The following is a 67135-nucleotide window of genomic DNA, read 5'->3' as shown; positions in this document are numbered from 1 at the left end:
TCTTCAGGGCTCAGCTTTGTTTATAGACCAACTCTCACATCCATACATGACTACTGGGAAAACCATATCTTTGACTAGATGGACCTTTGTTGGCAAAGTAATGTCTCTGCTTTTGAATATACTATCTAGGTTGGTCATAACTTTTCTTCCAAGGAGTAAGTGTCTTTTAATTTCATGGCTGCAATCACCATCTGCAGTGATTTTGGAGCCCCCAAATAAAGTCAACTACTGTTTCCACTGTTTCCCCATCTATTTGCCATGAAGTGATGGGACCAGATGCCATGATCTTCGGTTTCTGAACGTTGAGCTTTAAGCCAACTTTTTCACTCTCCACTTTCACTTTCATCAAGAGGCTCTTTAGTTCTTCTTCACTTTCTGCCATAAGGGTGGTGTCATCTGCATATCTGAGGTTATTGATGTTTCTCCCGGCAATCTTAATTCCAGCTTGTGCTTCATCCAGCCTGGCATTTCTCATGATGTACTCTGCATATAAGTTAAATAAGCAGGGTGACAATATACAGCCTTGACATACTCCTTTCCCTATTTGGAACCAGTCTGTTGTTCTATGTCCAGTTCTAACTGTTGCTTCCTGACCTGCATATGAATTTCTCAAGAGGCAGGTCAGGTGATCTGGTATTCCCATCTCTTTCAGAATTTTCCACAGTTCATTGTGATCCACACAGTCAAAGGCTTTGGCATAGTCAGTAAAGCAGAAACAGATGTTTTCCTGGAACTCCTCTTGCTTTTTTGATGATCCAACAGCAATTTGATCTCTGGTTCCTCTGCCTTTTCTAAATCCAGCTAGAACATCTGGAAGTTCATGGTTCACATACTATTGAAACCTGACTTGAAGAATTTTGATCATTACTTTGCTAGCGTGTGAGATGAGTGCAATTGTGTGGTAGTCTGAGCATTCTTTGGCATTGCCTTTCTGTGGGATTGGAATGAAAGCTGACCTTCTCTGTTCCTGTGGCCACTGCTGAGTTTTCCAAATTTGCTGGCGTATTGAGTGCAGCACTTTCACAGCATCACCTTTTGGGATCTGAAATAGCTCAACTGGAACGCCATCACCTCCACTAGCTTTGATCATAGTGATGCTTCCTAAGGTCCACTTGACTTCACATTCCAGGAAGTCTGGCTCTAGGTGAGTGATCATACCATCGTGATTATCTGTGTTGTGAAAATCTTTTTTGTACAGTTCTTCTGTGTATTCTTGCCACCTCTTCTTAATATCTTCTGCTTCTGTTAGGTCCCTACCATTTCATGAGAACCGCATGAACAGTATGAAAAGGCAAAAAGATAGGACACTGAAAGATGAACTTCCCAGGTAGGTAGGTGCCCAATATCCTACTGGAGATCAGTGGAAAAATAATTCCAGAAAGAATGAAGGGATGGAGCCAAAGCAAAAACAACACCCAGTTGTGGATGGGGCTGGTGACAGAAAGCAAGGTCTGTAAAGATGCTGTAAAGAGCAGTATTGCATAGGAACCTGGAATGTCAGGTCCATGAATCAAAGCAAATTGGAAGTGGTCAAACAGGAGATGGCAAGAGTGAACATCAACATTCTAGGAATCAGCGAACTAAGATGGACTGGAATGGGTGAATTTACCTCAGATGACCATTGTATCTACACTACTGTGGGCAGAATCCCTTCGAAGAAATGGAGTAGCCATCATGGTCAACAAGAGTCTGAAATGCAGTACTTGGATGCAATCTCAAAAATGACAGAATGATCTCTGCTCGTTTCCAAGGCAAGCCATTCAATATCATGGTAATCCAAGCCTATGCCCCAAACAGTAACACTGAAGAAACTGAAGTTGAGTGGTTCTATGAAGACCTACAAGACCTTCTAGAACTAACACCCGAAAAAGATGTCCTTTTCATGATAGGGGACTGGAATGCCAAAGTAGGAAGTCAAGAAACATCTGGAGTAACAGGCAAATTTGGCCTTGGAATACGGAATGAAGCAGGGCAAAGACTAATAGAGATTTGCCAAGAAAATGCACTGGTCATAGCAAACACCCTCTTCCAACAACACAAGAGAAGACTCCACACGTGGACATCACCAGATGGTCAACACCAAAATCAGATTGATTATATTCTTTGCAGCCAAAGATGGAGAAGCTCTATACAGTCAACAAAAACAAGACCAGGAGCTGACTGTGGCTCGATCATGAACTCCTTATTGCCAAATTCAGACTCAAATTGAAGAAAGTGGGGAAAACCACTAGACCATTCAGGTATGACCTAAATCAAATCCCTTATGAGTATACAGTGGAAGTGAGAAATAGATTTAAGGGACTAGATCTGATAGACAGAGTGCCTGATGAACTATGGATGGAGGTTCATGACATTGTACAGGAGACATGGATCAAGAACATCCCCATGGGCCCGCGGTGTCCATGGAGAGAGGTTGAGATGGCCGACCTCCAGCCCTAAACACCGGGGCGGCAGGACGGCGAGGATGTCGGCTTCGTTGGTCCGGGCCACTGTCCGGGCTGGGAGCAAGAGGAAGCTGCAGCCCACCCGGGCCGCCCTCACCCTGACACCTTCAGCAGTAAACAGGATAAAGCAACTTCTTAAAGATAAGCCTGAACATGTTGGTGTGAAAGGCGGTGTCCGAACCAGGGGTTGTAGTGGCCTTTCCTACACTTTAGAATATACAAAGACCAAAGGAGACTCTGATGAAGAAGTTATTCAAGATGGAGTCAGAGTGTTCATCGAGAAGAAAGCACAGCTAACACTGTTAGGAACAGAAATGGACTTTGTTGAAGACAAATTATCCAGTGAGTTTGTGTTCAATAACCCAAACATCAAAGGAACACGTGGCTGTGGAGAAAGCTTTAACATTTGACTCCTCAGGACTGCTCGGGCCCCAGGAGAGCTGTGGAAGCTCTGGGGCTTATTGCAGAAACCATGTGACTGTCACGTGCTTAAGGTGTGTAATGCATGGCTGCCTTCCAAGGAAAATAAAGTGATGCATTTGAAAATAAAGCCAGTGTGTTAGATTCCAGAAGAATTGATACTTTTGTTCTTTATACGGAACAGAAAATGAGAATCCATTGCTCTCTTTGGGTCATCTTTCTGATCTGTAAAGAAAAAGTTAATTTCTCCTTCCTGCATCCTTTCTGTTAGAACTGGTCCCATGGAGGTGGCCTTCCTGGGAGGATTTCAGAAAACGTATTCTTAACAGCTGTGCTTTGGTAGATCTTTCACTTACCACCAAGACTGATGACTGGAAATTCAGAGGCAAGAAGTCTAGACTGCTGGCATCCTGTGATGGTGCACTGTTTTCCTACCCAGACTTGGTATCGTGTCCCTACATTTTTTATCCAGAATTTCAGTGTCAGATGCCTCATTTGCTTATCATCCTGTAGCATCCCCAGCCATTAGATTAAAATACTGGACAAAGCTTTCCTTGAACTATAGTGCTGAACAGTTCCCAGTGATGAGATCAGAAGGTAAATACTTCTCCCACCTGTTTTTAAGTCCATTTCTTTTGCCACTCTTAAGTGCCTGCCCAGAGGTGAGACCTCAAGTTGACTCAGGTCCTTTCTCTTGAAGTCTCTTTAAGGGACTTCCCTGGTGGTCCAGTGGTTAAGACTCCCCACTTCACTGCAAGGGTCACGGGTTCCATCCCTGATCAGGGAAACAAGATCCCAAAATGTTGCATGGCGAGGCCAAAAAAAAAAATAGCAGGAAGTTCTCTGAAAAGCCATCTAACCCACTCACTCGATTCTTTACCTGGGGAATAAAACCCCAGGGATGCTGATGGGCTTTGTCCCCCGACACTGCAGGCCGGACTGGGGCAGAGCGGGGACCACCCAGATCTCCTCTCTTGGAGGTGCCACACCAGCTCTGTGCTCTGAGGCAGTCAGTGGAGGTAAATGGGTGATCCAGCTTCTTTATCTGGTCAGCATTTTGATTAGATTTCCTTGTAATTTGGAGAGCATATTTAGCTTTATTTTATTTGGGGTGAGAAGAGTCTTATTTTAAAACCCATTTGTATGAATTACCATCTTATTTCACTAGGACTTGGAACAGTAGTTCACACTAGCAGGGAAGAGGACACCGTAGCAACCCAGAATTGTTCTTTTGGAATGTGGTAGTGATTTTGAAGCAGAACACAGGGATCTTTTCTTGTAACTACCAGCATGTGTACACTTTCTGGACCCTAAGTCCAATTGCTAAAAATTCAAGCCTAATATTTTAACCTAACATTTTTATCACCGCCCTTTCTTAAACAGTGTTCCTTTTGTCCTTCAGTTATCGTTTTTCCTGGATTTGACTTATTAAGTGTTCCATGAGATGACATATTTGCCGCTTCTGAAAGCCTGTTCTTATGAATTGGAGTAGCTGAGTTCCTTTATGCTTGTCATATTCACTAAGGTACCTGGCATGAAATGCACCAAAACCTAGAGCAGCAGCTTTATGTAAATGCTTATGAATTTATATTGTTACTATAATTGTCAACCCACTTATAATTTATGCAATACTGTATATATGTAGAGATTGAATTGCCAATAAAAAAAAAAAGAAAAGTAAAAAAAAAAAAAAAGAACATCCCCATGGAAAAGAAATGCAAAAAAGAAAAATGACTGTCTGAGGAGGTCTTACAAACAGCTGTGAAAAGAAGAGAAGTGGAAAGCTAAGGAGAAAAGGAAAGATATACCCATTTGAATGCAGAGTTCCAAAGAATACCAAAGAGAGATAAGAAAGCCTTCCTCAGTGATCAATGCAATGAAATAGAGGAAAACAATAGAACTGGAAAAACTAGAGATCTCTTCAAGAAAACTAGAGATACCAAGGGAACATTCCATGCAAAGATGGGCTCAATAAAGGACAGAGATGGTAGGGACCCAACAGAAGCAGGAATGGTCATTTGACCCCAAATGTCAGCAGTGCTGCCTTTGAGAAATGCTGGCTGGACATGTAATCAGCCCCCTTTAACATTGGAACCTACCACCCTGGGTCCTCCCTTCCCTTCCCTCGGTTCCTGGGCAGGTCACCATCACCCCCACCGTCCCCCTGCCCCCAGGATCTCTTACCCCCTTCTGAGTCACACTGAGATGGCCTAAACTCTGAATTAGGAAATCTTTATGCCTATAATTTGAATTGCTTCTTAAGTGTCTCTTTATGTCCAACCTGGTCCTGCATTTTGAGTAGACGATCTTCATTATGGAAGAATGCAGCACTCATGGGGGAAGAAGTTCAGAGGGAGAAGGCCTTCAAAGTTACGGAAGAAACAAGTTTAGGTGAAAGGCCTTCAAAGTTACAGAAGAAACAAGTTTAGGAGAAAGGCCTTCAAAGTCAGGGAAGAAACAAGTTTAGGAGAAAGGCCTTCAAAGTTATGGAAGAAACAAGTTTAGGAGAAAGGCCTTCAAAGTTATGGAAGAAACAAGTTTAGGAGGTCTTCAAAGTTTTGGAAGAAACAAGTTTAGGAGAAAGGCCTTCAAAGTTACGGAAGAAACAAGTTTAGGAGAAAGGCCTTCAAAGTTATGGAAGAAACAAGTTTAGGAGAAAGGCCTTCAAAGTCATGGAAGAAATAAGTTTAGGAGAAAGGCCTTCAAAGTCATGGAAGAAACAAGTTTAGGAGGCCTTCAAAGTTATGGAAGAAACAAGTTTAGGAGAAAGGCCTTCAAAGTTATGGAAGAAACAAGTTTAGGAGAAAGGCCTTCAAAGTCATAAGAAACAAGTTTAGGAGGCCTTCAAAGTCATGGAAGAAACAAGTTTAGGAGGCCTTCAAACTTATGGAAGAAACAAGTTTAGGAGAAAGGCCTTCAAAGTCATAAGAAACAAGTTTAGGAGGCCTTCAAAGTCATGGAAGAAACAAGTTTAGGAGGCCTTCAAAGTCATGGAAGAAACAAGTTTAGGAGGCCTTCAAAGTTATGGAAGAAACAAGTTTAGGAGAAAGGCCTTCAAACTTACGGAAGAAACAAGCTTAGGAGGCCTTCAAAGTTATGGAAGAAACAAGTTTAGGAGAAAGGCCTTCAAAGTTACGGAAGAAACAAGTTTAGGTGAAAGGCCTTCAAAGTTACGGAAGAAACAAGTTTAGGTGAAAGGCCTTCAAAGTTACGGAAGAAACAAGTTTAGGTGAAAGGCCTTCAAAGTTACGGAAGAAACAAGTTTAGGAGAAAGGCCTTCAAAGTTACAGAAGAAACAAGTTTAGGAGGCCTTCAAAGTTATGGAAGAAACAAGTTTAGGAGAAAGGCCTTCAAAGTCAGGGAAGAAACAAGTTTAGGAGAAAGGCCTTCAAAGTCAGGGAAGAAACAAGTTTAGGAGAAAGGCCTTCAAAGTTATGGAAGAAACAATTTAGGAGAAAGGTCTTCAAAGTTACGGAAGAAACAAGTTTAGGAGAAAGGCCTTCAAAGTCATGGAAGAAACAAGTTTAGGAGAAAGGCCTTCAAAGTCATAAGAAACAAGTTTAGGAGGCCTTCAAAGTCATGGAAGAAACAAGTTTAGGAGGCCTTCAAAGTCATGGAAGAAACAAGTTTAGGAGGCCTTCAAAGTTATGGAAGAAACAAGTTTAGGAGAAAGGCCTTCAAACTTACGGAAGAAACAAGCTTAGGTGAAAGGCCTTCAAAGTTACGGAAGAAACAAGTTTAGGAGAAAGGCCTTCAAAGTCATGGAAGAAACAAGTTTAGGAGGCCTTCAAAGTTATGGAAGAAACAAGTTTAGGAGAAAGGCCTTCAAAGTTATGGAAGAAACAAGTTTAGGAGAAAGGCCTTCAAAGTCATGGAAGAAACAAGTTTAGGAGGCCTTCAAAGTTATGGAAGAAACAAGTTTAGGAGAAAGGCCTTCAAAGTTATGGAAGAAACAAGTTTAGGAGAAAGGCCTTCAAAGTCATGGAAGAAACAAGTTTAGGAGGCCTTCAAAGTCATGGAAGAAACAAGTTTAGGAGGCCTTCAAACTTATGGAAGAAACAAGTTAAGGAGGCCTTCAAAGTTATGGAAGAAACAAGTTTAAGAGAAAGGCCTTCAAAATTATGGAAGAAACAAGTTTAGGAGGCCTTCAAAGTTATGGAAGAAACAAGTTTAAGAGAAAGGCCTTCAAAGTTACGGAAGAAACAAGTTTAGGTGAAAGGCCTTCAAAGTTTTGGAAGAAACAAGTTTAGGAGAAAGGCCTTCAAACTTACGGAAGAAACAAGCTTAGGAGGCCTTCAAAGTTACGGAAGAAACAAGTTTAGGAGAAAGGCCTTCAAAGTTATGGAAGAAACAAGTTTAGGAGAAAGGCCTTCAAAGTTACGGAAGAAACAAGTTTAGGTGAAAGGCCCTCAAAGTTACGGAAGAAACAAGTTTAGGAGAAAGGCCTTCAAAGTTACGGAAGAAACAAGTTTAGGAGGCCTTCAAAGTCATGGAAGAAACAAGTTTAAGAGAAAGGCCTTCAAAGTTATGGAAGAAATAAGTTTAGGAGAAAGGCCTTCAAAGTTACGGAAGAAACAAGTTTAGGAGAAAGGCCTTCAAAGTTATCGAAGAAACAAGTTTAGGAGAAAGGCCTTCAAAGTCATGGAAGAAACAAGTTTAGGAGGCCTTCAAACTTATGGAAGAAACAAGTTTAGGAGAAAGGCCTTCAAAGTCATGGAAGAAACAAGTTTAGGAGAAAGGCCTTCAAAGTCATGGAAGAAACAAGTTTAGGAGAAAGGCCTTCAAAGTCATAAGAAACAAGTTTAGGAGGCCTTCAAAGTCATGGAAGAAACAAGTTTAGGAGGCCTTCAAAGTCATGGAAGAAACAAGTTTAGGAGGCCTTCAAAGTTATGGAAGAAACAAGTTTAGGAGAAAGGCCTTCAAACTTACGGAAGAAACAAGTTTAGGTGAAAGGCCTTCAAAGTTACGGAAGAAACAAGTTTAGGTGAAAGGCCTTCAAAGTTACGGAAGAAACAAGTTTAGGAGGCCTTCAAAGTCATGGAAGAAACAAGTTTAAGAGAAAGGCCTTCAAAGTTATGGAAGAAACAAGTTTAGGAGAAAGGCCTTCAAAGTTACGGAAGAAACAAGTTTAGGAGAAAGGCCTTCAAAGTTACGGAAGAAACAAGTTTAGGAGAAAGGCCTTCAAAGTTACGGAAGAAACAAGTTTAGGAGGCCTTCAAAGTTATGGAAGAAACAAGTTTAGGAGAAAGGCCTTCAAAGTCAGGGAAGAAACAAGTTTAGGAGAAAGGCCTTCAAAGTCAGGGAAGAAACAAGTTTAGGAGAAAGGCCTTCAAAGTTATGGAAGAAACAATTTAGGAGAAAGGTCTTCAAAGTTACGGAAGAAACAAGTTTAGGAGGCCTTCAAAGTTATGGAAGAAACAAGTTTAGGAGAAAGGCCTTCAAAGTCATGGAAGAAACAAGTTTAGGAGAAAGGCCTTCAAAGTCATAAGAAACAAGTTTAGGAGGCCTTCAAAGTCATGGAAGAAACAAGTTTAGGAGGCCTTCAAAGTCATGGAAGAAACAAGTTTAGGAGGCCTTCAAAGTTATGGAAGAAACAAGTTTAGGAGAAAGGCCTTCAAACTTACGGAAGAAACAAGCTTAGGTGAAAGGCCTTCAAAGTTACGGAAGAAACAAGTTTAGGTGAAAGGCCTTCAAAGTTACGGAAGAAACAAGTTTAGGAGAAAGGCCTTCAAAGTTACGGAAGAAACAAGTTTAGGAGAAAGGCCTTCAAAGTTACGGAAGAAACAAGTTTAGGAGGCCTTCAAAGTTATGGAAGAAACAAGTTTAGGAGAAAGGCCTTCAAAGTCAGGGAAGAAACAAGTTTAGGAGAAAGGCCTTCAAAGTCAGGGAAGAAACAAGTTTAGGAGAAAGGCCTTCAAAGTTATGGAAGAAACAATTTAGGAGAAAGGTCTTCAAAGTTACGGAAGAAACAAGTTTAGGAGGCCTTCAAAGTTATGGAAGAAACAAGTTTAGGAGAAAGGCCTTCAAAGTCATGGAAGAAACAAGTTTAGGAGAAAGGCCTTCAAAGTCATAAGAAACAAGTTTAGGAGGCCTTCAAAGTCATGGAAGAAACAAGTTTAGGAGGCCTTCAAACTTATGGAAGAAACAAGTTAAGGAGGCCTTCAAAGTTATGGAAGAAACAAGTTTAGGAGAAAGGCCTTCAAAGTTACGGAAGAAACAAGTTAAGGAGGCCTTCAAAGTTATGGAAGAAACAAGTTAAGGAGGCCTTCAAAGTTATGGAAGAAACAAGTTTAGGAGGTCTTCAAAGTTTTGGAAGAAACAAGTTTAGGAGAAAGGCCTTCAAAGTTCCGGAAAGCTTTGCAGAACAGGGCCATACTCAGCATTGCTCTTTGTAGGCTGCCGAGAAATGGCATTTGAGTGCCCACAGGCAGAGCTGCAGGCAGTCTTTTGCTAACAATACCTGTACAGGGCTCACTGGGCTGAGAGTTAGGAGGCCAAGGGGGACTGACCTTGGTGGTGGTGGGAGATGGTGCTCTGCCGGGTGACTGAGACCTGCTGGAGTGCGCTTGCCAGAACCCACTCTCTTTCTTCTCTAAGAGCTGAAAGTCAGATCGTGAAATAAAGAGTTTGAAAAACATGGAAACCTCCTCCCTTCTGGACAGTGTTGGAAAACTTCTGAAAATGCTTCCTTCTAGGGCCCTTATTTTTCTTTTTTTTTGGAAGGATCCTTCAGATTCAACCAGATAGGAAAATATTTTTCAGATACAATGCTACTTTCTTGAAAGTAATCAGATAGGGAAAATTCAGATGGAAAAGATAGGATTTCAAAATCTCTTGATTTTTAATTGATTCTTAAAAAGATTTCATGTCCCCTATGTATCGTTTTGGGAGTTCTCTAGTGGCTCAGATGGTAAAGAACCCACCTGCCAGTACAGGAGACACCGGTTTGATCCCTGATCGGGAGGATGCCCTGGAGCAGGGAACAATCACCCACTCCAGTATTCCTGCCTGGAGGATCCCATGGACAGAGGAGCCTGGCGGGATTAAGTCCATGTAGCTATTGTTGGGAGAAGAGGGAGGAAAAAATGAAAAGCTTTTTTCTCATTTCGAGCTCAGTTTTTTCATCCTTGGTTAAAGCCATCTCCTACCACGGGGATACAAGCTGGACAGAGGAAAGTCCCTCAGGCCTTGGCACACAGGGGCGGCCCGCGTCCACAGTACAGGAGAGAGCCCTCTTGTCAGGAGCGTGAAGGCCCAGAGCTGAGGACGAGCAGGCAGAGGCCCTGGCTCCATGCACAGCGGGGGTGAGCGTCCTGCTGGCTCCCAGTGGAAGCGCCCTCAGCGAGGCCTGCAATGCCTGGGCCCTGAAGCAGCGTCTCTGAGAGCAGGCAGAGGGCAGCACGCCTCCCGGTGGGCCTGCGGGCCTCCTGCCTCTCCTCCTGGGGACAGAGGCGTTCCCCGGGCGTCTGCCCTGACGGCTGCGAATATCAGGGGAGCCTGGGGCCGGTACTGCGTCCAGGCAGCCGCTCCTGGATCAGGGCTCATCTGGACTCCCCATGGAACGAGAGGCCGGCAGCAGGACAAAGCCCCCTGCCTCCTGTCCTTCCTTTGGGCACATCGAACAAGGCCTGGCTCCAGATGGCTGGACGCTAACTCCTGGGCAGGTGGACAGCTGGAGCGGGGGCCCAGAGATGCCCAAAACTGCGAGCCTCTCTGGGAAGAAGCACCCCATTCAGGGGACTGGGGGACCCCGACACCCTTCTCTTCCACTTCAGCATGCTGAGCCGAGACGTCTGGCTCTGCTCTCACACAACACCTTCTGGCTCGGAGGGTTGTGCACGACGCAAACAAGTAAGCACAACAGATCCAGCCACTGGCTAGGAGCCAATTGAAATGAAAAACCATATTAAAGAGGTTAGGGCAAATCGCTCTTTTAAAATCTCTGCTTGCCCTGGGGGTTTCTGTCTCACCCTTGTGTTCGTAGGGCAGGAACACCCGAGACTCTGGGATGGGTCCTGCAGTGTTTCTGCAGAGAAAACAGTCTGCGGATCGTCTTGAAGCAGAGCCCACCACGCACGTGCTCTGAGGTGGGGTGAGAGCTGGGGTGTGGGGTGCTAAGACAGGTGTGCGGGACAGACGAGGTCTTCTGGATTTAGGATCTGACTGGTTTTCCAGGTGGAAAAGCCACTCACATGTGAGAGGCTCCGAGCTGGGACAAATCCGGAACCTGAAGTCACGTTCAGGAGGTGAGGGAGCAGGGAGCCGACTGCCCAGCACTTCCTGTGCGGAACCGGGAACCACCGGGCACCCTTCTCTGGGTTCCGTGTGCTGGGTGCAGGCCCTTCCCGATCTGGCCTGGCTCCGATTTCAAGGCTCCTTCCTGCCACTGTCTTCTCCTCAATCCCCTCCAGGACACAGTCCCCGCCCCCTACCGCCACCTCCCGGGACCTCCCAGGTCATTCTCAGAGGACCTGTTCTCTGACATCCCCGAGAAGACCTGGATCTAAAATGCTGTTTCCCTCTGCGTCTGGCTGAAGAGCTTTAACATTTGTGCATAATAACATCCCCCAGGAAGCCTCACCATCCCTTTAGAAATGTGTCCAGACACTGTGGTTGATGGTACGGACACAAACACATGTCAAGGAGAATGAGGCTGTCCTAAGGCTGGTCACGTACTGGGGAACATGGAAGCTCCTACATAAAGTCCGTCCGGAGTGAAATGTCTGCCGGGGACTCTCTTGGAGAATTTGTGTGTGGCTGCCACCATCCAGATGTTTTCTCAAAAGAACTAGGAAGTACTTCTGAGCACTTCTGGTGTTCTCATCACCTGTGAGGCACCTCAGGTCGGAGGTCGTGTCCTCAGCCAGGTGCCCAGATCCCAGCCCAGTGCCACACTCGGGGGAGAGGCCGAGACGTCCCTGCTATTTGAGTTGACAATCTTCATTATGCAAGGATGGAGCACTCATGGGGGAAACCAGTTTAGAGGGAGAAGGTCTTCAAAGGTCTGGAAATCTGTGCAGAAGAGGGCCATGCTCAGCATTGCTCTTTGTAGGCTGCTGAGAAATGGCATCTGAGTGCCTGCAGGCAGAGCTGCAGGCATGGTCTTTTGCTAACAATACCCGGACAGGGCTCACTGGGCTGAGAGTTAGGAGGCCAAGGGGGACTGACCTTGGTGGTGGTGGGAGACGGTGCTATGACGGGTTACCCAGACCTGTTGGGGTGCGATTGCCAGAACCCACTCTGTTTCTTCTCTAGAGCTGAAAGTCAGATCGTGAAATAAAGACTTTGAAAACCACGGACACCTCCTCCCTTCTGGACAGTGTTGGAAAACTTCTGAAATAGCTTCCAGAAAACGTAAGGTAACCGTGATTGCACTGACACTATGGTTATATTCATTGCATTCCTGGGTCGGGAAGATCAGTGCCTTCTTTTTCTTTGTTTTTGGCAGGCTCCTTCAGATTCAACCAGATAGGGAAATATTTTTCAGATACAATGCTACTTTCTTCAAAGTAAACAATATGGAAAATTTAGTTGGAAAAGGTAACGTGTCAAAATCCTTTGAGTTTTGATTGATGGTTAGAAGGATGTCACGTCCCCTATTTATCTCTTTGGGGATTCTCTGGAGGCTCAGATGGTAAAGAATTGGCCTGCGATGGCGGATACCCAGGTTCGATCCCTAGGTCAGGAAGATCCCCTGTAGACGGGAAAGGGTACCCACTCCGGCATTCTGGCCTGTAGAATTCTATACTTGAACCATACAGTCCACGGGGTCGCAGAGCCGGACATGACGGAGTGACGTTCACTCTCCCTCTGGCGGGGCCTCAGCCTCTGGCCCCAGCTATGACTGACACACAGGCGCAGCTGGGCCGGTGAATCCCGCCTGCGGCTCCTGCGCCTCCGTCCTCCATCCTGCTCTGTTGCTACTTGTCTCCTGGGCACCTTCACTTCATGCTCCGCAAGCACCCGAGTCCTCTTCGACAGGAGATGCGGGTTTGATCCCCGGGTCAGCAGTTTCCCTGGAGCAGGAAATGAACATCCTACGAGTGGATTTTCAGTCCATGGTGGGCGACAGTCTGTGGGGCCTCAAGGAGTCCGGCACGACTGACCACTAAGCGCAGCAACGCTGCATTAGACCCCTGACCCTCCCCTTCCCCGGCAGGCTCTCTTTCAGTTAATCACATCACAATGAGTACAGTTACCCGAGCTAGACTAGGAAATGGCTCCTGCATCTCCACTCCTTTCCTGGCCCCTTGCCCCCAGTCCACCTGGTTCTCACATCCTGAGATGCCCGCCCCCATCAGCTCTGGGCAGCATCCCGTCACTGCTGCACTGCCCAGGCTCAGGCTGGCCTGGCTGTGCCCTGGTCCACAGAGCCGAGTCCTAGGGGCCCCTGGGGCCTCTCCCCCTGCACCCAGTCCATCCTAAGGGCGGGTGCTGGAGTCAGAAAGGAAACGGGAGGGAAGGAGGGGAGGAAACGGATGAATGAAGGAATCCTGTTACTCGTCCAGTTTCAATCTTAGGATGGTTCCCCCTGTTCTTGTCAGTCCCCCAGTCCTGTCTGACTCTTGAGACCCCGTGGACTGCAGCACGCTAGGCTTCCCTGTCCATCACCATCTCCTGGGGTCTGCTCAAACTCATGTCCATTGAGTCAATGATGAATCCAACCATCTCATCCTCTGTTGTCCCCTTCTCCTCCTGCCTGCAATCTTTCCCAGCATCAGGGTCTTTTCCAGTGAGTCAGCGCTTCACATCAGTTGAGTAAAGTATTAGAGCTTCAGCTTCAGCCTCAGTCCTTCCAATGAATATTCAGGATTTATTTCCTTTGGGATTGTCTGTTAGGATTGTCTGTTAGGACTGTCTGTTAGGATTGATTGCCTTGCAGTTCAAGGGACTCTCAAGAGTCTTTTCCAACACCACAGCCCCATGCTGCTACTGCTGCTGCTAAGTCGCTTCAGTCATGTCCGACTCTGTGCAACCCCATAGATGGAAGCCCACCAGACCCCCCCGTCCCTGAGATTTTCCAGGCAAGAGTATTGGAATTGGGTGCCTTTGCCTTCTCTGACTGACTGATAAAACCCCAATTCTTCAGAGCGGCCTCCAGGTTCTTTCCAGTCCAGCCCTGCCCAATCCTTCCAGCCCTGCCTGCCTCAGCTTGGCCACTCCTCAGCCCACACCCCCTGCCCGGTCCTGAGTGCCCCTCCCGGGAGCGGGAGCCCTTTCCCACCAGTGACTCCGCCTGGTTGTTCCTCCTCCAGCCGCCCCTGGACCTCACCCCTCCATTGAGCCCGTCTCCTCTGTCACCCCGGGAGCCCTGCCCAAGCCCCACCGCATCACTAGCTCCGACCTTCTGGCCCCATCCGGCCAGCTACGTGCCCATCAGAGGTGCCATCCGCTGCACCCAGACACAGCCTCTTTCCCGTCCCTCTGAACCCACAGAAGAGGAAGAGCGTATTTGATCATTTTTATCCCTTGCTTCCTTTGTGACCTGATAGAGTCCTCTGTACAATCAGGTTCCAACCCATAGAGATTGGGGGTTTCCAGCTCTGCTACCTAGTGGGGCTTCAGGGGTAGCAAGATGCTTTTGCCCCTCCCTCCAGTCGTCCCGCCCTGCCCCGCCCCTCCAGCCCAGGTATTTTGGCCCCAGCGCCTCCATCCCTGCCTAGCCAGCTCCTACCGTGCTTGGTACATGTGGGGCAGTGGCCGAGGCACCGGCCAGCGCAAGGCAGAAGCCGGGTGGGCCAGGCGGGGGCTAGCACCGGGCTGGGTTTCCTTTCGGACCAGGTGGCAGCGGCAGATGTCACGACACTGTGAGTGTGGGTCCCGGCCCCCTGCGTGCTCTTGGGGTCCTGTGAAATGTGTATGCTTCTTACTGGCGTGGGCATGAATGGAGAAGAGCTGTCCCTTAATGGGGATCTTCCCCTCCCATGGCTCGAAGCTGGGTCTCCTGCACTGCAGGGGGGTTCTTTACCATCTCAGCCACCAGGGAAGTCCAATTTCAGTATCTATCGAAGCTCATTGAAACATCTCGTTTGTAAGAAGTCGTGAGACTGGTAATAAGCAGGCGGATTCTTCACCAGCTGAACCATAGGGAAGCCCAAGAATACTGGAGTGGGCAGCCTCTCCCTTCTCCAGCACAGCTTCCAACCCAGGAATCAAAGCGGGGGCTCCTACAGTGCAGGCAGATTCTCTACCAACTGAGCAACTAGGGAAGTCCATGGGTCTGTCTTATCTTTGTTATATCTTCTAACACCTTTCCTAAAGGTGATAGTGAGCTTTCCTGACAGCTCAGTTGGTAAAGAATCTGCCTGCAATGCAAGAGACCCTGATTCAATTCCTGGGTTGGTAAGATCGCTTGGAGAATGGATAGACTACCCACTCCAGGATTCTTGGGCTCCCTTGTGGCTCAGCTGGTAAAGAATCCGCCTCCAATGTGGGAGACCTGGGTTGGATCCTTCGGTTGGGAAGATCCCCTGGAGAAGGGAAAGGCTCCCCACTCCAGGATTCTGGCCTGGAGAATTCCATGGACTGGACACCATGTCCCTGCCTGGGGAGCTCGGTGCCGCCTCTGGTGTTCTGTGTCAGTGCCCCGGGCAGTGCACGAAGCGGCGCTTCCTGTTTGATTTCGGGGCCTGCATCAGCGTGGGCTGTTCACTTATCTCGCAATTCATGCATTTTCTGCCATGAGAGTATCCTGAACAAACCTCTGGGCCTCACCTCTTCATTCCTTCCTTTTCAGTTTAGTGATTTTACAAGGAGTGGGTATGCTCTCACCTTTAATGACCATCAGCAAGTGTTGTCAGTGCAGAAAAAGAACTATTACCAGCCTCGCTGTGGCCTTTGAAGACCAGTGATCTTCTGGTTTTCTCTGTATTAGTGTTAAGCTATTGGATACTAAGGCCTGTCCTGGTGGCTCAGTGGAAAGAATCCTTTTGCAAGGCAGGAGCCTCGGGTTCATCCCTGGGTCAGAAAGATCCCCTGGAGGAGGAAATGGCAACCCACTCCAGTTTCTTGCCTGGAAAATCCATGGACAGAGGGGCCAGGTAGGCTGTAGTCCACGGAGTCACAAAAGAGTCAGACGTGACTCAGCTACTGAGCAAGAAACTGATATTAAAGATGGAAGAGAATGTGTGTGTGCGGTGGTGGGGGGGGGGGGTGTTTCCTCTCCTCTAGGTTCTTCCCGGCTGGACTAGAAATTAAATTGACCTAATACAAATCAATAGCAGAAAACCAAGCCCACTGAATGTTGTGCGAACCTCGAAGACACAAGGCTCAAGAAGTGACCAAGCAGGCAGCTTTGTGTGTGTAAAGATTTGACAAAACAAGGGGGTTTGCCTGGGGCAGCAAGGTCGTGAAGTAACAGGGTTTGCTGGTTTCTTGAACAGCCTTTTCAGCCTTTCGTTCCCCTCTTTGGCCGTAAAGATGTCTCTCTGCCTCCTGGTACAGGGAGGGTATTTCCACGTGGAGATTTATTTTCAGCTTTCAGGGGAAACAGAATAAGAGTATGCAGAGAGGCCCTGAACCCTCGCGCACCCTCTCCCATCCCCACAGTGTCCTGTTCTGGACCAAACGCCTCCCTTGTCGGGGCTGTTCACCTCCGAGGACCGGCCCTGGAGGTGGACGTGGACGCGTCCCAAGCCCTTGACCTGAGCGGGGTGACAGGGCCTGGGCCTGGGGCCGCAGGAGCTCAGCAAGAGGCCCTGGATTCGGGCTTTGGCACAGGTGGAGTTCCCAGAGGAGGAGACCTTGACGTCAGGGGGCTTGTCTTCGAGGCTTTCATGCTTCTTTGTACGGGATTTACTTCTCTTTTATCTCAAGACTTCAGGTTATGCTAAGCGGGGTCTCTCTCTCTCTTTACACCTTGTGTGATTGTGTGTTTGGATTGATCATTTTGATGATTCTTGTTATAAAATCGTACCTAGAGGCCCCAAACACAGCGAACAGTCTAGAAATGGGAGCAAAAACCAGCAGCTCCTTCCCGACCCTCCCAGGCCGTGTCCCAGCGCCCTCTCTGTATCAGCGCTGTCTCTCAGCCGTGTTCACATGTCAGAAGCCCACAGAGGGGTCTGAGGCCCTGAGGAAACCGAGTTTTGTGCGTGTACCTGTTTGCCGATCGAAGTAGAGCGTCAGTGCTAACAACAGTTAAGAGCAGAGAGACGCGGTCGACCTGTGGCCTGAATTTGCGTGACACTGATTTTAAATCCATCCTTTCAGCCTCGTCAGCATGGATGCGCTGTTAGCATCAAACGGCACCTTTGCCTTGACCCTTCTGAAAAAGCTGGGTGAGGACAACTCGAAAAATGTGTTTATCGCGCCCCTAAGCCTCTCGTCTACCCTGGCCATGGTCCTCATGGGGGCCAAGGGCAACACTGCAGCCCAGATGTGTCAGGTACGTTCGGGAAGCCAGTTCTGGGTGACGGCGGATCCAGTTCTTTGGCCTGTGAGCTGCTGTCTGAGATCCGAATCCTTAAGGCCTTGCACAACAGACAGGCCTCACTCTCCTATAGTCAGAGCGTACTGCAGTTGTGGGTTTTTATGTTTTTGATTTCAGACCCTTTCTCTAAGCAACAGCAGTTGTGGAAGATTTAACATCCACCAGGGTTTCCAGAAGCTTCTCAGTGAAGTTAATAGGACGGACACACAGTACTTGCTCAGAACGGCCAACAGGCTTTTTGGAGAGAAGACTTCCGATTTCTTCTTGGTAAGTCATACTCCCGATCGCCTGAAGCAGATAGAGACCGAAGTCCTGTGTAGACGGGAGGCGGGCCTTGTGGTGCAGAGAGGCCTTGTGGGCTGAGACCCACATGGTGGGCGGGGTGTGGGACCCCAGTCATGACCTCATGCTTCCTGGAACTGTTCGGTCATTGCCTGTAAGAGGAGCCCTGTAACAGCCCTGTTCACATGTTCCTGAAGCTTCGATGAGTTGATTGTCAGAGAACTAACACAGACCATACCACACTCGCAGATGAGTTGGCCCAAACAGGGAAGTGATCGAATCGAATATTTCTGGTGTTGTTTTTCACACGTTGGAAGTTTTTTGTGCATTGTGAGACTTGTTCAATTGTTTTATACATGTAAATATTTTGATGCTCTCTTCCTATACAGAATATTTTTTTAAGATTTTTGTCTTTTTTACTCTGGTTCTATCTAACTACAATGCTTTCATGGTTTTAAAATTTTTTTCATACGCACCTCAAGTAATCTGTGAGTGTGTTCTTATCGTATAAAATGCAGACAAGCCCAGAGTCTTCCCACTCTCGCCCACACCCTGCCCCCACGCCCTGTACCACGGCTTGTGCCCTGTACACGGAGAAAGTCTTTGCATCTCAGTGCATGTGTGCCTGCTGTTGTTCAGTTGCTGAGCCGTGTCTGACTCTTTCTGACCCCGTGGGCTGCAGCAGGCCAGGCTCCTCTGTCCTCTCTACGTCCCAGAGTTTGCCCAGAGTCCTGTCCATTGAGTTGGTGATGCATCCAACCCCTCATCCTCTGTCGGCCCCTTCTCCTTTGCCTTCGCTCTTTCCCAGGATCAGGGTCTTTTCCGATGGGTCGGCTCTTCGTATCTGGTGGCCACAGTGATTGAGCTTCAGTCTCAGCAGCAGTGTGTGCCCTCCTCACCATTTTTCACAGTGGTGGGCGGCGTGCTCAGGGGTGGCTGTACCGAGACACAGCCGCCAGCCCCCGGGTGGGCATGGGGTGGGGCCCAGCCCGGGCCAAGCTGGCAGGGAGCGTGTGTGTGTGGTTCTGTCCTGTGTGAACGTGCTCCTCAGATGGACTTTAGAAGGAAGGGACAGAGGAGGCTCTCAGATCTCAGTGAATTCTGCCTGATTCCCGCCCCGTTGGCTTCAGCCCTTCTCATCGTTCTCAGGAAGGGTAGCAGGTGGGTAGTCCACCCTCTGGTCAATGCTACAGGCCTGAGCCTTTAACATTCTGATTGTTCATGAGACTGAGCAGCTTTTCATGAGGATCAAACATTTGTATCTTTTCTGAAAACTGCCTATTTATATGTCCTTTGTGTAGTTTCACTTTTGGGCTTTAGGATTTGTTTTTTTTTTTTTTAATTAGCTCTTTGTATATTTAGGATAGCGATCTTATTCTGTTATATGACTTTTTCATTATTTTTTACACTTGTTTCAGACTCTAAATTCACTCTTTTAAAACAGGTGGTGTAAAGTGAATGTGCTCAGCATGAGGTCAAATATTCCTAGGTTTGTGCGGCTTGGTGTGAATGTTTTCACCACCTGGTTCACTTGTTTTGATCTCAGCTACATGCTAGTTTATTGTCTTCTTTGTAGGAGCCTTAGACATAGAGAAGAGCAAAATCTCCAATAAAAACAATGAATTACATAATTTTCCTTATTTCTTTCTTTTCTGGTGGATATTTTAGAACAGCATTAATATTTAAATTGTTATTTTTATATGGAATATAAAATCAAACGATGAGAAATATTTGTCAGTTATTCACAGTGATCGAGTGTTCCAAGGATCCAACACCAATCACAGTGCATAATGAGATATTCCTTTAGTTTGTTTCTGACTGGTCATTATTACTAAACAGTAATTTAAGAAGCAGGCCCTTGTTTTCAGATGTGTTTAAAAGCTGTTGACATCACCAAGGGTATGAGGAGGTATCGACTTGGAGGTGACCACTTTGCTTCCAGACTATTTTCTTAGACTGAGACGCTGACATGTTTTCAAAAGCCCCGATTAAGAATGGAGCAGTAGGTTGGCAGAGCCTGAATGACGTGAGGGTTCTATGAAATGAGGCACCAGGACCACGAGATGCAGGGTCCACGGTGTGGGGAGAACTCAGCCATGTGACATCAGACAGAGCCAATTCTCCTGGTCCTCAGAGCACCTCTGAGACGTAGCTACTGCTGCGTCCTTGCTTCCAGGGGGCAAGGAACCAGAGAGACGCAGCGGCCTTTCCAGGGTCACACAGGAGGGAAGCCCGGAACGCGTGCTGGCGGCAGTGTGGCCACGTTGCCCTGAATGGCTGTGTTGTTGTTGCTTAGTCGCTCAGTTGTGTCTGACTCTTTGCGACCCCAGGGACTGTAGCCCACCAGGCTCCTCTGTCCATGGGATTGTCCAGGCAAGGATACTGGAGTGGGTTACCATTTCCTTCTCCAGGGGATCTTCCCACAAAAAGATCAAACCCTGATCTCCAACATTTGCAGGCGGATTCTTTCCACTGTGCCACCTGGGAAGCCTGTGCTTTACTCAGTTATTTATTCAGTGTAGCTGAAAACTGAGACACGGATTGAACGTTAATTGCGCACATTCGTTTGTACGTTATACAAGTAACTGTCAAATGATCAGTGTTGAGATTTGGTGCAGTGAAGAAGTAGGCTGTTGGTGTTGTCTGTTTCGGTAGCCACGTGACTCTGTCATTCTGTCCTTCCTAGTATTTCAAAGATGCCTGCCGCGCACACTACGGACGGATGGAAGAGCTGGACTTTGTGAGCGCTTCGGAGGAGTCGAGGAAGCGCATAAACACCTGGGTAGCTGAAAAGACAGGAGGTGAGGACGTGTCGCTACTTCTGTTTGCACAGTATTTGAATCGGTCTTATTTTCCATCACTTCCTTCCCAAGACCATCAAATGTAAACAGAAATGGCTTTTTTCTCTAGAGAACTGGAAACTTTCAAATCCACTTCTGAAATTTAATCAGCAATCAATTTCTCTAGCTTTCCCCCTCCTCATCAATACTCGGTGCACCTTTTCCAGAGCAATCACACTTTGACTTTTGGCTGTTGCAGTTAATGTTCCTATAGTCTGCCTTTTCACAAAGGGCGGAAGGAAGACTCTGGATGCTGCCCCACCTCCCTGCCTGTCCAGCAGAGCGCGTGCTCTGGGGGTCTCTGAGCATCACTGCAGGACACGCGGTCAGGCCCTGGGCCACCTGCGCTTCTTCATTTCCGTGCTCTCCACACAGGCTCGACATCTCCCCTTCAGGACAGTCCCCTCACGTTGTAGACCAAACATTCTTTTTTTCTGAAACTGTGAATAATTCTACCCTTATTATTTGTTCATTTTATGTGTTTTATGCAACTCATTGTATTTTTCTGAGCAGAGACTTGAAGGTTTTTGTCCCTGATTTTGCTTTCAGGCCAGGCTCCCTGCATGGGTTTCCCTGGTGGCTCAGATGGTAAAGAATCCACCTGCCAAAGCAGGATAGGCGGGTTGGATCCCTGGGTCAGAAAGATCCCCTGGAGGAGGAAATGGCAACCTGCTCCCGTATTCTTGCCTGGGGAATTCCATGGATGCAGTATCCTGATGGGCTACAGTCCGTGGGATCACAAATGTGGGACCCTACTTAGCAAGTAGATGGACAACTGGCTGCACGTGGTTGTCTGGGGGACAGTGAACCCTCTGGTCTGGGCACTGACTCCTCCAGGAGACAGACCAGTAATTACTGTGCCCAGCACCTCGCCAGGAAACCCTGTTAGCTAAATGGTTCTTTAATTCTTCTTTGCAGGTAAAATTAAAGACTTGCTCTCTGCAAATTCAGTTAACGCCTTGACACGTCTGGTTCTCGTGAATGCCATCTACTTCAAAGGAAACTGGGATAAACAGTTTCCCAAAGAAAACACCAGGGAAAGGCCATTCAAAGTCAGCGAGGTGAACAAGAATGTTTCATTAAAGAAGGAGGTTCTTGGAAACAGTCCCTGGGGTCCCCTTGCTTTATGGATCGTGCCAGGAGGCTGACCTTCAGGAACGTGAGCCTCTTGTGGCCTTGGCGGCCCAGATGTGGATCCGGGCAAACCCTGGCTTCCTCTCCCCCGCTCCTCCCCTGCTGTGTCATCAGGGGCGGTCTGTGCGGCGGGTGTTCCGTCTTCTATCCCACATCCAGGGGGCAGCTCGCAGCTCTCTGGGCCTGCTAGAGCCCCCGAGATCCAGTTCAAACTCCAGACTGTAGCTGTGAAGCTCATGGGCCTGGATCCTACCGTCTGACCCCTCCCGTCAGGCACTACCTACACAGACGCCTTTCTCTGAAGGGCGTCCAGGAGCCTCCCTAGCGGTCTCCACAGCCCGGGTTCCTGGTTCCTGTGTCCCTCCTCTGACTCTCACAGAGCCCATGGCCTCTCACAGTGGCTCTGATCCCCCACAGCCCCTCGGCCCGTGTGCAGGACCCGGGAGGTTACTTGGCAGTTTTCCTGAGGCTGGGCTGAGAGTGGCGGGGGTAGGAAGCACAAGTGAGATTGCCTTGTGGTTTTCTGATCCTTGTATCTATTTACTCAGCTGTGCGGGGCTCCTTGCCGCTCAGCCTTTGCTGCAGCTGCCGAGGCGGAGGCCCTCTGGGCTCGGGGCTCGGGCTTCTCGTGCTGGTGCTCTCCTGGTGCGGAGCTCAGGCTCCGGGCCCGTGACCGCAGGAGCTGCGGCTCCCGGGCTCTCAGCCCAGGCTCAGTAGCTGTGGCCCGTGGGCTTAGAAGCCCCTGGGCTGTGGGGTCTTCCCAGACCAGGGCTGGAGCCTGTGTCTCCTGCATTGGAAGGCAGATTATTTGCCCCTGAGCCACCAGACAGCCCTGTTGTCTTTAAAACCAGAGCCCACATGGTTGTTCATGGTCAGCTGTGGGCGGGAAGGCCAGGCGCCCAGGACACGGCAGGGTTTGACGGCGGGATGAGTGGTGTCGCCATGAGCAGAGGTGGGAACGTACAGATGGAGCAGGTGGAAGGGACACGAGCCGCCAGTGTGCGAGCCGAGCTGCAGGCTCCTTTGCGTCCAGATGAGATGTCAGGCAGGCAGGAGCCGGGGGTGAGGTCCTGCCAGGAACGTCTGAGAGGAGCCCTCCTGGGTCAGCAGGAGAACAGCATCCTGAGGCCTGAGCGCAGCAAACCAGGGGTGGGAGCTGGAGCCTTGCAGACGAGCTGACGAGGCGGAGCTGAGGGGGGTCTGGAGACAAGACAGAGTGTGTGGGCCCAGGGGGCCGGCTCTGATGACTCGTCCCATGTGTCTCCGGGTCTTGTTTCAGTTAACGTTTATCCATTTCCTTTATAGAACATGGAGAAAACTGTGCAAATGATGTACAATAAGTCCACCTTTAAAATGACCTACATTGAAGAAATAAGCACCCAGATTCTGGTGCTTCCCTATGTTGGCCAAGAGCTGAACATGGTCATTGTGCTGCCCAGTGAAAGCACTGACTTGAACACGGTAACCAGGCCACCGTGGCCCTGTGGCCCAGGGTCTCGTCCGGATCCCTGCCTGGCACTGGGAACTTGTGTGCAGCCGGCAGGCCGTCCCGGGCCCGCAGGGCACGGTGTGTGGGTCGCAGCAAATGGTCCCCAGGGCAGTGCTGCTGCAGACCCTGAATCTTCTACCTTCTCCTCCAGGTGGAAAAGGCCCTGACCTACGAGAAATTCGTCGCGTGGACGAAGCCGGACGCGCTGGCCGATGAGGAGGTGGAGGTGTTCCTGCCCCGCTTCACGCTGGAGGAGAGTTACGATATGGAAGGCGTCCTCCGAGACCTGGGCATGACCGACGCCTTTGACGTGGCCCAGGCCGACTTCAGCAGGATGTCGTCCAGCCGAGACCTGCACCTGTCCAAGATCGTGCACAAGTCCTTCATGGAGGTCACTGAGGAGGGCACGGAAGCTGCGGCCACCGCAGGGGCCACGATCATGCCGAGAAGTCTGAGGGAGGTGTACAAGTTCTGTGCCGACCGCCCCTTCCTCTTCTTCATCCAGCACGGCAACACCGGGGCCATCCTGTTCTGCGGCCGCTTCTGCTCGCCGTGACGAGGTGTGGGGGCCCCCGGTGCTCCTCACGGCTCTCCCCGATCTCTGCGAAGAGCCTGGAACCCATGTGACCTTGGTGAAGGTCCAGAAATAAAGGGCTGAACGAGACCACCTGTGTGTGTGTCTGTGTGTGTGTGTCTCTGTTTGTGTGTGGGACTGTGTGTGTGTGGGTCTGTGGGTCTGTGTGTGTGTGTGGGGGGGTGGGTCTGGGTGTGTCTTGGTCTGTTTGTGTCTCTGTGTCTGTATGTCTGTGTGTGTGTCTGTGTGTGTGTGTCTGTGTCTGTATGTCTCTTTGTGTGTGTGGGTCTGTGTGTGTGTGTCTCTGTGTGTGTGTGTGTCTCTGTGTGTTTGTGTCTGTGTGTGTGTCTGTGTGTCTCTGTGTGTCTGTGTCTTGTGTGTGTGTGTGTTTGTATGTGTGTGTGTGTGCACCTGTGTGTGTGTGTCTGTGTCTGTGTCTCTGTGTGTCTGTGTTTGTGTGTGTGTGTCTGTGTGTGTGTGTGTCTGTGTTTGTATGTGTGTGTGTGTGTGTGTGCACCTGTGTGTGTGGGGGGGGGTTTGTGTGTGTGTGTCTCTGTGTGTGTGTCTGTGTGTCTGTGTGTGTGTGTCTCTGTGTGTGTATGTCTGTGTGTGTATGTCTCTGTGTGTGTGTCTGTGTATGTGTGCCTCTGTGTGTGTGTCTCTGTGTGTGTATGTCTGTGTGTGTGTGTCTCTGTGTGTGTGTGTCTGTGTGTGTGTGTCTCTGTGTGTGTGTGTTTGTGTCTGTGTGTATGTGTGAGTGTGTCTTTGTGTATCTTTGTCTCTGTGTGTGTCTGTGTGTATCTCTGTGTCTGCGTGTGTGCCTGTGTGTATCTTTGTGTGTGTGTGTGTGTCTGTGTGTGTGTCTTTTTGTGTCCCGTGCCTTCTCGGAGCTGCAGCTCCCATCGGAGGTGGGCGCTCGGTGGTCCTGCTGGTGGCGAGCACTGGCTGCCTGCTCTCTGGCTCCTCCCTCCGCCCGCCCCGTCCAGGTCCTCGGGGAGCGCGCTCTGCTCCGGGCCTGGAAGGATGAGCGGGGCTTCCCTGTCTCCTCTGCTCAGTGGCCCTGCTCCTGAGACCAGAGAGAAGCAGAGGCTACGGCAGCCACGGGGAGGGGGAGCGGGCCTCAGAGACCCCCGAACATGAGCCCTCCAGAAACCAGGAGAAGAGGGGAGGGCCGTGGACCCAGACCAGGAGAAGTCCATCCCCGAGCCACTGTGTCTGCATTGGAGGGTCTGTGGTCAGAGGCCTGTTCAAGTGCTTGACCGTCCACACTCCCTGAGCATGTTCAGTTGCCCCCAGGGTCATAGATGAGCAGACAGGCCCTGTTCACGAGATGGGGGCGGTTCTGACCAAGTCATGGAAGCACGCCGGGTGACTTTCCATTGTGCCGCTGGTTCTGGAGAAAAAGAGGCGGCTAAGGTTTCATTCTAAAGGAGATCAGACCTGAATATTCATTGGAAGGACTGATGGTGAAGCTGAAGCTCCAACTTTGGCCACCTGATGCAAAGAGCTGACTCATTTGAAAAGACCCTCAGGCTGGGAAAGATTGAAGGTGGGAGAAGAAGGGGACAGCAGAGGATGAGATGGTTGGGTGGCATCACCGACTCAATGGACTTGGGTTTGGATGAACTCCGGGAGTGTGTGAAGGACGGGGAGGCCTGGCGGGCTGCAGTCCATAGGGTCACAAAGAGTCGGATACGACTGAGCGAATGGACAACACGAAAGACAGAAGCTAAACACACGGTCACACGTCTACAAACTACTGTTATGAGCAGAGCAAAACGATAGGTTCATGTTTAAAAACCACTTCTTCGCTTATTACCTGGTTCCTCCGTCAACTGTGAAATAAATGTCCAAACACTGAGTACCACTTACTAAGATCCTTCTTGTTTGTCCTGAGCCATGACTTTGAAAATAACCTGTCACATAATCATAAGCTGACCTTCATGATCACTTTGTAATAACATAAAAATCCTTACCAGTCAATCATAAAGATTAAAGAAGTCTTAATCTTAAAAAAGAAAAAAACATGGGACCAAATTTAAGCAGTTTATCATAAAGACATTGCAGGTATCAAAGAAAACGATCAACAGTCTAGTGGGACTTTCACATTAAGGGACAGCGCTTCTCCATTCAGTGCCCACGCCAGTAAGAAGCATACACATTTCACAGGACCCCGAGCGGGCACGGGGGACCAGTATCCTCACTCAAACAGCGTCGTCACGTCCGCCGCTGCCACCGGGTCCGAAAGGAAACCCAGCCAGTGGCCGAGTTCCCGCCCGGCCCGCCCGCCTTCCGCCTCGCGCAGGCCGGTGCCTCGGCCCCACAGCCCCACAGGTACCGAGCTCGGTAGGAGCGGGCTGGGCAGGGACCGCGGTGCTGGGGCCCAAATACCTGGGCTGGAGGGGCGGGGCGGAGCGGGAGGGGCGGGGCGGGGCGGACAGGGCATGCTGGAGGGCGGGGCAACAGTCAGACCTGCTCAGGGGGCAACACCATCTTCCTATCCCGAAGCCCCACTTCGTAGCAGAGCTGAAACCCCCAAGCTCTATGGGTTGGAAACTGATTGCACGGAGGACTCTAAGGTCACAAAGGAGGCGAGGGATAAAACGGATCAAACACGCTCTTCCTCTTCTGTGGGTTCAGAGGGACGGGAAAGAGGCTGTGTCTGGGTGCAGCGGGTGGCGGCTCTGATGGGCACGTAACCGGCCCGATGGGGCCAGAAGGTCGGAGCCACTGATGCGGTGGGGCTTGGGCAGGGCTCCCGGGGTGACAGAGGAGCCGGGCTCGACGGAGGGGTGAGGTCCAGGGGTGGCTGGAGGAGGAACAACCAGGCGGAGTCACTGGTGGGAAAGGGCTCCCGATCCCGGGAGGTACACTCAGGACCGGGCAGGGGGTGTGGGCCCGGGAGCAGCCAAGGTGAGGCAGGCAGGGCTGGAAGGATGGGGCAGGGCTGCACTGGAAAGAACCTGGAGGCCGCTCTGAGGAATTGGGGTTTTATCTGTCAGTCATGGCGCTGTGGCTTCGGAAAAGACTCCTGAGAGTCCCTTGAACGGCAAGGCACTCAAACCAGACAATCCCAAAGGAAATAAAGCCTGAATATTCACTGGAAGGACTGAGGCTGAGGCTCTAAACTTCAGTCACCTGATATGAAGAGCTGACTCACTGGAAAAGACCCGGATGCTGGGAAAGATTGCAGGCAGGAGGAGAAGGGGACGACAGAGGATGAGATGGTTAGATTCATCATCGACTCAATGGACATGAGTTTGAGCAGACCCCAGGAGATGGTGATGGACAGGGAAGCCTAGCGTGCTGCAGTCCACGGGGTCTCAAGACAGGACTGGGGGACTGACAAGAACAGGGGGAACCATCCTAAGATTGAAACTGGACGAGTAACAGGATTCCTTCATTCATCCGTTTCCTCCCCTCCTTCCCTCCCGTTTCCTTTCTGACTCCAGCACCCGCCCTTAGGATGGACTGGGTGCAGGGGGAGAGGCCCCAGGGGCCCCTAGGACTCGGCTCTGGGGACCAGGGCACAGCCAGGCCAGCCTGAGCCTGGGCAGTGCAGCAGTGACGGGATGCTGCCCAGAGCTGATGGGGGCGGGCATCACAGGATGTGAGAACCAGGTGGACTGGGGGCAAGGGGCCAGGAAAGGAGTGGAGATGCAGGAGCCATTTCCTAGTCTAGCTCGGGTAACTGTACTCATTGTGATGTGATAAACTGAAAGAGAGCCTGCCGGGGAAGGGGAGGGTCAGGGGTCTAATGCAGCATTGCTGCGCTTAGTGGTCAGTCGTGCCGGACTCCTTGAGGCCCCACAGACTGTCGCCCACCATGGACTGAAAATCCACTCGTAGGATGTTCATTTCCTGCTCCAGGGAAACTGCTGACCCGGGGATCAAACCCGCATCTCCTGTCGAAGAGGACTCAGGTGCTTGCGGAGCATGAAGTGAAGGTGCCCAGGAGACAAGTAGCAACAGAGCAGGATGGGGGGCGGAGGCGCAGGAGCCGCAGGCGGGATTCACCGGCCCAGCTGCGCCTGTGTGTCAGTCATAGCTGGGGCCAGAGGCTGAGGCCCCGCCAGAGGGAGAGTGAACGTCACTCCGTCGTGTCCGGCTCTGCGACCCTGTGGACTGTATGGTTCAAGTATAGAATCCTGCAGGCCAGAATGCTGGAGTGGGTAGCCTTTCCCTTCTCCAGGGGATCTTCCCAACCCAGGGATTGAACCCAGGTCTTCCTCACTCCAGTCGGATTCTTTATCAGCTGAGCTAATCAGCACTTACAAAATGAAAAGGGCCCCTAGGCAGGAAGACTGAGGAGCAGAAGGGCAGGTGGAAGCCGACTGGCGTGTCCAGAAGGGCCGGTGCTGTCTGCTTCGACTGAGGAGGAAGTGGAGAGTTAGGACGGTGAGGAGCTGCTCCTCCCCGCAGATCAACACTGCCCTAACAAGCCTGAGTCGGAGGGAATCAGAGGGACAGGGAGGAAGGCAAGGGAGCGTGCTGGCCCGAGCCGCAGGAACTGGAAGGAAGTTTGTGTTCCAAGGACAGAATGGAGATGAGCGTGTCGCATGCCTTCTGAATGGTGGCAATCAGAAACAACTGTAAAATATTAGGAAAATCTAAACCGGAAAACAATTATTTTGTCAAGAGTACAAGAGCGAGGGCTCCTTGGTAGCTTAGCTGGTAAAGAATCCACCTGCAATGCAGCAGACCCTGATGATTCCTGGGCTGGGAAGATCCCCTGGAGAAGGGAATGGCTACCCACTCAATATTCTTGGGCTTCCCTGGTGGCTCAGCTGGCAAAGAACCCACCTGCAATATGGGAGACCTGGGTTCCATCCCTGGGTTGGGGAAGATCCCCTGGAGAAGGGAATGGCTACCCACTCTAGTATTCTGGCCTGCAGATTTCCGTGGACAGAGGAGCCTGGCTGGCTACAATGCATGGGGTCACAAAGAGTCAGACACGACTGAGCAACTTCCAGGTTCACAAGAGCGAAGCAAAGTAACACTGCTTTTTCTAGCTTGGTAAGTATTTGTTATTATTTTAGGTCTTTAGTCTAGTGGCTCCAATGAAATTTGTTCTTTCCAGCTGCACATGTCAACCCAGCACCCGGAAGACAGGTGCCTACAGGTGAGGTCTGTGAGGCATGGAGGGGCTCTGTCTAAGCTTGAATCACCTGAAACCTGGGAGATGTTCTTCAGAATATGGGTCTCAGTCATTTTACTGGACCCAGCTATTTAATTGTTATTTATTTTGCAGTTATGCTCTCACTTAACATCTGAGTTAAATTAAGGGAATCTTGTTACTCAAGATTTTTTAACATTGCTGATCATAAAATTTTAAGAAATAGTGAAATAACTGAATAGAAGTTCCCCCAGCCTTACTTTTTTCTCATCTAGAGATACTTTCTCTGGAATCATCTGGGTGACTCATGTCACAAGAAGTGAAGAGCAAGATGAGCCAGGGCCTGTTGTCCGGGCCCGCCACCGTGCAGCTTCCCGGAAGGGAGCTGGGTGACTCTTCGTGAGAAGCCCCGGGAACTGCCTCCTCAAATGCCAGAGAGTCCTAGTGGCTTGATCAGAGCAGTCCTCACTGGGCCCTGTGGCAACGAAGCTGCCAAAACGAAACAAACAAAAACTGTGGCAAGCAGGGCTCAGCTGTTACGAGGCCGATTTCCGCTGGTCTGTCCTGCCCGGGTCGCGCCAAGACCGCCCAGAAGCTGCCACCCTGGCAGGTGGTGCCTGGGGGACGGGGCCTGAAATAGGACCTGCTCTGTAGGGCATGGCCTTGGAGGTTTAGGAGGGTGCCTTCTTGGCCAGGCCCAGTGCTCCGGGAGCAGGATGGCCTTGAAGACGTGCTGGGTTTCTCACGAAGGGTAGGAGGTTACCTTCCAAAATGCAAGCTTGCGTCTGTTGACCTGAAGCAAACAGACTGCAGGTGTTTCTGCAGCAAAGTTCAGTTCAGTTCAGTTCAGTTGCTCAGTTGCAACCGATTATTTGCGACCACATGAATCGCAGCACGCCAGGCCTCCCTGTCAATCACCAAAGTTGGGTTTAGTCAAGTCGGGATCAGCAGGGAATTGCAGTTAAGGCTCTCTGCCGTGGCGGCCACATGCAAGACCCCACCCGGCAAGGGAAGGAGCAGCTTTCATAGAGGGGACACGGGCCCGCCGGCTGGGTACACAGAGCCTGGGCGTCTCACGGCCGAGTCCTGGCGGGAAGGAAGGGGACTCTCCCTTCCGCTGCGGGGCTCCGCTGTGGCTGCAGGGCGAGAGCGCCCCCTGCCGGTCCCCTGTCTGTTTACCCAGGGTTTCCACAGGCGTCTGGACGAAAGCCAAAAGGGACATGAGATATGCATTTTCCCTTGTTCCTGCTTGGGGAGCGTGCTCAGAACATTTTCCTTCTTCTAAAGAAAGCAAGCAGTTTCAGCACATTCTAGGTGTCCATCCGCCCATAGGTCGCCCACCCGCCAGCCCCTCATCAGGAGGGGGCAGAGCGCACGCGGGGGCAGGGAAGCGCTCTGCCTTCGGCCTCCGGACCGCCCTGCCCTCCCCGCCAGGTCGCAGCAGCGCACACACTGCCCGCCCTTCCAGGGCGCCCCTGACTCCAAAGGCAAGGGAGGCCTGCGCAAGGACCTGGGACCGCCCCTCCTGTGAGCCGTCTGGGCCGCGCAGCCGGGCAAGCCCTGGGCTCGTCTACAGAGCATTCTCAGATGACGTGATGATTGCGATCGCCCTGAATGGCTTTTTACCTGAACACCCAGAATTCATGAAATGCCCACGGTGACAACACCAGCCGGTGAGATGACTAATTATTTCATTCGTTCCGGAAACTTTTTTTTTTTTAATGTGTAACTTACAGAACTTCTCTTTTATCCTTTTTCATTTATTATGTATTCGGCCGCATGGAGTCTTAGTTGCTGTGTGCAGGGTTGCCCCGAGGTGGGTGGGAGCTTAGGTCCCCAACCGGGGATTGAACCCGCATTCTCTGCATTTGGAAGGCAGATTCTTCACCACTGGACCCCCAGGGAAGGCCCCCTCCCACAGCCTGCTACTGAGCACCGGCTGTAGGCCGGAAGCTGCCCTGGGGTCTGGGGACGTCATGGTAGGAGACAGAGTCTCGGGCTCGGGATGCCAGACAGATATTGTGAGAGAGTAGAAAAAAATGTGACTCGTGTCTGCCACTGGCCCCTGGCACAGAGTCCCTGAAACTCTGCTGGTTTTCTAAGTGATAAGAACACTGGGAGTCTTTTGTTCTAGAACTTGGTCTCTGACCCCAGCTGCTGACACGGAGCTCCTGGACCCTGTGTCATTTCCTGGGTGATGGGGTGTCTTCGGTTCGCATGGGCTGACTCTGGGTGGAGCTCCTGCATGAGGGCTGCCCCCCAGAAAGTCCAAGCCATGATGAGAAGCTTGGAAACTTCAGCCTCTCCCCTACATTCTCTCGAGAAGGGAGAAGGTCTGGAAATGGAGTTAATAATTGTTCAAGCCTCTGTACATAAAATCCGAATAGTGTGGGGCCTGGAGACCTTCCAGGTGGATGAACACATCCACCCGGGGAGGGGACGCACCCTGAGTCCATGGGGACAGAGACTCTCGGGACCCGCCCAGACCTCGCCCTGCGCGGCTCTTTATTAGTGTCCTTTATCACATCCTTTAGTGAAGAGGTGAAGATGAGTGAGCCTTTCACTGAGTTCCAGGAGCCATTCTAGCAAGTTAATCAAACCTGAGGAGGGGGTCCTGGGAACCTCTGATTTGTCGTCATATCAGACAGGAGCTCTGGGTCACTTGCGACAGACTAGTACTTGGGGGACAAGCGAGCGGCCTTGCGGGGCTGAGCCCTTAGCCTCTGGGATCTGACCCTGTCTCCAGGTACAAAGCGTCAGAATCAACTTAAACTGTAGGACACCTAGCTGGTGTCGTGAGACCTGACTGGTATGGGAAAGCCTCCCACACATTTCATCACCAGAAGAGTCAGCAGGGAGATGCTTTGTGTGAGGAATAAGGAAGAGAGACCCTGGGAGGGAGGAACTGGGTTCTTCCCCATTTGGGGAAAGACTGAACTGAGGTTTCTTCCCGCACAGACATGCAAATCAATGGCATTTGACGTGGTGTGGCTTAGCAACTAAACCACAGTGCTGTGGTGACGCTGAGTTTGAGGGGCAGCGTGAGTAGACACAGCAAGAAGCCTGGCTGGAGACTCGGAGAGGGGGTCCCGAACCCACTGCCCTCGGCGGAGATGAGAAGAGGAGGATGAGCCCAGAGGACCGCTGGAGGAGGGGCTTCCAAACCAGCGATGGGAAAACGAAAACGTACGCATGGCCGGGGAGACACACAAGTTACTGCTGCTGGACCACAGGCACGAGCCCGTTCGGGCCAGACGCCTACGAAGGGCCTCGTCTGTCAGGCCTACAGGTGCGGGTGTTATCTGATGGGCTGCGGGAGTCCCTGGAGGATTCCGAGCGCCGGGGTCACACAGCAGAGCCGTGCACCGGGAAGATGGCTCTGCAGCAGCGCAGGGGTGGGAGGCGGAGGTTTGCTCCCTGGCGCGGGGTGTCCGTGCAGCGGTGCTCCAGAGGAAAGGCGGCAGGCGGTGGGCAGGGCCGTGCCTGGGGCTGGGGCCTGGAAGGAAGAGCTGATGAGGGCGACCTGGTCAGGCCCCGGGGTTGCTGGAAGGAGGGAGGGGAAGGAGGCTCCAGCGGGACTTTCAGAGATGAACGGCGGAGACACTACACTAAATTTGTTTCACTTCTCCCTGGAACAAAAGGCGTTGGCAGAGCCTGATTATTAGCTTCTGCTCCTAAGGCCTGGGAAAAACACGCGCCATGTACATCTGCACTGAGGCAGAACGTGCGACATCAGCATGCGAGTCTCCACTTAAAGCCTCTTTATTTAAAAGCCCAACATGAATTGAAAATGCACACATATGTATCTTTGGGATGACTGCTCAAGATCATGGCTTATCACTGGTAGGGCTTTGCTCTTAAACACTTATTTCAGGTTTAGCCAGAAAGAAGCAGTTATGGAAATGAGAATGAATGAACCAGTCTCCCTGGAGCACAATTCCCATAAGCACAGGAGAAGCAGCTGATTTAGAGCTTAGGTGAGAAAGAGTCAAAAGGAAGATTGAGTAGAATGCTAAAATTTTTTTAAATTATTAATAATTCTACAATTATTTACACTTTTAAAATTATTAATTTAAATTATCAGTTTAAAATTCGTGAATTTTTAAAAATTATGAATAATTCTACAAGCAACAGGAAGACATTCATACTTTTTGAGTATTGTGTGACAAGGAAAAGCAATGATTTAGGAAACATAATTACCATAGTATTTGGAATGACCAGAATATGGGAAAGTCTATTGCAGGAAATGAATTAAGAAACTGTTGCATTGTCATGAGGTCGTATGGGCCTGAATTAAATTATACATAATTCTTAACTCCTCAAGTTCCCTCATTGACTCCCCACAAACCAAATATCTCACTTTAATGTTAAGTTTTTTTAAAAAGGAAAAGGAAAACCTCCCAGCAGATTCCAGGACCAGGTAGCCCCCTGGCAAATTCTCACACTAACCCTTCTCAAATTCTTACAGGAAACTGGGTCGGGGGGGTGGGGAGTTGGAGGGGGGGACTTGTGAACTCATAGGCCAACACCAAAGCAAGACACAGACACCATGGGGAAATATCATTACAGAACAATATTCCGTATGAATATTGATGCAAAAGCCTCAGCAAGATACTGGCAAATTGCATCCAACAAGATATCAAAAGGATTACACATCATGACCAAGAGGGCCTTAGTTCAAGGACACAATGGTGACTCAACATAAGAGAGTCTATCCCTGTCGCACATCACATGAATCGTATGAAGAGGAAAAAAAACCACACGCGATCATTTCGTGAAAACAAATAAAAGAAACCTCATTTAAAACATCGATGGTCAACTGATTTCATTCAACGGGGGACAGATACTCTCCCCCGTAGGTGATTCTGGACAACTGGATTTCCATACTCAAGGATGAAGGTCTCCCCTTACAAAAATGACTCAAAATTGATCAAAAACCTAAATATAAGAACTAAACTATAAAACTGTTAGAAGAAAACACAGGAGTAAATGTCCAGGGTCTTTGGACTTGGCAATGGGCTCTTAGATATGACCCCAAAAGTTCAAGATAAAAACGAAAAAAATAGATGAATTGGATTTCATCAAAATTGAAAAACTGTATGTGTCTAAGGACATTATCAAGAAAGAGACACCGGAAACCAAGCTTGGATTAAGGGCCACCCACGATGCACACAGGCTCAGGAGTGCTGCGTACTCACTGCTCTGAGCCGCGTACACGTGCGCCAGAGGCTGCTCCCGCCCCTACGAGGGGGCGGACTTCTTCCTGCGGTTCTCGCTGTTGTCCACTGCTGTGTGCAGCGCTGAGCAGTCAGAGAACCGCACGTCTCAGCACACCTTCGATTCTCAGCTCCTTCAGAAACAGACTCTACTGTTGCAGGGAATGTGGTTTTGGCTTATGTTCTTTTTCTTAACCTTATGAGAAATGAACAACCTCCTACGTCCCTGCACCCCCTTTCAGCCCTATCACTGGGGACACTTATCTTTAATTCAGTATCATAGTTTAAGGTGGGCTCTGGAGCCAGGGTGCTTTGCATCTTTACTAGACTCTTTGGACCTCAGTTTTCTCATCTGTGAAATGGAAACAACAATAGAAACTGCATTATGGTGCTGCCGTTGGGCCTAAGTCAGCTCATCCACATAAGGAGCGTGGCACACTGCGGGCACTCAGTAAGCGCTGGGTTAGTGCTAACGGCACAAACCCACACTGTTCTTATTTCTGGTAATTACCCAGAACTATCAAGTGCCGTTCTAGCTTGTCCTTGAATAGCAGAGAGACTCACTCAGTTCACATCCTCTCATCCAACACTTACCATGAAGTAGGAAGATAACTCATAGAACAGAATTTTGCTAAAATATACTTGAAATTCCAGTAGTACAGTCTTGAAAGTACCCTTTACTTCTAATTTTTAATCAAACTTTCACCCACCAGAGGTCACTGTGTGCCGTGAGAGCCTAATATCTGTATTCCCACAGTTGCCAAAACACTCTGATTGGTTTGGGGTACAAACAGGGAGTTATAGGTTTGCTTGGGTCCAAGTACATGCAAAAGTAATTTCAGAAAGCATGTTGAATTTGCCAGTATTTGATTGTCAACTAACTGCTGAATTGTTGTTCAGTCACTCAGTCACATCGCACTCTTTGCGACCCCATGGACTGCAGCATGCCAGACTTCCCTGGAGTTTGCTCAAACTCATGTCCATTGAGTCGATGATTTAAACTAAGTTAAAATATGAAATGCCTGCATTCTCGTTTTTAATGAGTCAATTATTCATGGCATGACTGGCCACTTAACATCAAAAACCTATTTAGTCATGGAGTTTTTTACTTGAATCTGGTCTCCAGATTACCATTTTGTTGGCACATTATCCACTTCCGATTTATTAATGAAATAGCCAGTTCATGACATGTTGCCATTAGAATTCCAGCCACAGCATTTGAGGAATCTAGCTCGATCACTCTTGACAAGCAGCAGGTCTTCCCAAAATACCACAGGAAGTGAAAGTTCTCAGAAACCAGGGGTTTTGTATAGGAATCACCATAATAGCTAATTTCCTAACAAAACTGGCCAGGTCGATGTCTTCTAGTTACATTTGAGCAAAGCCGCTGTGTTGCTTCTTGAGATTTCTTTCTTGGATGATCTTCAAAGGGAGACAAGGGACACCCTGAAAACATGAGACATCTGCTCGTCCTGAAATGTCCAAAGAAACCTGAAAAGACTCAGACAACCAGCCTGTTCCCTGAGCAAAGACAATGCCTCCAAACCATCTTCCAACTCTTTTCCTCGGGAACGCAGCAGCAAGCAAGAAGTAACTATAGGAGGGAACTAAGGAAAACTCTGGTTAATTGCTTTTAGAGAAATAGGACCCTCCCCCCAAAAGTGAAAGACAACCTACAGAATGGGAGAAAATGCTTGCAAAGTATAAATCTGATAACATCCAGAATATATACAGAACTCCTATTATCCAACCACAAATAGACGAACAACCCATTACGTAATGGACAAAGGATTTGTATAGCTGTTTCACCGAAGGCAAACGAATGGCCAGTGAGCACAAGAAGAGATTCTGAACATCATTAGTCGCCAGGAAAATGCAGAACAAAACCACAATGAGACCTTAGGAAAAACATCAGGACAGCTAAAACAATAATACCAAAAAAAAGCAACATAACAAACGTTGACGAGAAACGTAGAGAAATCGGTCGGGACGTAAAGCAGCGGACGTGGCATGTTAGTCTCTCAGCCGTGTCTGACTCTTTGCAACTTCATGGACTGTAGCCAGCCCATGGAATTCTCCAGGCAAGAAACTGGAGGGGATTGCCATATCCTACTCCAAAACAGTGGAACCACTGTGGAAACCAGTTTGGCAGTTCCTTACAAAGCAAAACAGTTACTACACAATGCTGCAATTTCACTCCTTGGTAGACACCCAGAAGATTTTTTAAAAGGGACTCAGACACTTGTGCACCAATCATTATTTCAGCATTATTCACAACAGCCAAATGACCCAAGTGTCCATCAACCTATGAAAGGTTAAAACAACATATGAAAGGATAAAATGTGGTATGTGCATAAAGTAGAATATTATTCAGCAGCAAAAAGGAGTGAAGTTCTAATGCATGTTATGATACGGATGAGCCTTGAAAACATTGTGCTCAGTGAAGAAGCCCAGAGTAAAAGGCTGCCTGTTGCATGATCCCAATTGTATGAAACATCTAGAACAGGCAAGTTCATGAAAAGCAGAAAGATTATCAGTACAGAGCCTGGGTGGAGTGGGGAGTTTGGAGTTACTGCTTAAGGATTAGTGAGTTTCTGTTTGGGGTGATGAGAATTTTTCAGAAGTAAAAATAGTGACATTGCATAGCATTTTGAATGTAATTAATGCCACTGAATATAATTAACACCTTTGTGTACTTACAATGGTTGAAACAACAGATCTTTTGTTACAGAGATTTTACCACCATAAAAAAAAAGAAAAAGATTAACTAGAGGGACTTCCCTGGTGATCAGGAGATAGGATTCCACATTCCCAATGCAGGGGCCCGGGGTTTGATCCCCGGTGGGAGAATTAGATCCCACATGCCCAGCCGAGACCCAGTGCGGCCAGGCAGAGAGGTGGATAAATATATTTACAAACACAACCTGAGTTCTCAGGAAGTTTGTTTCCCAAAAGAAGGTGGATGATTTTCGTAGAGGAAAGAAAAGCCGTTAAATAAAACCAAAAGGGACTACTTCTCTAGGAAAACGCTCAAGCTACTTCGATTAGTCTTGAGGTAACCCTCGATATTAATTTTCATCTGAAACACAAAATAAGGGGCAGCTGACTCTTGAGAGTCCCTTGGACTGCAAGGAGATCCAACCAGTCTATTCTGAAGGAGATCAGCCCTGGGATTTCTTTGGAAGGAATGATGCTAAAGCTGAAACTCCAGTACTTTGGCCACCTCATGCGAAGAGTTGACTCATTGGAAAAGACTCTGATGCTGGGAGGGATTGGGGGCAGGAGGAGAAGGGGACGACCCAGGATGAGATGGCTGGATGGCATCACGGACTCGATGGACGTGAGTCTGAGTGAACTCCTGGAGTTGGTGATGGACAGGGAGGCCTGGCGTGCTGCGATTCATGGGATCACAGAGTCAGACACGACTGAGCGACTGAACTGAACTGAGGCAAAGAAGTATGCAGCTGGCTTAACTGCCTCCCCCCGCCCCCCCACCCCGACACCCGCCGGAAGCCTAAGCCTATTTCTCTTCTGCAAGGGGTGAAGTGAACACTCCATTCACGACCCTTAGAGGTCATGCTTGCTGTCGATGCTGTATCTGCATATCTCGTTTTAATAGCACCGCCTCCTCCTTAGGCTCACAGTAGCAATGTCCTGTTTGCAGTAAACGCCAGATTAGCAGGGAATCATATTTCTCTTCGCCAGACGGGCCCCTATCCAATCCACCGCAGGCGCTTTCACCATCCTGAAGACCCAGGCGAGCGCTGGCCAGCTGACCTTGTCCAGAGGGCGACGTCCCCTCCGCACCTGCGATTCCCAAGCGCGGCCGCCAGATGGTGCTGCCTCTTCGCGGACTAGGATCAAAGCGCGGCTGGACCCAGAAGCTCCCCCGACCTGCGAGTTCTCAGAGGCGGGGTCGCACCTTGATCTCCCTTCCGGCCCAGCACTTCGACCCCACACCAGGGTCTGGACGGCTCCCGGGCTGGTTGCCTGCGGCTCCACAGTCACCGGGAGGCCCGGCTGTTTTCCTTATTGGTCCTCACAGCACCCTGGTGGCTCAGTGGTAAAGAATCTGCTGTCAAGTGGGAGATGCAGGTTCCATCCCTGGGTTGGGAAGATCCCCTGGAGGAGGAAATGGCAAACCAATCCAGTATTCTTGCCTGGGAAATCCCAGAGAAGGCTGGCAGGCTATACAGTCCATGATGCCGCAAGAGTTGAACACGGCTTTGCATAAACAACCACAACCTCATGGCACCAAAGACGTGAACAGCCCCCTCCCAAGGGACAACAGGGTCAGTCAACCCCCTTGGAAGGGTACCCCGGAGTCCCTGCATCCGCCTTTCTTAGTTGCAATCATCCCATGTGACTCAAAGCGGATTTGGGGACATCATCTCAGTCTGACAAGAAAGAGGGAAGAAAACTAAGCCAGATCTCATCTTTGAGGACATTCTGGTACATTTGGAAATGCCTCCACAGCTTTTCCCTCAGGTAAAGGTCATTCTAAAATGAAAGCGGCCCCCAGCACCTCCCAGGCTCACAAGATGAGGTGGCCTGTTTGCTGCTGGCATGAGGGCATGCCACGCATGGAGAGACCACGTCCTCACTATGAACCCAAGAGACAGCAGCCTCGGACAGACCACCCAGACGCTGCAGACGCTGCAGCTGTGTGCATCAGGAATGTTATGCTCGAAGGGGAACCAGCCTTCGCTCTCTCAGCCCGTCCTGAAGGTGAAACAGTTAGTCACCCAGTGGTGTCCAACTCTTTGCAACCCCATGGACCCTCTGTCCATGGAATTCTCCAGGTAAGCGTACTGGAGTGAGTCACCATGAACATCTCCAGAGCATCTTCCCGACGCAGGGATCAGACCTGGGTCTCCTGCATTGCAAGCAGGCTCTTTACCGTCTGAGCCACCAGGAGAGCCCCAAGGGCCATCCCGGGACACCAGAAATCAAGGCAGAGTTTGGGAGGGTCTTCGAGTGAGTCCCAATGGCAGGGGGTCTACAAATGAGGTGGTGCAGGCCAGAAAGTGCTAGAAAGAGAGAAAAGAGACAATTGGCCCAAAGTGCCCACCAGCAGCCCTCCCGCACACGTCTGCAGGCTCCAGTTCGGTGTCTCTCTGCCTTCCGGGGATCTCCTTGGCCTTGAACCTGCCTGTGCGCCCTTTACCCCCAGCCTCCCCAATAAGAACGTCAGGCCAGACCACAGAACAGCGCCACCGCCTGAACGGTCACACACGGCGCAGGCGCATTCCCATCAGCACAAGGCCCCTTAGAGTCACACCTGCCCACCAGAAACCCGGCAACCACCAACCTGCTCTCCGTTTCTAGAATCTCATCTCGAGAATGATACATAAACGCGATCGTTCAGGGGGGACCCTCAGGGATCGGCGATTTTCCTGCAGCGTATTTGCCCCAGCTGCTGAGGCCCGGATCGTTCATCCTTTTTACGGCTGAGTGTTCTGACCCTGAGTGGGCCTAGGGGCGGAGGCGGCGGGAGGGGCGGACACGGCGCACCCCCTTCCCAGAACTGCCATCCCTTCAGCTGCCTCGGAGCGGAGCCACCCGGTCCGGCTCCCAGGGGCGAGGACAGGGCAGGGGCGGGGCGAAGGGCGTGTGGGCGGGGCTTATGCCGGGGCGGGACGCCGAGCGCGAGGAGAGGTCCAGACAGGTCGGGGGCGGGGCTGCGCTCCGGACAGAGGCGGGGAGGGGCGTGGCCTCGGCGCTCGTGGGCGGGGCGTGGGCGGGGCCCCGCCGGCCGGGCCCCCGCGTCCAGGCCTGCGGAGCGCGTCCGCATTGTGCGCTCGCGACGCCTGTGAGTGCGTGGTCCGCGCGGCCGGATCGTGGCGTGGACGCTGGACGTTCTCCCAGAGGGAAGTCTCGTCCTGCCGGTCGTCCTCGGGCGTTTTGGCCGAGGTGAGTGTCCGCGCTCTCCGGGGGCCGCTTCCCGGGGCCAGGGTCTCCGCGGGCTTCCACCCCCGCGTGCCCGAGCTTCCCCCTGCACTTGCGAGGCCTGGGGGGCAGGTGTGCGCAGGCCCGTCGCTGCCCCCAGCCGCTGCCCTCGGCCTTGGACTCGGCCCGCGCTGACCTCACGCGCGGACCGCAAGGGGCCGCCTGGGGTCCGCGAGCAGGCGGCGCGGAGGCCTGGCCTGGGCTCTCGGGGTTCCGGCTCGGCCTTTGCCCCGGGTGCCAGGACCCGAAACTCAGCTTCTCCAACCTTAGTTCCCTGAGAATCTCAGCCAGAAAATCCAAGAAGTGGGACATGTATGTGGTGTGTGCTTCCTGCGCCGCTCTTTATGGTTCCAGGGGGGATGGAGGGAGCCCGGGAGAGGAGCGGTCGAGGAGGCTGGAACGAAATAGAGTGCGTAAAGGGTGTGAGCCCGTTTGGTGTGGGGTGATGTATGTAGTTTAACAGCCGCACGCTTCTGTTTCCCTGTCGGCCTGATAAGGGCGCCCTCTTCACGGAGGGAGACGGCTCTCCCTGCTGTGGCGCAACGTCAGTAGGGAAGTGCTGGACAAGAGGCCTGCTTCTTGGGCCTCAGTTTCTCATTCTGTGCAACTAGGAGAATTGGACCCCACGAGGAGTCAGAACTCCGAGGCCTCCAGCGGCCTGGTAGGTGATGTAACTAGGTACACTGGACCAGGCAGAGAGATAAGGGGATGCCTCCCCTGCTGTCAGCACTGAAATGAAAGCTTTTCTTCCTAAACTCGACTGTCTTTGGGCCCTGACCCCGGGGACCTCAGGAGAAGGTGCTCCCTGAGTCTGCAGCCCATCACTCTCCGGACATGCTCCGGGGGCTTCTGCCAGGCTCAGGATAAAGTCTTCACTCGTGCGCTTCTGACCCGCCCAGCCCTTGGACGGAATCTCCCACCACCCAGCTCTGTTGTAACCGCATGTCCACCGTGTAGGCTCTCTGAGCTCCCCAGGCCAGTCCCAGCGCTGCCTCACGCGTGCTGTTCCCCTGCCTCAGCCTGCCCACGGCTGCACGCCGAGCTGCCCACCGTGTCTCCCCACCTCCCTCAACGTTTGTTTCCTCTTCTAGGTCACTGGCATCACTGAGAGTGACCGTGCCTGCGAGCTCAGGGCCCCCTGCACCCAGGACTAACAAAACAGCACACCCTCCTCTCGGCAGGATTCAGAGAGAAGAATACCCATCTTCCTGGGACATGGCAGGTGACTGTTAGCTATGGGGGAGTTAGACTTTGTTAAATGAAAAATTTATTAGAAATTGAATACTTTGTTATTAAAACTCCAGACAACACTCGTGTATAAAAGTTGTTTATAATGTGGACTGCTACCTGGAATTATCTTGTTTTGTATTTTCTTGTTTTATCGTTCATTTCAGCCCCACCAAAATAGAATGCTTATCTTGTCTTTGCTTTGCCTCCAGCCTCTGGGATGACCCCCTGGGACATAATAGCTGCTCAATCAATAGATATTGAGTGACTGAGCCCCGGGAGTGACCGTGGTTAGAAATGCCGCATGACGCATGCATCCCATTGTGACATCTTTTTGTTCAGCACCATAGCATGAAAACCCTTGCATTTCATAACATAAAAATTCACGTTATTTTACGCGTATGTTGCACATTGAAACATTGTGACATCTTTTTGTTCAGCACCATAGCATGAAAATCCTTGCATTTCATAACTTAAAAATTCACGTTATTTTACACATATGTTGTACATTGAAAGTGAAGTTGTTCAGTTGTGTCCGATTCTTTGCAATCCCATGGACACCAGGCTCCTCCGTCCATGGGATTTTCTAGGCAAGAGTACTGGAGTGGGTTGCCTTTTCCTTCTCCAGGGAACTTCCCGACCCAGGGATCGAACCCAGGTCTCCTGAATTGTAGTCAGACGCTTTACCTTCTGAGCCACCAGGGAACTGTGGCACTGCTGACATCTGGGGCCAGAGAGTGCTCTGCCGGGGGTCCTGACCCGAGCTGTGTTCTGCAGCAGCTGTCTTCCACGTCCCAGCAGCACCTCCCTCCAGATGCCACAACCAAGACATGTCTCCAGATGTTGTGAAACACTCCCTGGGAGGTAACACTCCCTGGTTGAGAACCATCACTGTGGATGTTTCATTTGTATCCTGTTTCCTGTTAAGCCCCCAAGTTCCTTTATAACAAATGAGTCTGAGACATTAAAACTGTTAATCATTAATTTCACTCGTGCATTTCAACCTTTACACTCTGCTGAGTGCCCCAAAGCTCTTTGCTTCAAACTAACATTTATATTTTCTCCTTAAGGGCCTAAACAGAATAATATGGATCAAGAGTTTAAATATTTTAGTCTTAAGAGGTTCCCACAGAAAATTTAAACACATCCCTACAGCTGCCTTCTAGAAGGAACTGGCACGCGACCTTGGAGAATGTCCTGAAGGAGGACAGTGCGGCTCCAGCTGCTGCTGCTGCTGAGTCGCCTCAGTCGTGTCCGACCCTGTGCGACCCCATAGACGGCAGCCCCCCAGGCTCCGCCGTCCCTGGGATTCTCCAGGCAAGAACACTGGAGTGGGCTGCCATCTCCTTCCCCACTGCGTGAAAGTGAAGTCACTCAGTCGTGTCTGACTCTTTGTGACCCCGTGGGCTGCAGCCTCCTAGGCTCTTCTGTCCATGGGATTTTCCAGGCAAGAGTACTGGAGTGGGGCGCCGTTGCCTTCTCCGTGCAGCTTCAGAGACTGTTGGTGTGAATGACAGCCGCCAGGCAGTGGATGGAGCCTCTGTTGTTAGGTTTTCCACTGAAGCCGGGCTTCATGCAGGCCCTGCCTCCCCATGGGACTCAGGATCTGATTTTTTTTTTTTTTAATATATCTTATGTGTCAGTTTTCAGTGGAGAGGAAGGAAGCAGAGCTGTGTATCAGCGACTGACCTGCCAACAAGGGGTTAGCACGAAAGATGAGTCACAGTAGTTTCTTATTCTGAGCTTAGGCCACATGGCTGAAACATCTCGTAGTGGGTAACCAGAAGAGATTGGGCTTTAAAAGAATGCAGTCGTGTTATTCTTGGGGAATTGTAACTTGACTCCTGTGTTGGTAAACTCAAGCAGTGATGAACTGATACAGCCAGGTTCTGAAAATGCTCCTTGGTTTACCGCCGTCTCCCGCAAAAAGCGTTGGTCTTTCTCACTTAGCTTCAGCCGTTGTGTGTGTCCTCCTGTCAGCTTGGTCCTTGTGGAGCTTTGACAGAGGAATTATTCTTCAAGAGAAATGGTTTCTTGTCTGGATTTAGGTAAGAAAGTGCTCATCGTCTACGCACACCAAGAGCCCAGGTCTTTGAACGGGTCCCTGAAGGACGTGGCGGTGGCTGAGCTGAGCCAGCAGGGCTGCACCGTCACCGTCTCTGACCTCTATGCCATGAACTTTGAGCCCAGGGCCACAGGGAAGGATATCACTGGTGAGTCATAAATGCTCTGGGTTGTTTTTTTAAAAAACTTTCTTGGGGACTCTCCACACTGTTCCGCACGGTGGCTTCGCTGTACACTGGCCGCACGAGGGTCCGCTTTCTTCCACGTCCTCGGCAGCACTGGGTGTCTTGTCTTGCTGACAACCATTCTGACCGGCAAGAGGTGGTGTCTCGCCATGATTTTGCTTTGTGTCCCTGATGATCAGCGATGTTGGGCGTCTTTTCACATGCCTGTTGGCCATCTGTGTTTTCCTCGGAAAGAGACCTGTTCAAGTCCTCTGCCCATTTTTAAACCAGATTGTTAGGAGTCTTTTTTGCCTTCTCGGAATTTTTTTTTTGTTGTTAAAAAAAAAGTTTGTAAACAAAACTCATCATTGGAGGTGATGTACAATTCTCATGTCGAAAAGGTCTGCAGCGCACGGCTTTTCCCGCAGCCCCAGCCAGCCAGCTTCCCGGCTCCCACAGGAACCGGGGTCTCCCACCGCCTCTGCGTCTTTCTGGGGCCAGTTTGTGCCGTCTCTGGGGGCACCTAGAGCAGCTAACAGAATAACGGCTTTTCTCTCCGCTTTTTAAAAATGGGAGCACGCGTTCCTGATGCCGCTTTGCGTGGTGCTTTCCCTCTTTCTGCCGTTGTCTGGAGGTACCGAGGCTTCAGCAGTGCCCGCTCGTGCAGTTCCGGCTGCTTCTCACTTTTGCTGTGATAACAGGACCACAGCAAAAGTGGGGGCCGCGTGCTTTCCCACGCGTGCGAGTGTATCTGGAATGGAGTTGCTGGGCAGAGGGAACGTGTGTTTTGAATTTTCATAGACAATATCGAACTGCTTTCCGTGAGTGCTGTACCAGTTCACTCTCCAACCCACAGTGTTTGCAAGTGCTCGTCTCCTTGTTTTACGGAGTTTTTGATAACTGCCAGTCGACAGGTGGGAAACGGCCTCTGGTGTAGAGTTTGAAGCAGGAATTGTAAACGCATTTTTACCCAATTTATTTGTAGTTTCGGCTTTGCTGTGCTGGCTTCTGTTTACTTTTGCTTAGTTGCTAATTTAGACCTTGCGTTTTGTGCCATACAAACTCTATGCTTATTTTTTGAAGGTGCTATAGTGTTTGGCAGGTTCCCCTTTTTAAAAGTAAACACGTTCTCTACTCAGAGTTTATTCAGTGTGTGATGTGAGGTGTGGGTCCAGCTTTTCCCAAGTGCGCACTCAGCTCTCATCCCCACTTATTACGTTATCTAGCTATCTGCCTTAGAAAGCCGAGCCCCGAATCCCACGCGTCTCAGCGTCTCCGGCACTTTGTCTTCCGGTGTTGTCTTCCTGGCCCTGACTCAGGACCGCATGGCTCTCGTTATTTCGGCGCATCGTGTACCATCTCCGAGAGTCAGGGCACCTTCATTTGCTTTACTGTTTTTACAGCTACTTTGACTTTCCCATAAAGATTTTTTGAATTAGCTTCCCAGATTGTGGACTGAAAAAATAAAAAGCACAGCACGCCAGCTGTGCTGTGCTGAGTCGCTCAGTCGTGTCCAACTCTCTGTGACCCCAGGGACTGTAGCCCACCAGGCTCCTCTGTCCATGGCCTTCGCCAGGCAAGAAGACTGGAGGGGGTTGCCATGCCCTCCTCCAGGGGGTGCTCCCGACCCAGGGATCAAATCCAGGCCTCCCGAACTGTGGGCAGATTCTTTATTGGCTGAACCACCAGGAAAGACAGTTGTGATTAAGTTTTGTTCGGGATAAAGTGAGGACTGTGGCCTGGGAGACAGCCTCTCAGCTATCTCTGGAACTGCTCCAGAGAGCTGGAGGGAAGGTCAGGATGTGTGGGATTCAGGTGAGAGGGGGCATGTAGTCGTCAGGCACACATTTTGGCAGAAGGCTGCTGCTAGTCGCGAGGAGCAGGTGTCACCATTAGTGACTTTAGCGCTTTAGAGATATGAGGACTTGCGAGAATTGGGCTCATAAAATCTTCTGAAAATACCTATCTGAAGGCATGTTTTTCTAGCTTTTCCTGGAGCATAGAGCGCCTCATTCCTGATCTCCACCCTGAACTCCTTTCAGGGGGTGCTGAAGATCAGTGGCTACAGCAGCTTGTGACTTAATCCCTATAGAGCAGATGGCAAGCTCCAGCCTTTAGTTGGCAAGATTCTGAAGGTAACGGATTGTTTACAGCGGAACTCTCAGTGCCACTCCCTGCTGTTCCAGCAACAGGCGTGGTTCCTCATGTGTTCACGTTCTTTTACGATCCTCCAGGTGTATTTATGAGTTTCCTGCATGCAGATCTTGCGTAAATCTTACTGGGTTTTGTTCTCTGCATGAAGAGGACTGATCTGTGCATGTCTGTGTGCACGCGTGCATGCGGCCGCTACAACTTTCTCACTGTTTGTAGTTTTAAGCCAATTCTCTGGGTCTTTCCTGATACACAGTCGAACCATCTGCAACTAATAATTTCACCTGTGCATTCCCAGTAAATTAAATACCTTTAGGTCCCTCCTGTTTGCAATTGTGTTAACAAGACCCCAGATTTAGCATTTAGTACTGGTGGTAATGGTTGTATCCTTGCCTCTCCTTGTCTTTCTCTTTTAATAAACCAAACAGCTCTTTTCACTGAAAAGCAACAGAGCGGGGTCTGGGGAGGCAGAGAGTACTGTGTGATGGGGCCACTGGCGTTCAGGGAATCAGGTGAGACATGGGCTCTGCGGAAACAGCATTTCAAGTGTGGTGAACAGTGGGCAGAGGGTGAACTCTTAAGAGCCCCTTCACACACCCTCCTTGGCCTGCGGCCCCAGGGTCAAGCAGGCAGAACTCTTTGGTGTGGCTCATGGTAGGTCTTCCTCCAGATGTTAACAAAGCACACATTCCTGTAGAGCTCAGGAGCCCTGTAGATACAGGGACGAATGGGGATGCGCTCTGTTCTCTGGAGCTTTCAGGAGTCTCGTTAGCGACTGTTGCGTCGTGGCGCATGTTATAACTTACCAGTTCCCATGTTGACTCAGCTCTGTCTCCATCTTCTGTTTCAGTCTCTGAGTCGGTATGTCTGCATGACTGTGGATTTCCTGTCTTACTAAGAAAGTGCGTCCACACCCACACAGATAAAAATATTCCCATTTCCCCGATATTTGCAGACCTTTGCTTTGCTCTGTGCTTTTAAATTTCACCTGGAGTACATGTGGCCCACACACACGCACTATCTGTTCGCCACTCTCGGGAGCAGAGTCCGCCGTGGGCGCGCCACACCTGGGGGCGGCAGCCTGCCTGAGACACAGGCTCACCCCCTCGGGCTCTCTGCTCAGCACACAGCCTCGCGCACAGAAGGGTCCCAGCCGAGCTTCTGAGTGAAGGCAAGCCCCAGGGAGTCTGGGCCCGGGATGCTCTCGGCCGTGGCGCCCAAGGGTGGGGCCGGCTCTACACGGGCCACCCTGCAGGTCTGTGTGCTGGGGGGCCACCCTGAGCCCCCCTCTCCTCTCTGGTCGCTTGGGAATTACCTGGCGCCTCGTGTTGTTATGAAAGGTAGAAACAGCCTGTTATGATGAGGTTAGAGCCCAGCGAGGTACGAGGAGACCCTCAACCACTGGTGACTGCTGTTAACACTGGGCACCAAGACCCACCGAGGCCTCGTCTTTCCATTTAACTGCGGGGGTCCTGCCTCAGGGCCCAGCCCTGCTGCTGCCTGAGCCCACCCCCTCAACCAGGCCTGCTCCATAATTGCTGAGGCCACAGCTTTTTCAGAGCCAAATCAAGAAAACGGCTGTTTCCTGCATAAACCGTGTGCCCCCACCGCAACCCATGTGCACGCAGGGCTGAGCCCCCGTGGCCGAGCTGCAGCCCTGCAGCCGGGCCACCTGCGGCCCCCGGCCTCCCGCCCTGGCCCTCGGCAGCCCGCCGAGGCCCTCCTCTGGCCAGCGCGGCAGTCCCCTCGGCCTCACCCGCTGGAGCCCCCTCCCCTCCAGCCCTCTAGACCGCCTGTGGAACTCCTGCTCCGTCGTCAAATCCCCGGGGCGCTTTGCTCGCCTGCTGCCCACGTGGGCGAGGCCACCACGTCGGGGCTGAGGGGTTTGTGTGCCACGGGGCTGCCCTGAGCGCGCTGCCCTGTCACGCTCCATGTTAATCGTGTGGTTATTTGTCCCTCCTGGACTCTGGCTCCTCGAAGCTGAGGACCCTAGCTGTTCCTCTGTGTCCACAGTCTGACCCCAGGGCCCGCGCCCCGGTCAGGTCTCAGTGACCTTGCTGGGGGGCGTCCAGGCAGCAGTGTCGCTGCAGGGCTAGTGAGCCATGGATGTCCCCCTGAGCGGGAGCCTTTGTCCTGCTCCCCCAGGCACCCTCTCCAACCCTGACTTCTTCAACTACGGCGTGGAGACCCACAAGGCTTACGAGAAGCGGTCTCTGAGCAGCGACATCATTGAGGAGCAGAAGAAGCTTCAGGAGGCCGACCTGGTGATATTCCAGGTTGGTTTTCCCTCTCGTTGCGGTGCCGGCTGTGCGCAGACCCTCTCCCGAGACGCTGCTGGCTGCGGTGTGCGGCCCCCAGCGCGGGCTCCCTTCCCACTCTGGGGATGGATCGCTGCCTGTGCCCGTCCCTTTTCCCTGACACTGGGATTGCACGCGTTGTTGGGGCCTCTGTGGGGGCCACAGCGGTTCCAGGGAGACCTCCCTGCTGCTGTGTGGAGTCGGGCTCAGCTCCTCGGAACCTCTAGGCCCGACTCCCAGACGCCGCGTCTCACCCCAGGCGGGGAGAGGGGCAGGCTCCTTCCCACACCCTCCCCCTGGCCCCGTGGCTGGGGTCACGGTTCTGCTGCCCCAGAGCGGGCTCAGTCAGGGGCCCACAGTCACAACGTCACGGGGACCCAAAGCCACTTGCGACAGCCACCAGGATGCTGTCAGCCCTGCCTGCCCAGCCCGCCGCCACTGCCACTCCGTACACCTCAGAGCAGGGGGAGAAGCTGCCCACACGTGCAGCCCCAGGGGGAACCCGCCTGCCCAGGCCGGGGAGGAGGCGGCACCCCCGAATCTCCAGGCGGACAGACACCCCAGGGCCCCCTCCTGCTCCCCCGCAGTTCCCGCTGTACTGGTTCAGCGTGCCCGCCGTGCTGAAGGGCTGGATGGACAGGGTGCTGTGCCAGGGCTTTGCCTTCGACTTCCCCGGCTCCTACGATGACGGCTTCCTCAAGGTACGACCCCCACCCCCCAGGATGAGGGACCCTTGTCCACCAGAGAAGGAAGGGGCATCTCAGCAAGTCATCTCTGGTTTGCCTTTGTTAACCAAACTCCCACAGAGCACCATCCGTGTGCAAGGCTTACACAGGTGAAAAAGCATGGTTCCTGGGGTCACGGCCCATTCCTCCAGCAAAGGGTGCAGGGTGTCCACGTCCGGCGGCGTGCTCGGTCAGGGGTCCGGGGACGCCTGCTCCACAGCGTGGACTCGTGCCTGGCCGCGCACCTGTTCGCCTCTGAGCGCCTCGACCCACCTTGAAAGCAGGATAACCTGAGTGGATGGTGGACCCAGCCGCTGCGCAGCATGTCGTAGCTGTGGGTTTCCCGTGCGAGCAGGCGACGGTCAAGTTCCAAAAGCCTCAGAAAACAAGTGTGCACAACAAAGCGCTGAGACATGAGAGGCGTCTCAGGCCGCGAAGAGACGCCGCCCTTTGCTGACCAGCCCCGGGAGCCCGGCCCCGCTGGCCGCAGGCGCCGTGCACCCTCCCAGCCAACCCCCTGCACCCACGCCTCCGAAGCCCGCTCCCCCAGCATCAGGCCCGCCAGTGCTGTCCATCCGGCCCACTCCCTCTGGCTGTCCCTCCCCCGCCCCGTCGGATGTCGCTGTCACCTGCCGCTGGGCCGGACAGAGATGGGAGTGTGTGTCCGTTAGGGGAGGGGCAGGGGAGCTGGCCTCGGTTTCCCTCCAGTCACTATTGACGATCCTCCCTGGGGTCCACGCCCAATCCCGTGCTGTCCTCCACAGGGTAAGCTGGCCATCCTGTCCTTAACCACAGGCGGCACAGCCAGCATGTTCTCCAAGACTGGGGTCAACGGAGACTTCCGGTACTTCCTGTGGCCCCTCCAGGTATGCCCCCCAACACACACACAGCTCTCCCTGCCCCTCCCAGGTGGGAGGGGGGCCTGAAGGCCAGGCCGTGCTGACTTCCCTGGAGACAGGGTATCATAAGCTCTTAGCCTTTTGGATGTTTTACTTGGGAGCCCTGGAAAGGCTGGCTGATGGAGAAAACGCTGTGATTAGGAGAACCTTTGATGCTGTTTGGCCAGAGGCCAAGCTGAGCCCGGTTGGCCCATGTCTGCTCTCGGTAAACAGGAGCCCTGAGGTGGCTCCATGTGTCATGAGCTTCAATTCTTCCTGCTTTTAAAAATTCTTCACCTTTGTTTCAGTTTGCAAAAGTACATATGGGAACAAAGAGACTATAAAAAATAGAAATTCAGTTCTCTTAATGCCCTTGAAAACAATCACTTTCAATGATTTAATGTATTTCCTTACAGCCCATATATATTCTTTTTAAAAAACATTTATCCACGTATTTATTTGGCTGAGCCAGGTCTCCACCAGGGCATGCAGACTCCTCAGCTGTGGCGTGCTCACCCTTAGCTGCAGCACATGGGACCCAGGTGCCTGCACAGGGCTCGAACCCAGGCGCCCTGCATGGGGGCACGCAGTGCCGGCCACTGGACTGGCTGGACCAGGGAGGGCCCTGTGTTCTTACACATGCACATTTTATGCCTCAGCTTACCATATTTATTTCTTTTTTTACATGAACAGTGCACCACAAATACCGCTTCACATTTCTTGTTGTTTACACCTAATGCGTATCTTGAGCAGCCTTCCATGGTGGCACATGTAGCTGGAATAAACTCATTCAGGGCTCCCTGGTGGCTCCGTTGGTAAAGAATCCGCCTGGAATGCAGGAGACCCTAGTTTGATTCCTGGGTCGGGAAGATCCCCTGGAGAAGGAATAGGCTACCCACTCCAGTATTGCGGCCTGTATAGTCCATGGGGTCGCAGAGTCTGGCACGACTGAGCGACTTTCACGAGTTGCCATAATTTACCTAAGCAATCAAAACCGTAGAACTTAGTGTGTGACTCAGCAGCAGAGATTAGAGAGCTGTGTCGGAGCCTCCCAGCGCGCTCTGCCCCCCAGGAGCGGCCAGGTCCTGAGCAGCCTCAGGAGCGGCCAGGTCCTGAGGCTGCAGGGCAGCGCCCACATTCTCGGCTCGCCAGTGGTGGGAGGTTCTCTGAGCTCCCTGGAGGCCAGCTGCGTGCGTTCCCCGGGTGACTGAGCAGCGGGCGGCTTCTCACCGCGCTCCCCTCTTTGCACTGTAGCACGGCACGCTGCACTTCTGCGGATTTAAAGTCCTTGCCCCTCAGATCAGTTTTGGTCCTGAAATGGCATCCGAAGAAGAAAGAAAGAGAATGGTGCCCTCCTGGGCGCAGAGGCTGAAGACCGTCTGGGAGGAGGAGCCCATCCCATGCTCGCCCCCGTGGTACTTCGGGCAGTGACGGGGCCACGCCACACTGCAGGGGCCACGCCACACTGCAGGGGCCACGCCACACTGCAGGGGCCACGCCACACTGCAGGGGCCACGCGGGAGGTGTGAGACATGTAATGCCACGCAGGCGCGTGTAATAAAGGATGTCACAACAGCCAGGGTGTGACTGTGTCTCCAGGTCCTGCGGGCCGGCTCCCGTCCCCCGCCGGCTGTCGCAGGGTCTCTGGCAGGTCCTTCTCCCAGGCCTGCTTTTCGTTTCTCATGCCTTTCATTCCCCTTTATTCAGCCTTCGCAGGTCATGTTTGTAGTTTTGGCACGAAACTGGATGTTAGGTATTTGTTTTTCTGCAGCTCGACTGGACTTTCTGGAAAGTCTAGGAAACTGCCATCTGTTCACAGCCTGTGTTGCAGCGCTCTGTTCACACTTCTTGTGTCTTTTTCTTTCTCTGTCTTGAGTTAGGTTTTAACTGAGCATGACCCAGCGTATCTTTCCAATCCCTGAGGGCCGGTCACAGTGAGGGCGCCGGCCTTAGCGAGAAGGCGTCCCGTCAGCGTGCAGTCTCGGGAGCGGGCCTGGCGGAGGCCCCGGGCTGCGGGCACGTGTAGCGGGAGAGTCCCCCCGCCCCCCGCCCCTCCTCTTCGTGGTCGTCGTCAGTGCCCGGGACGGGCCTTCTCAGCAGCCCCCCACCCCGACCCCGCGCCCAGCTGCGCCTCCCGGTCACACGCCCTCACCTGCCTCCTCCTTGCCCGCCCCCCGGCCCCCCGGGCGTCTTCAGACCCTCCTCCACCCTCATTATCTTCCTCTTCACCTGATCCACCGCCAGATAGCGTTCCACGTTCTTAGCTTCCCTCGCATCTTCTTCCCTCTCTCAGAGCTGTCATCTTCGAATCAGATTGATTTTTCAGGGTCATTTCTTTCTGACTTTCTCGACACCATTTTCTTCAGGCTTTTTCAGAGCGTCCCCACGTTCTCTTTCAGCGCCACCGTCCCAGACCCTCTCTGGGGCCGTCCCCCCAGGTGCCTGCTCAGGGTCCCCTCCAGACTCCTCGTCATCCCTTTTGAGCCTCAGTTCTCTCGAGATCGCTCTCCTTCGACCGTTGGAACGGGCTTCTTCAGACGCCCTTTGGGCCCTCTTCCTGAGCAACTTTTTCAGACGCACCTTCTTCAAAACCTCCCCCATCTCCTACGTTTTGTCTTTCACGTGTCAATTCTTTAAATGCTGTGCTCGCTGCAGCTTCTTCAGCCTTCATCCTGGTGTGCTCGAAAGATGGGGCTTGAACACTGACTGCCCTTGTGGCCTCAAGACACTGAAGTGACCCTCGTTCTCTTGGGGTCTCCTCAGCCTGGTCCCATCCTGGGACAGAGGTGTGAGAATGACCAAATGTCCTTCCCGTGGAGGGTTTGAATCTAGCCACCAGCCTCCTCTGTGTCCTTGGGACACAGGTTGTGTCTGGACATCTGTCCACAAGGAGGCACTTCCTAGCTGGCCCAGAGCGTGGACACACCCCTCGGAGGTTTCCTCTGCCCCTTCGCGCCTGTGCACCGTCCTCAGAATCTGCACGACAAAGCAGCTCTGGTGACGCTGGCTCAGTCACAGCTCAGTCACGGCTCAGTCACAGCTCACTCGGGACAGTCCTGCGGCTTTTATCGAGAGACCACTTCCTGGGGAGCTTGCACCTCCCCTGAGCCTCGTTCTGCCCTTCAGTATCCAGGCCCTCACTTCTGATTTCTTCTCCATGCAGAGATACTCACTCATGAGCCACAGATCCCCGCTTCAGAAAACGGCAGCGCCATCTCCTGTTAAGATCATCTCCTTGGTGGTCATGCTGCATTGGATAGAAAGGGTGTGGAAGGCTTCGCTGCGATGTCTGGGGACAAGCCAGTCATCAGCCCGAGGCCTTTCTCCCCTGCTCCCCTGCTTCTGAGGTTGGGGGTTTGGGGTTTTCTCTGTAGAGGTGTCTCGGCTTTGCTAGCACCATCGTGTGTGTCTGCAGAGGAACCTGACCGACGTGCCATCACGGAGAAGCCAGGTAGCCTGATGTGCGGAGCTGACATCTTCAGCAGTGTCGGGGAACCAGCCTTCTTTCCGGGGGTGTCATTGGCTGCTTCCCAGGAGATGGGTTTCTCTGCTGGGATCTCCTGGGCTCACAGCCACTCAGGTTCAGAAACCTGGCAGAGGTCGGGGCAGCAGTGAACAGAGGCCCTTTTTGAGACATGACGTGCAGAGACCCCACAGCGAGGTCATCGTGGGGAAAGAGGAAATCTGAGCTGAGTGCTCGGCCCAGCAAGGGTCCCGTTTGTGGGTCACACGGGTGCTTCTGCAGAGTTTCTGGCTGAGACTGAAACCCTACTGAGACTGCCGGTTCCTTCTGGCAGATGGCAGATGAGATTTCTCTAAAGGCCTCCTGCAGCGCTGCCCCCGGAGGCTATTTAAGGCACAAGAAACACACTTCTAAAAACACATCGTGGGAAACGGGGAAATGTCCGAGTGTCCCCCCACCAACGCACACAGCAGCCTCGTCCCATAACAGCAAACACCTAACGAGCTGCTGGCAGCAGAATGGACAGAAACGCGGGCCTCCCCGGCCACATGCTGATGCCGGTGCCCTGTGTTGTGAGCACTCTGTCACCAGCGCTCTGACACCAGTGAAAGTGAGCGACAGGTCGCCCAGTCGTGTCCGACTCGTTGCGATCCCATGGCCTGTAGTCTACCAGGCTTCTCTGTCCATGGGATTTTCCAGGCAAGAGTACTGGAGTGGGTTACCATTTCCTTCTCCAGGGGATCTTCCTGACCCAGGGATCAAACCCAGGTCTCCTACATTACAGGCAGACGCTTTACCCTCTGAGCCACCAGGGAAGCCCCAGTATGATACCAGTAATCCAACACGAAAAGAAGCGAGAGACCAGACCCTGGGTTTGTGCACTGTGGGCAGCTCAGTTGAGATCTTGCATAGAGAGGGCTTCCCGTCAGAAGGAGGCCCTTCTCACAGGAAGACAGGAAGCTGAGCTGTCTCCATCTCAGCTCTGGGTAGAAGAGTCTCTCTCCCGCACTGTGGGGTCCTGGAGTGGGACTGATTCTGGTGGCACCTACGGAGCAAGGGGAAATCTAAAGAAATTAAGTGGCCCCAAATGATAGCTCAGTTGGTAAAGAATCCGCCTGCAATGCAGGAGACCCCAGTTCGATTCCTGGATTGGGAAGATGCCCTGGAGAAGGGACAGCCTACCCACTCCAGTATTCTTGGGCTTCCCTTGAGCCTCAGCTGGGAAAGAATCTGCCTGCAATGCGGCAGACCTGGATTTGATCCTTGGGTCGGGGAAGATTCCCTGGAGAAGGGGAAGTCTACGCACTCCAGTCTTCTGGTCTGGAGAATCCCATGGACTGTACAATCAAATGGGCTCACAAAGAGACACGACTGAGCAACTTTCACTCACGATGTCCTCAGTAGAGGAAGAAGTCAACAGATTTGCTCCAGAGAAAAAAACGTCATCTTACGCCTGTGAGGATGCTCCCTGAGCAAGTCTGCCTCACAGAAACCCCCAAATGGCCGAATACATGCAGAGACTGCATGAGATAAGAATCAGCAGAAACACCAGGTGGTAGATTTTACCACCCAGGAGCTTCAGATATCGCTGCTATGAGATGGATAACTCAGAGTAACAGCGTATAAAGTATTTAAAGAAATGGAAATGGAATCAAACCTGAGCAGCAGACAAGAGACACTCAGAAGTGACCAAATGGATCTGAAAAAATAACTCAGCGAATAGGTGAAACAGTAGGTTAGACACGGATACAGAGAATGGGTGTATGCACTTCAGTCATAATGCTGACTGTCACAGAAGATCACTTGACTAAGTGCACAAACACGAAAATGCAAGCTCATCTGGAGACTCTACTGAGGTGGTAGGATGGTAATGGAATGTTCAGAATAGGAGTGTGATGGGAGGGGCACACAGGTCTTTACTGACCTTTGGGAAATCAGTCTATGACAGCTATATATTCGAAATCATTCAAGAAAGTAACAATAGCGTCAGTCTAGGTATTTACTGTTGTAAAGCCTTCTGAGGGAATGAGCTGAGAGAGTTGCTTTTTCAGAGCCTGCCGTGGGGGCCCCAGGGGTCGGGTGGGCTCTGAACCATCTAAGATGTGACTGTGTTAGTGGACTAAGCCCAGAGGCCGTGCTAAGTCCAAATCTGACAGTAACCCCCAGATGGCCGGGTCAGAGGCACAATGCTGATAGGCAGTTCAGACTTCCTAAGCCCCTCACCTCTTAGGGGTCGTAAGTGAAAACCCCGAGAAAACCACCAAGAATTTTGTGCAGTTTCGGTAGAAGTGGGGAGCCCAGTGAATAAGGGCATTTAAGGACCCAAGGGATTGACTGGAGGAACACAAAGGATTCGTGCCTGAAGTTGGTGCTGCAGGTGGCCCGAGCTGCTGCTGGAGCAGGGCCCTGCCAGCCCGGGCCTTTCTGTCCGCCCCTCCTCTGAGGACTGTCCTCTCCCGGCCCACGGCCCCTCAGGAGAGAGGAGGGTTCAGGGCCGGCAGACAACCCAGAGCTCACAGAGGCCCCCCTTTTGCAACATCCATATGGGAGCCCTGAATAAATTCTTCAGGAAGAAGAAAACCATCTTTCCAAGAGGTGGCAAGTTTAGAAGCATGGGTTGTCGGAGATGAGGATGAAAAGCCTTGACAAGAACTTTACCTGATTCTCAAACTCCTTGGAAGAATGACCTAAAACATATTTGTGTTATGTATTATCTTTTTAAGGTCTGAGGCAGAACAAGAATTGATGATGTAATTGCATTGCTCTGTCCCCTGGCCCAGCGTTTGGCCTTTGGCGCTGCCCCCTGGCATGGGGGGTATTTCCCATTCCACCTCCCAGGAGGACGAACATCCTCACGGGGCGTCCGAGAGGCTAGAGCTCCTGGCCTGGGACAGCGAGGCACAGGTCGGGCGAGCCTCCAGGCCTTCCCACGTCCTGTGCCTCTCTGGTCACCCTGCCATCGGAGGGTAATTGGTCTCAGTCCTGAGGAGCTTAGGCCAGTCCTTCCCGCTGTGGGTTGAGTCCAGGACTGGAGGAGAGGAAATAAAATTCCATTCTTACAATCAGGTCAATACTTGTCGGGGTGTGGCTGTGGCTGAGGGCAGAATCAGTATCCCATCAGCCTGGGTCTACAACGTGAACTTCTTTTATCTTCAGAGGAGCACAAAACTAATCACCTGAAATAACACAGTTAGACGCGATTTCTAATAGCCTGCTTGTCTCATCATGAGAGGCCATGATTCGCCCTGTCCTATTTTCCAGTCGTACGTGTTGTGAAATCGAGTGGCAGTGAACCGTGCAAGTTACCGCTGAGTGTGAGTGATCTCTGTGTGTAAAGAGTGTGCACTGAGCAAGCCTTCCTGCTCAGCTGGGCTGCAGTGATGCTGACACTTGTCTTCTTCCTTGAATTACCACCGAGAGGAGTTTTTTTCCCAGGATTTTTTCTTGTCCAGATTTAGGTAAGAAGGTGCTCACTGTCTGTGTCTTTCAGTGGGTCCCTGAAGTGCCCCGGAGGTGGCTGAACTGAGCCGGCAGAGCCACGGCCGTACCGTGCCATCTCTGTGGTGAACGTTGAGCTGAGGGCCGCAGGGAAGATGCCTCCGGTGAGTCTACAGTTGATATTTACACCCATTCTCTAAAGGTTCCCCTTCTTTTTCTTCATAAGAAATTATCTAGCTGTGACCACGTGTTGAACAGCAAAACAAGGTCCAGAAGCAGGGTTTAGGGAGTAGCTGGCGGCACCCCTTCATCATTTCAGAGCCATGAACACCCACCTCCCGTCAAAGTGCAGACAGACGAGCGCTTTGAGCTGCCGACTGACCAAGCTCACGGGCCTGAGACGGGCTTTCGGCGCTGCTGGACTAGACCAGGCCCATCTGACCCGACAGCTTGTACTGGTTCTGTTTGCTGTCCTCAGAAGATGGAGCACCTAGCGCAGACGTCTGCAAGGAGTCTGTGTGCACACGACGTGGTTTATTAACCTGCACTACCTGGTGTCATGAGCCTGTAAGTCACAAGCGACTGGACGCTCTCACAAGGGAAGGTTTTCTCATAAATACGAGACCTCATGCTCCGTCATTCTCCCTCTCTTTCCTATCCAAATAACAGGTCCAGAAAAAAAATGCTCCTGCCAGATGCTGAGTCTGGGATGTTGAGTGGGCCATCTTCCCGGCAGCTTGGTGTCAGCATCTGTAGGATGGAGATAACAAGCTTCAAGCCTGTGTATTTTACAGAAAAAACGTCTCTATGCCACAGGCATTCCGTGTCGTACAGCACCTGGTACTTGACACATGTTCCACACTTAGTTGGTACTGACGTCCGAGTCCACGGGAGGGTGGTCCTGGGGACACAGTCAGAACCACAAGGACCACAGAGTTGATGTTCTGAGTCCCCAGGCCAAACACAGCTGGGGCTCCTCAGTCAACCACATTCCTTTCACCCCGCTGTGGCCAGCTTGGACCCGGCCTTGCCACCATTGTCCTGGTCCCTGGGATCCCAGGACCCCTGCCCAATAAGGCTGGAGGGTTGGAGGAGAGACCCCTTGTCTCTGTGCACCCTGATGCTTGTCCCCTGCTTGTGATCTTCACACATGGACGCTGGCCTGAGAGTCAACACCGGCCCACAGATCAATTTTCATCTGAGGTGCAGCCACCCCGAGCCGTGGAGCCCCCCGAGGTAAGCCCCTACCGCACTTCCTGGCCTTGGGCCTGTGGAAGAGCAGACGAGCCCCAGGGCGTCTGGGTCTCCAGAGACTCAGAGGGAAGGAAGCCCCGAGCCTGGCCCTCTGACCTGCTCCCCAGTACCGAGGGAGACGGGCTGGGCTGGGCGTTTGCTTCCCTCTGGTGGCGGGTGCTGGAGGGAGCAGGGACCAGGTGGCCTCCCTGGAGGGGCTCCGTGACTCTCCCCCGCCCCCCCCCCCCCTCCGGGTTGCTCCCAGCCCAGTCTGTCATGAACACCCTGTGCTGGGTGTCACCACGGCTCTTCACCCAGCCTGTTCCCTCCGCTCCTTCATTCCCAGGGTGCAGCTCAGCAGACGCCCCCGCCCAAGCGGGTCCCACTGAGCTCACCTCCTCCCGGCCCTGCTCCCCGCAGCAGGGGTGTGAGCCGGCCCTCCCCGAGCGCACGCATCCGCGTCCTGGCTCTGACCTGCCCTCCTCCGTCAGCCCTGGCAATCAGTCAGCCTGGACAGTCATCAGCTTAAAGAGCTGAATGTGAACATAGAGACGAAACTCCAGTTGGGACGTGATCACCTACTTTGCCCTCGTGGCCCCCTCTCTGGCGCTGTGTGACGCTTTGTGCTAAAGCAGGGGTCCCCAACCTCCGGGGTCCAATGCCTGATGATCGGAGGTGGAGCTGATGTGGTAATAAACTGCACAATAAGTATAATACACATGAATCATCCGGAAACCATCCCCCGGCTACGCATGGAGAAGTTGTCTTCCACGAAAGCAGTCCCTGGTGCCAGCAAGGCTGGGGACCGCTGTGTTAATAAAGGACAGCGCCTTCCAGCAATGCCCGCTGAGCGCTGACCCCCTGAATCCTCGGGACGGAGCCCAGGGCAGCCCTTCTGGCCGCGTTCTCTGTTGTGCGGTGCACCAGGCACCCCCAGGCTGAGGCTGCGGCGGGATGACACGCCAGCATGGTGCCCCCAGGGCATCTGGCACCAAGCGCAGCCGTCTCATGCTGCTTCCTGCAGGATGCGGGATGTCTACGTGGAGCAAAGGCTGAAGAGCGGAGGAAGCGTGTCTCCAGGAGGAAGCGTGTCTGCTCAGAAAGGGGGTGGCTGAAGGCTCTGAGAGCAGAATTCTGAAGTGTGATGGCCACCACGGGAAACTGCCTTCTCGCTCGGTGGGCCCTGAACCGTAGCTGGTCTCAGCCGCAGGCAGAAGCAGAAAAACCACAGGCATCACTCCAGCACATCCTGTGCACTGGGCCTCACCCCGCTCAGGGTCTGCTTGGCAAGGCCGCATAAGGGTGTCTGCTTTGAGCTTAGGGGCATTTAGTCTGTCTTGAAGGGGCTTTGGGATGCTCATTTCTCTGAGTGAATGTGGGGGGTGGGTTCCAGCTGACAGTCCTGTGTGATGCCTGTGCTGTGGGCTGCACGTTTGTACATCTGAGGTCCTTGCCATCACATGAGTTTTGCTCCCAAGGCCGCCTCAGAGAAAGGAAAGTGACAGGCGCTATGGGCCCAGGGGCTGGCAGTCCTCTGAGGACAATAACCAATAAACTGGGCAGTAACCGGCCAGGCACTCAGCCCACAGAGGGGGCCACTGGCTCTGGGGCAGTCTCCAAGGAGGCCAGGGGTCCACAGCGTGGGGTCAGGACCCCTACTGCATCCTACCCAGCAGGAGGTTGAACCCACCACCAGCACAGCCCCCTCTGCAGGGGAACCAGACCCCCGGTAGCACCCAGCCATCTGCGGCTGGGAGGGAGGGTGTATGTAGCCCGTGCTTGGAGGCCTCGGCCCTGCTCACTTGGGGTATCGGGGGCTGCTCCCCAGGGTGGCCTCTTCCTTGCCCAGCAGCTCCAGAGCCACGCCGGCCTGAGGCGCACCTTCTCCACCGGGCCTGAGCCCCCTGCCAGCTGTGCTCTGGTGGGCCGTGTCCCTCGGCCCGGGGGCGCCTGGAGAGTTGCTGAGGTCTCCCATGCACTCTTTCATTACTCCTCTGATATATTCCTCATATTAAACTCCTATTTAACCTGCTACGTGCCTTCTGCCTCCTCAGTTCAGTTCAGTTCAGTTCAGTCGCTCAGTCACGTCCAACTCTTTGCAACTCTATGGACTGCAGCACGCCAGACCCCCTGTCCTTCACCAACTCCCGGAGTTTACTCAAACTCATGTCCATCGAGTCAGTGATGCCATCCAACCATCTCATCCTCTGTCACCTCCTTTTCCTGCCTTCAATCTTTCCCAGCATCGGGGTCTTTTCTAATGAGTCAGCTCTTCACATCAGGTGGCCAAAGTATTGGAGTTTCAGCGTCAGCATCAGTCCTTTCAACGAATATTCAGGACTGATCTCCTTTAGGATGGACTGGTTGGATCTCCTTGCAGTCCAAGGGGCTCTCAAGTCTTTTCCGGCACCACAGCTCAGAAGCCTCGACTCTTCGGCGCTCAGCCTTCTCTATGGTCCAGCTCTCCTGGCAGCACCGGGACAGCTCCATTTCATGTTGCACGTAAAGGCTTCACATGGTCAGGAGCTTCCATGAATTAGGGTGACTGATCTCCAGTGAAGCCGAACCTCCCCACGTCTTCAGAAGCTGTTCCAGAGACCCCTGGATGCGCGTCCCGTGACGCTGTCTGCTGCTTTCGTGGGGCTCATTCTCCACTATGGAGAGTTTCCGTCACAGATGCGTGTACGGAGCCGTGTTTTCTTCTACCCTTGCTGTTTCTCCTTTCTGGAAGTAATGAGAATTTATGAAGAAAATATTGCTTACATTTAATATTTTAACTTCATTCTTGAGGACTTATCTGAAGAAAATTGTTTAAAAATCACCAAGTTACACTTTTCTTAATGAAGAAAATTCTAAGTGTTATTTGATGAAGCAAGTTTCACTGTATTACACTGATATAATGGCATAAAGTGAGAGGAAAAATACATGGTGTTACTCATGGCCTAGAAATCTGCTCACTGTGAGTTGGAATCAGGTGAAGCAGGATTATGCAATCATTAAGAATGGGCTTTATGTTGTTGTAGGAACCAACACAATATTGTAAAGCAATTATCCTTCAGTGAAAAAGAAATACATTAAAAAATAAAAAAGATGAAGAAGAATGGGCTTCCCTGGTGGCTCAGACAGTAAAGAACCCGCCTACAATGCAGGAGACCCAGGTTCAATCCTGGGTCAGGAAGATCCCCTGGAGCAAAGGAACGGCACCCCACCCAAGTATTCTTGCCTGGAAAATTCCATGGACAGAGACTCCTGACGGGCTACAGTCCATGGGATTACAGAGAGTCAGACGCAACTGAGTGACTAACATTTTCACTTTTTTTTTTTTTTTTCCACAAGAAGGGGCAGCTCCTAGGGCTGACAAGCCATCCTGTCACATACTATTTCGGCAGAAGTCTTGAGACTCTGGGCAAGACACAGGGCGCTGTGACCCACAGCGAGAGAGCCGTGCTAGGGCTAACCCTTCTTTTGTGGTGGGCCCCCCTCCCCTCCCCCAAGGCCCCCCGCGGGTGCCTCCACCGGCAGAGGGCAGCTCTACAGGAGCAGAACCCTAGCTTATGCTTCCTGAATGGAAAAAAAAAAAAGAGAAGTCACTGCGTTTAGAGGAAGACAAGGCGAGCCTGCTGTTTCCTGGACAGGGATGCTAGCACCTCCCGGCGGCCGCCCACTGCAGACGCGGCCCTGGGAAGCCCCTGGGTGAAAGGAAGGGACTCGAGCGCAGGGAGCGCTTGGCAGGCTTAGTGCCTGGGGCCTCGACCTTTCCAACAGCAGAGTGAAAAGCAGGTGTGAAGCACGGAGTCAGAATGAAAAAGGCGTGAAAAACCAGTTTTGTTGACGTGGTTCTGTTTCCTTTGCCATTGTTCCTTGGGCTTGCTGCCTACAGATAAGTGTGCACGTGTGTGTAAGCGTATTTGTGTACGAGGACTGGGCAATAAGCACTGTCCGTCTGTTTTCAGAAAACCAGGCAAGAGAGCTCTTCCTGCCACCGCCGCCTCTGCCTGTCTCCTCTGCCAGAGGTGCGCGCGGGTGCAGGCCACCGGGAGGACACGTCGTCTCCCCTCGTCCCCCGAGGTGCACAGCTCGGCACCTCCCGGGGGCACCCTGTGAGCGCCAGCTCCGAGCTGCCCCCGCCCCCGCCCCGAGGCATCATTCATCCACGGATGGGATGGCTTTGTTTCTTCTTTTCCAACTCTTGTCCGCTTTTGCGTTCTTGTGTTTTTAGGGGAACTTCCTATACCATAGCTGGACATCCTTATCTCATTACTAATCTTGATGTGAATGCTTTTACGGATTCACCATTAGTATGAGGAATCATTGATGAATTTCTCCATTATTTGTATGTATGTATTAAGGTAAGCATGTTTTAAACTTCAATCTGTTGACTCAGTAAATTTTAGGGATTGCTTTCCTGATTGTAAACTAACCATGCTTTCTTGGGAAACCTACTTGGGCCATTGTGTATTATCTTTTTTATATCTCCATGAATTATGTTTGCTAATAGTGGATTTTGCATTTATGTCGATGAGTTAAGATTAGCCTGTAATTTTCTTTCCTCCTTCCTTGTCAGATTTTAACATGAAACTTAACCTCAAAAAATGAGTTGGGAGTGCAGCCTCTTTCTCTGTATCCTGGATTAACTTGATTAAGAGTGAAATTGTTCCTTGAATGTCTGGTAGAGCTGTCCTGTAGAGCCATCTGGATGTGAAGTTCTGACTTGACTCTATGCCTCTGAATTAAGTGAGGAAGGCACAGTCTTTCACCCAGTCTCTCCTGCTGAGTGCAGCTGTAAAGCCTGGAGAGATGCTTGAAGTGAAGTCAAGCTGCTCAGTGGTGTCCAACTGTTTGGGACTCCGTGGACTGTAGCCCACCAGGCTCCTCCAACCATGGGATTCTCCAGGCGAGAATACTGGAGTGGGTTGCCATTTCCTTCTCCAGGGGATCTTCCTGACCCAGCAATCGAATCCAGGTCTCCCACATTGCAGGCAGACGCTTTAACCCCGGAACCACCAGGGAGAGATGCTTAAAGGAACTATTACAGGAGTGTAGCAAGTGAAGCTGCAGGCGCACTGGGGACGGCCAGCACTCGAAGTCCTGCCAGCCTGGCAACTGGTTTACCATTGTTCCCCTCCAGAATCCCCCTGAACTCACTGCAGCCCCAGACCCTGAAGTAGGCGTAGGTTGAAGACAGAACATCTCCAGGAAAAGCCCTCTGGTTCTGGTTTGAATGGCAAGAATGAGAACTGCTCCTTTTCAGGGAAAGTGTGAAATATTCTGTTCTTTTTCTTTGGCAATCCAGCTTGCAAGTAATCCTGCCATGGCAATTAATGAAGCCTGAGATATCCCAAAGCCTTCCTCCCCAGTCATGACACCATGGCCCCGAGACGCTGGGATCAGGTCCTGACTCTTTCCATTGGTCTCCTCCCACCTCTTGACTCCAGCCAGGGGTGCACTTAGTGGGGCACGTGTCAGAGTCTGTGAGAATTAAAGTCCCAGCTTCCTGTCTGCAACTGGAAATAAGGTCCCAGAGTACCACAGAGTCCTGGGGAGACCATGGAGAGGCAGAGAGAGGAGCACGGGAAATTCATATCCTCAGGCTGCCTGTAAACTCGTGGGCTCAGTTGCAAGCTACCACCCTGTAGCTCTGACTCCCGACCGCTGACCCAGGGCTGAGAGCCGAGCATGGCTCGGGTTCCAGACTGGACACTAGGTGGCGCACACGCGCTGGGTCGGAGCAGCCCGGCCGAGGTTTTAAGACCCGCACCGCCTGGAACTACAGCCCACTGGGACTACAGCCCACTGGGACTACCGGGCTGAACCTAACCAGGTTTAAAGGGAAAGTGAAAGTCGCTCAGTCGTGTCTGACTCTTTGCAACCCCATGGACTACACAGTCCACCGACTTCTCCAGGCGAGAGTACTGGAGTGAGTAGCCTTTCCCTTCTCCAGGTGATCTTCCCAATCCAGGGATCAAACCCAGGTCTCCCTCATTGCAGGTTGGTTACCTGCTTTAAAAAACCCCCAAAAACTAACAGAATTCTCCATGGGATTTCAGTAAAACCCAGGGTTTCCTGACGTAACATGAAACATAGCTAGAACACAGTTCAAAACTAACTGCTTGGCGTTCAAAGAACCAGGAAGATCTCAAATTGCATGGAAAAGAAAATTGAGATGCTAACACCAAGAGGACACAGATGTGAAGATGAGCTGACACAGAGACTTCACTTGAGGAAGATCCCACACGCTGCAGGCCAACTAAACCCATGTGCCACAACTCCTGAGCCTCTGTTCTGGAGCCCGGAAGCCACAGCTGCTGAAGCCCCCCAGCCCAGAACCTGTGCTCCGCAGCAAGAGAAGCCACCACAGTGAGAAGCCTGCGGGCTGCGATAAAGAGCAGGCCCCGCACGACACAGCTCGAGAAAGGCCGTGCAAAGCAAGAGACCCAGAACAGCCAAAAATAGATAAAGACAGTCATAATTCATGGGCCAAAGAGGAAGACTTGAGGGAAATTAGAAAGTATTTTGAACTAAATGAAAATGAAAATACAACATGAAGACCTGTGAGATCCAGCTAGAGAAGTGCCTAGAAAGAAATTCATAGCACTCAGTGCTTATATTAGAAAAGAAGGTCTTGAATCAATCTAAGCGTCCACCTTAAGAAGCAAAAGTAAAAAGAGCTACACACACCCAACAGAAACAAAAGGAAGGAAATAATAGAGATAGGAGTACAAGTGACATAAAAAAACCAAAAACAATGGAGAAAATCAACTAAATTCAAAGCTGGTTCTCTAAAACAATAGTGAGGTTGATAAACCTCTAGAAAGACTGAGAAAGCAACACAGGAAAAGACACAGATTATTGATATAATTATTAAAGACAGGCTATCACTACAAACCTGCAAACAATAAAAAACCTAAGATGCCAATAATACTATAAACATCTTTACACACATAAACTTTAGATGAAATGGACCAGTTCCTTGAAAACTACAAACCACTAAAATGTACCCAAGTTGCAATAGACAGAATTAATAGTCCTATAATTACTGAAGAAACTGAATTTATAACCTTTCAAAAAAGACATCTCTAAGTCCATATAGTTTTACTGGTGAACTCTACCAACTATTTAAATGAGGAAAAAATCAATTCTACACAATCTGATCCATAAAATAAAAGACAGAATATTTCCCAACTCCTTTTACAAAGCTAACTTTACCATAACAGCAATTAAGTAAATAAATAATAATTCTATCTCACGATACCTGTGGCATATCACTATACCCCTGTGTGTTTTTAACATAAAAGCAAAAATTCTCAGCAAAAAGCTTGCAAATCAGACCCAGTGACTTATCAGTTCAGTCTCTCAGTCATGTCCAACTCTTTGCCACCTCACGGACTGTAGCACACCAGGCTTCCCTGTCCATCACCAACTCCCGGAGCTTACTCAAACTCATGTCCATCGAGTCAGTGATGCCATCGAACCGTCTCATCCTCTGTCGTCCCCTTCTCCTCCTGCCTTCAATCTTTCCCAGCATCAGGATCTTTTCAAATGAGTCAGCTCTTCGCATCAGGAAGCCAAAGTATTGGAGTTTCAGCTTCAGCATCAGTCCTTCCAATGAATATTCAAGACGATTTCCTTTAGGATGGACTGGTTGGATCTCCTTGCAGTCCAAGGGACTCTCGAGAGTCTTCTCCAACACCACAGTTCAAAAGTATCAATTCTTCACTGCTCAGCTTTTTTATAGTCCAACTCTCACATCCATACATGACTACTGGAAAAATCATAGCTTTGACTAGACCAAACTTTGTTAGCAAAGTAAAGTCTCTGCTTTTGAATATGCTGTCTGTGTTGGTCATAACTTTCCTTCCAAGGAGCAAGTGTCTTTTAATTTTGCGGCTGCAGTCACCATCTGCAGAGATTTTGGAGCCCAAGAAAATAGTCTGTCACTGTTTCCACTGTTTCCCCATCCATTTGCCATAAAGTGATGGGACCGGATGCCATGATCTTAGTTTTCTGAATGTTGAGCTTTAAGCCAACTTTTTCACTCTGCTCTTTCGCCTTCATTAGGAGACTTAGTTCTTCTTCGCTTTCTGCCATGGGGTGCTGTCATCTGCATGTGTGCGGGCGTGCTTAGTCGCTTCAGTTGTGTCTGACTCTCTGTGACCCTATGGACCATGGCCTGCCAGGCTCCTCTGCCCATGGCATTCTCCAGGCAAGAATAATGGAGTGGCCATATCCTTCTCCTGGCATATCTGAGGTTATTGCTGTTTCTCCCAGCAATCCTGATTCCAGCTTGTTTCATCCAGGCCAGTGTTTCTCATGATGTATTCTGCATGTAAGTTCAATAAGCAGGGTGACAATATACAGCCTTGACATACTCCTTTTCCTATTTGGAACCAGTCTGTTGTTTCATGTCCAATTCTAACTGTTGCTTCTTGACCTGCATACAGATTTCTTAAGAGGCAAGTCAGGTGGTCTGGTATTCCCATCTTTTAAAGAATTTTCCACAGTTTGTTGTGATCCACACAGTCAAAGGCTTTGACATAGTCAATAAAGCAGAAGTTCATGTTTTTCTGGAACTCTTGCTTTTTCAATGACCCAATGGATGTTAGCAATTTGATCTCTAGTTCCTTTGCCTTTTCTAAATCCAGCTTGAACATCTGGAAGTTCACAGTTCAAATACTGCTGAAGTCTGGCGTGAAGAATTTTGAAGATTACTTTGCTAGCGTGTGAGATGAGTGCAATTGTGCAGTAGTCTGAACATTCTTTGGCATTGCCTTTCTTTGGGATTGGAATGAAAACTGACCTTTTCCAGTCCGGTGGCCACTGCTGAGTTTTCTAGATTTGCTGGCATTGAGTGCAGCACTTTCACAGCATCATCTCTTAAGATTTGAAACAGCTCTACTGGAATTCCATCACCTCCACTAGCTTTGTTGGTAGTGATGCTTCCTAAGGTTCAGTTGACTTTGAATTCCAGGATATCTGGCTCTAGGTGACCATCATGGTTATCTGGGTCATGAAGATCTTTTTTGTATAGTTCTGTGTATTCTTGCCACTTCTTTTTAATATCCTCTGCTTCTGTTAGGTCCATACCATTTCTGTCCTTTATTGTGCTCATCTTTGCATGAAATGTTCCCTTGGTATCTCTAATTTTCTTGAAGAGATTTCTAGTCTTTCCCATTCTATTGTTTTCCTCTATTTCTTTGCATTGATCACTGAGGAAGGCTTTCTTATCTCTCCTTGCTATTCTTTGGAACTCTTCATTTAAATGGGTATATGTTTCCTTTTCTCCTTTGCCTTATGCATCTCTTCTTTTCTCAGCTATTTGTAAGGCCTCCTCGGACAACCATTTCACCTTTTTGCATTTCTTTTTATTGGGGATGGTCTTGATCCCTGCCTCCTGTACAATGTCATGAACCTCCATCCATAGTTCTTCAGGCACTCTGTTTATCAGCTCTAATCCCACGAATCTATTTGTCACTTCCATTGTATAATCATGAGGGATTTGATTTAGGTCATATCTGAATGGTCTAGTGGTTTTCCCTACTTTCTTCAGTGAAGTCTGAATTTGGCAATAAGGAGTTCATAATCTGAACCACAGTCAGCTCC

General features: G+C 51.2%; 2 protein-coding genes across 4 annotated transcripts; both read left to right on the top strand.

Annotated features, from left to right (window-relative positions):
• The first annotated feature begins 17085 nt into the window (after window positions 1-17085).
• Window positions 17086-23596, top strand: LOC138098054 (serpin B6-like). Its single transcript, XM_068994280.1, has 6 exons — window positions 17086-17250; window positions 17413-17562; window positions 20264-20378; window positions 21336-21478; window positions 22857-23012; window positions 23192-23596. The coding sequence occupies exons 1-6, from the start codon at window positions 17086-17088 to the stop codon at window positions 23594-23596; spliced, it is 1134 nt and encodes a 377-aa protein (XP_068850381.1).
• Window positions 23597-39716: 16120 nt separating this feature from the next.
• Window positions 39717-50952, top strand: NQO2 (N-ribosyldihydronicotinamide:quinone dehydrogenase 2). 3 transcript variants are annotated; one of them, XM_068960773.1, is made up of 8 exons: window positions 39717-39859; window positions 40987-41117; window positions 41751-41986; window positions 43171-43335; window positions 47647-47777; window positions 48386-48499; window positions 49288-49389; window positions 50656-50952. In XM_068960773.1, the coding sequence occupies exons 3-8, from the start codon at window positions 41953-41955 to the stop codon at window positions 50830-50832; spliced, it is 723 nt and encodes a 240-aa protein (XP_068816874.1). In that variant the 5' UTR covers window positions 39717-39859; window positions 40987-41117; window positions 41751-41952; the 3' UTR covers window positions 50833-50952. The 3 variants fall into 3 exon arrangements, with proteins under 3 accessions (XP_068816874.1, XP_068816876.1, XP_068816875.1); XM_068960775.1 differs by having other exon boundaries at window positions 49319-49389; window positions 50656-50907; XM_068960774.1 differs by lacking the exon at window positions 41751-41986.
• Window positions 50953-67135: the final 16183 nt, after the last annotated feature.

The sequence above is a fragment of the Capricornis sumatraensis genome, chromosome 22 (assembly GCF_032405125.1).
Source record: "Capricornis sumatraensis isolate serow.1 chromosome 22, serow.2, whole genome shotgun sequence".
Taxonomy (NCBI): domain Eukaryota; kingdom Metazoa; phylum Chordata; class Mammalia; order Artiodactyla; family Bovidae; genus Capricornis; species Capricornis sumatraensis.
The sequence above is the reverse complement of the archived record's forward strand: the minus strand, read 5'-3'. Positions and strand labels throughout refer to the sequence as shown.

Excerpts from the sequence above, each read along its gene's own strand:
- NQO2 (XM_068960773.1), top strand. The coding sequence starts at position 41,953 with ATGTCTCCAGATGTTGTGAAACACTCCCTGGGAG. Across the intron at positions 47,778-48,385 it reads CCGACCTGGTGATATTCCAG|TTCCCGCTGTACTGGTTCAG; the intron begins GTTGGTTTTCCC and ends GCTCCCCCGCAG. Across the intron at positions 48,500-49,287 it reads ACGATGACGGCTTCCTCAAG|GGTAAGCTGGCCATCCTGTC; the intron begins GTACGACCCCCA and ends TGTCCTCCACAG.
- LOC138098054 (XM_068994280.1), top strand. The coding sequence starts at position 17,086 with ATGGATGCGCTGTTAGCATCAAACGGCACCTTTGCCTTGACCCTTCTG. Across the intron at positions 21,479-22,856 it reads GGCCATTCAAAGTCAGCGAG|AACATGGAGAAAACTGTGCA; the intron begins GTGAACAAGAAT and ends TTTCCTTTATAG. Across the intron at positions 23,013-23,191 it reads AAAGCACTGACTTGAACACG|GTGGAAAAGGCCCTGACCTA; the intron begins GTAACCAGGCCA and ends CTTCTCCTCCAG.